Raw genomic sequence first — 72089 nt, forward strand, 5'->3', positions numbered from 1 at the left:
TTGTGATGATTCCGAGCACACCTCGTGTATTTACAGTCTGGCTACATAAATAGAAATAGCTGCATAAATAGTTATGGTAATGAATCGATTCATCCCTAGCACATTTCGGGATTATTTATATACAATGTTTCTATGCGTCCATTAAGCACGTGCATCCAGTAACACATTTTCCAATGGATTTGCGGTATTGAAGTTGACCTAGAGCAGAATCTTTTGAGGCTTTCCCTCATTCTTTGATGTTAAAAGTCTTCCTACTTTATGTTTAAAATGAACATGTCAGCTGCAATATGCACCCAGAACCACGAGCAGTTCTGGGTGCATATTTCTAATCCCTGCCTAACAGTCCCTGTATACACTAGCATAGATAAAGGGATCTTTATAAAAAGTATTTCTAAAGATCCTTTATGATATGCTAATGAGCGCAGGGACTAGTCGCAAGGGTCTTTTTTTCCCCGACTAGTCCTCCCTCTTAGAATGTTAGCACATTCACAGGGTCAAGCTAACATGCTATTCAATGACCATTGCCCATCATCATCAGTGGTGACGCGCGTACCTGTATCCGTTGTCACTTCCTCACATACCGGGTTTAGGGTCAGTGCGCTTGATCAGAATGCCCACTAGACCTCTCTGAAGCCAGGACGCGTACACCCAGCTTCACACTGCGCATTATCGGAAGTGCCGGGACTTCTGATCATGCACACTGAGCCTAAACCCAATGTCTGAGGTGGTGACAACTGATACAGGTATGTGTGTGGCGCCCTGGACAAGCCAGGGGCCACAGAGCACAACACCCACACACCCAACGCTCCCGGTCAGGCACACCGAAGTCAGACACAAAACCCTTGTTGCCTTCCTCCAGGGGCTGATGTCCACACCAGGGGGTGGGCCAGGCGGTTGGCCCCGCCCACCGAGGAGTTCACAGTCCTGGAGGCAGGAAACTGTAGTCAGTTTAGCTCAGGCAGAGCTTAGTTGAGAGTTCAGCTAGGGAAGTGAAAGTGGAAGGAAGGAAAGTGGCAGCTGAGCAGACTAAAGTTGGTCCGGGTGTGTGGCCCGGGCGGTACAGCAAGGTTGGCAGACGGTGGTGACCGTCTGCAGGAGTGGCCTATCGGAGTCTACCGTAAGGACCGTGGACAGGCGGTGGCCCGGCGGTACCGGACCGGTACACAAGGAGAAGCCAGCACCATCTGGCAGAGGCTTACGGACCCCGGCAAGGCTAGGAGTCGCCGTGAATTTGCCAAATTCGTTAGCGAAGGGGACCTCCTGGGTTCCCCAGCAGCCAAGTCCCGACAGAAAGCAACAGTCCAAGAAAGACAGAAAGAGAAAAACAACACCGCAGCCGTCTGCGGGACCCGTCCATCCAGCCGTGTGTTTTACCGAGAACTGTGTCCTCATCATTGGCTGAGTGAGTACCACCGTGCCGTGCGCAACAGCGCTGCCCCCGCGACCCTGCACCTCGTCAGGCCCCGCAACCCGCCTGCCATCCATCCCTACCCCATCACCGGGCCCCGGGACAACCAACCCCCTACCCATGGAGGGGAGAACTAACAACAAAGCTGCTCCCTGTCACCGCTCCCGGGATCCCCGTCTAGAGCAGCGGTGGTGTCACCAATATCACCACAACCGTGGGTGGCGTCACGGACAATACTCAGATCCCCACAATCAAAATCCCCCTTTTCACTCACGGGCGAGGAGCGCCGCTCGAGTCCCCGGGATCTGGCCCACCGGTCAAGCCACCATCGAGCAGCAGCGGCAGCCGCAGCAGCGGCCGAACCCGAGCAGTGGGAGAGCGCAGCGTCCCCTCCTCCGCCCGCAACAACTTGGCGTCACGAACAGGATCCTACCGTTCTGCCAACTGGTGGAAGTGCGCCTTGTGTGACCGCCGGAGGTGTCCGGCCGAAAATTTGGAGAAGCCGCCATCTTGGGCGCGAAGAATTCCCGCTCGAGCGTCTCCTCGAGTAGTAGAGGCGTGAAGGCCAAAACCCCGCCCCTGTAGAGGAGGAGCCGAAAAGAGACAAAGGGGGACTGATGGCGTCTGGCCGCATGTAGCTCGCGGCTATACGAACAGGGACGCCGGGACCCCATGACCCGCTAACCCCTGCAAAGAATGTCCGCTCTACCCAGCTATGCGGAGGCTACCGAGCCGGTGCCCGGAACAGCGGCATGGCTGAGGGCCCGAACGGCAGGGATCTGCCGACACTACCGGAGGCAGATATGTAGGCTAATGGAGCAGTGGACCGCGGAGGTGGAGGAGGTAGCTGCGGTCGCCCGGGTGTACGGAATGGAAGCAATGATGGAGGAGCTGGTGAGTGACCCACGCCCCTGTGTCCCCGAGGGACCGGCCACTGCGGCTGAGGGACCCGGTTTACCCCTGGCCCCCATGTTGCCCCCGTCTTCCCCGCCCGTGCACCCCGCTGATGCTGGTCCGTCTGGCGTACATCCCCTCGTAACAGTAGCTGGAAGAGTGGCAGCCCTGCGGCAGCTGGCGGCAACCCGCCTGGCGTAGGGTCAGACGATAGTGACTGTGATAGTGACCTGACACAGAGCCTGTTTCAGAGGAGGATGAAGGAGTCATCGCCCTGGATGGCATGGAGGCCACTTACATTCCCCGGAGCGGAAATAACGGATACCGGGCGGCCCTTCCTCGTCGCGCCTGCTATGCGCTGGAGGGGCCGGTGTTATGATCCGAAACCATGGAAGATCACCACACATCATTGGCAAAAAGGTGACAAGAGCCTTGGCAACTAATCTGGCCGCCATCCCCTTACCAACCAACACAACTAGAAGTAGCCGAGGGGTGAACTAACATCCTGTGCACCACGAACCCAGCTGGAGAACTAACTATCCTAAAGGTAGGAAAGATGAATAACTCTCTGCCTCAGAAAATAGACAAGAATAGCAAGCCCCCCACATTCAAAGACTGCGGTGATATAGGAAAAACACAATACACAGGGAGATGACAGGATTAGCAAAAGGTGAGGCCCCCGCTGACTAAAATAGGAAAGGACAGGAAAGGGACTGATGGTAGCCAGAGAAAAACCCTACAAAATACCAACTTCCTGATGGTACAAAAAGGCCCTCAGATCGCTCGATCTGAACTCCGTCCTATACCAGGTGCCCTTGTCATACCAATGAACAGAAAACAAGAATTATAACAAATTCAACAAGCCATAAACACATGGACCCAAAGGAGCTATACTCCACACAGAACTGCAGGGAGTTCCTCAACAATCCACTGAGGGGAAAATCCCTGGAAGGAAATAAACTGAAACCAACCACAACAAATGACAAACCCAGATAAACAAAAGAACCAGACAATAAATAAAGAGCAAGCACTTATCTGGGGAAGATGTGGTGTAGAGCAGGATTAAGCAGGCTGAAAATACAAAGTACAACTGACATCCGGCAACAGCCTGCAATCAGACCAGGACTTAAATAAGAAGAGAATTAGGAAAGGAAACACCCACTGCACAACCCACCTGGTCTCTGTCCAAACCCTTCCTGGCCACCAGAGGGAGCCTCCCAGCAGCCAAGACATAACTAACATTCACAACAGGCCGGTGCCTGTGTTCTTCCACCCAGGGCCGGCGGAGGATGATGAAAGCGAGCAGTGAAGCCGGCGGTACTCCGCCTAAATGTTGTCCCCGTTGGGACCACCAGAGTACCGTTTAAATGTTTTGAAAATGAATGATAAGTGAATGATTACCGAGAAGATTCATCTGATTTGCTGCTTGATTGAAACCGGTCGTTGCCGGCAACTGGTCCCCGTTGGGACCCCCTTTTTCAAATTATGCGTAGAAACTACTACGAACAGGCCCGAGAACTAGCAGGGCAACCACGAACTTGTGGCTTGTAAATAATAATGTTGTTGTGGCTTTCCCCGTTACCGCCTCCGGAGAGACAGATTGGAGGAAGGGCCCGCAGTGGAGCAGGCTGGGGCCCAGCCACCACCGGAACCGGTGGCGATCCTCTGGGGGTTTTAGGGGTTCCCCATGGACGTGGGTCCCCTGAAAAGGACAGAACCCGCTCGGGCAACTTGTGCAGGACTGGGGTCAAGGGGTGCTGCCTGTTTGCTTAGGGGCAGCATCAGGGCCAGGTTGCTTGGGTGGGAGAGAGCGGAAGCCGTAACCGTTACGCAATGTTTAAGTAAGAGTACCTCCCGATGTGGGAAGATGTTATTTTAATTGTAATGTGTTACCGTTTTTCTATTTTTCAGTTTGTGAAAATAAAACCGGTGATGGACGGGCACCCCGCGGACGGTCTGCATTTAACTAAGGGGGAATGTGGCGCCCTGGACAAGCCAGGGGCCACAGAGCACAACACCCACACACCCCACACTCCCGGTCAGGCACACCGAAGTCAGACACAAAACCCTTGTTGCCTTCCTCCAGGGGCTGATGTCCACACCAGGGGGTGGGCCAGGCGGTTGGCCCCACCCACCGAGGAGTTCACAGTCCTGGAGGCAGGAAACTGTAGTCAGTTTAGCTCAGGCAGAGCTTAGTTGAGAGTTCAGCTAGGGAAGTGAAAGTGGAAGGAAGGAAAGTGGCAGCTGAGCAGACTAAAGTTGGTCCGGGTGTGTGGCCCGGGCGGTACAGCAAGGTTGGCAGACGGTGGTGACCATCTGCAGGAGTGGCCTATCGGAGTCTACCGTAAGGACCGTGGACGGGCGGTGGCCCGGCGGTACCGGACCAGTACGCAAGGAGAAGCCAGCACCATCTGGCAGGGGCTTACGGACCCCGGCAAGGCTAGGAGTCGCCGTGAATTTGCCAAATTCGTTAGTGAAGGGGACCTCCTGGGTCCCCCAGCAGCCAAGTCCCAACAGAAGGCAACAGTCCAACCAAGAGAGGGAGACACCGCCACCGCCAAGGCAACCGTTTCCCAGGGCCAGAGCCTGCGGGCAAAAGGGGCTCCTCCAGCCCATATCCAAGCTGGGGAGCGGGTTACCGGTGGGAACCCATTGGAACCATCTACCGTACATAGGTGCAGGGAAAGGCAGTCACCATCAACCTGCCGGGAGAAACAACACCGCAGCCGTCTGCGGGACCCGTCCATCCAGCCGTGTGTTTTACCGAGAACTGTGTCCTCATCATTGGCTGAGTGAGTACCACCGTGCCGTGCGCAACAGCGCTGCCCCCGCGACCCTGCACCTCGTCATGCCCCGCAACCCGCCTGTCATCCATCCCTACCCCATCACCGGGCCCCGGGACAACCAACCCCCTACCCACGGAGGGGAGAACTAACAACAAAGCTGCTCCCTGTCACCGCTCCCGGGATCCCGTCTAGAGCAGCGATGGTGTCACCAATATCACCACAACCGTAGGTGGCGTCACGGACAATACTCAAATCCCCACAATCAAAATCCCCCTTTTCACTCACGGGCGAGGAACGCCGCTCGAGTCCCCGGGATCCGGCCCACCGCTCGAGCCACAACCGAGCAGCAGCGGCAGCGGCTGGACCCGAGCAGTGGGAGAGCGCAGCGTCCCCTCCTCCGCCCGCGACATGTGCATCACTGCTGATGGCGCTGGGCAATAGACATTGAATAGCATTTTAGCACTCACCTGTGAACGTGCTAACATGCTAAGAGGGCGAACTAGTTGGGAGAAATAACACCCTTGCAACTAGTCCCTGGCCTCATTAGCATATCATAAAGGTTCTTTAGAAATAATTTTAATAGATTAAAACCACCCAAGTCAAAAAAAACATAGCAAAAAATTAATCTAGGGTTATTATACACAGGGACTACAGACAGGGCCTCGGATCTAGTAGGCAACGGGTAGAAACAGCAAGCAGTTATGAATGCAAGCACAGATCCTTGATAGGGACTGTGGATAATAATGTCGCGGGCGGGGAGGAGGCCGCTGCCGCCGCTGCGCTCTCGCTAACGCTCGGGTCCGGCGCTGCTGCTACTGCTGCTTTGTGGCTCGAGCGGTGGGCCGGATCCAGGGAATCGAGCGGCGCTCCTCGCCCGTGAGTGAAAAGGGGATAGTTTTTGGGATTTGGGAAGTCGGTCCGTGACGCCACCCACGGTTTGTGGTGAGGTTGGGACACCACCGCTGCTCTGGACGGGGATCCCGGGAGCGATGACAGGGAGCAGCCGAGATGTTTCTCTCCCCTCCGTGGGTAGGGGGGTTTTGGTGGTCCCGGGGCCTGGTGAGGGTAACTGGAGAGTGGATGGCAGGGTTTGGTGAGGTGCAGGGTCGCGGGGGGCAGCGCGGTGCCAGACTGCACGGTGGTACTCACTCAGCCAATAACGTATACGGAGTCTCTGGTAAAACAAATGCCTGGATGGACGGGTCCCGCAGCCGGCTGCGGTGGTCACGGTAGGTTGGCGGTGACTGCCTTTCCCAGCACCTGTAGTGTGTTTTCGGCCCCGATGGCTTCCCACCGGTAACCCGCTCCCTGTGTGGATACATGCCGAGGGAGCCCCTTTTGCCCGCAGGCTCTGGCCCTGGGAATTGTAGCCTTGGCGGTGACTGTATTTCCCTTCATGGTTGAGCGGTTGCCTTCAATCGGGTCTTTGCTGCTGGGAAACCCCGGAGGTTCCCGTCGCTAACGGATTTGACCGGTTTTACGGCGACTCCAAACCTGGTCGGGGTCCGTAGGCCCTGCCGGATGGTGCTGGCTTCTCTTCGCTCCCCGGTTCGGTACCGGCGGACCACCGCCCATCCCCGGTCCTACGGTTCCGCATCGATTGGCCCCTCCAGCAGACGGTTACCACCGTCTGCCAACCTTGCTGTATGTGCCCGGGCCACGTACCCAGACACGGTCAGACTGCTCCTCGCTTGCTACTTACTCCTTCACTCTCCCTAACTCAACTCTCCTCAACTCCTTCCTTTCCCGCCTCCAGGACTGTGTACTCCTCAGTGGGTGGGGCCAACCGCCTGGCTCCACCCCACCTGGTGTGGACATCAGCCCCTGGAAGGAGGCAACAAGGATTTGTGTGTACGGCTGATGTGCCTAACCGGGTTGTGGGGTGTGTTGTTGCAGTACCTGTGACGTCCTGGCTTGTCCAGGGCGCCACATTCCCCCTTGGTTAAATGCAGACCATCCGTGGGCTGCCCGTCCATCACCGGTTTTATTTTGTAACTGTAAAAGGTAGAAAACACATATTAAACATTAAACATAAGCATATTTTTCTGAAACTTCCCTTAACGGGAGGCACGGTACTTTTAACGTTACTAACGGTACATTTTATTAACGGTAATGGCTTCCGCTCTCTCCCGCCCAAACAACCTGGCCCTGATGCTGCCCCTAAGAAGTGGGCAGCACCCCTTGCCCCAGTCCATCACCAAGCTGCCCGAGCGGGTACAGTCTCTTCAGGGGACCCACGTCCATGGGGAACCCTTGACCCCCGGAGGATGGCCACCGGTCCAGGTGGTGACCGGGCCCCAGCCTACTCTGCTGCGGGCCCTTCCTCCAATCTGCCTCTCCGGAGGCGGTAACGGATTTATGCCAAAAATTATTTACATGCCACAAGTTTGTGGTTGCCCTGCAAGTTCTCGGGCGTGTCCGTAAGTAGTTCCTTACGCCAACGGTGCAAAGGGTCCCTTCAGGGACAACTTGCCGGCAACGGCCGGTTCAATCACGGTTGCAAATCTGGTAACAGTTCGGTTGATTACTTTTCATTTACTCACATAACGGTGCTGATGGTCCCAACGGGGACAACTTGCGGCGGAGGGACCGCTGACTTACTTCAAATCCACCACAGCGGCCGGAGGAAGGGGCTGGGCCGGTGCTTGGGCCTCCTGACTGCCCCTCAGTTTAGCGTCCAGGGCAAACCAGCCCCTCTCTCCGCAATGTCGCGTGTACTGGACCAGATCCCCTGGGAGCAGGTTACGGCCCGGGTGGTCCTCCGGTAAGTGGGCATTAACGTCCCGGCGGGCTATGAAGACTTCGGCCTCCAGGCCCGGCTCATAGATGAACCCGTATCCCCGACGGACATCAAATTTCCTTACTTGCCCCTCGTAGATCGGGCCCCGTACCCGGAAGGTGGCTCTGCGGAGGCTTCCTTTTTCTTGGATGGTGCGGGCTATCAATGCAGCCTTCCGCCTCTCTCTCTCTGCAACTTCTTGGCCCAGCGGGGTCGGTTCCCTGTCCCAGTAAGGGGCTACTGCTTGCCCCTGCGCGCGGGTCGGGCCCCGCGAGACTTCCACCACGCTGCCCACCACTGGCGCCCTCTGTGGAAGATCCCGCGGTGTCATGGCCTGTGGCGCTGCCTCGCAGCAACGACCCGGTGCGGCCTCAGCCGAGGCGTGGGGGATAGGTACAGGGGTCCTCTCTCGCTTGACCTCCGCCTCCTCCTGCACGGGACGGGCTGCCGGAGTCGGTACGGGACCAGGCACAGTCACTGAATGTGCCTCCGGTACATCTCCGCTGACGGGCTCGGTTTTCGGCAGCTTCCAGGGAAGCGGTTCAGGACGGTTGTGGGCTTCGGCTGCAGGTCGGTCCGCTTGGGCGGACGGGCAGGGTACCGCTACCGGTTGGGCGGGTAGCGAGCCTTGTGGCGGGGCGGCAGCAACTAACACGGGTAGCGGGGGAGGCAGCAGGGCGAGCAGGCGCAGGCCGGGTCCCTCAGCCTCAGCGGCCGATCCCTTCGGACTACAGGGGCGTGGGTCGCTTACCCGCCTCTCCAACTCTTCCTCCACCTCGCATCTCTGTATAGCCGCCACCACGTCCACCATGTCAGCCTCCCACTCCTCCAGGAGGAGCTGCATTCGGACCTGCAGGCGGCTGCTCAACTGGACGGTCCGGACTCTACCACACCCCTTGAGTGGAGATGGAGGCCACGCCCCCTCCTGGATTCTCCAGGGGTCCCTTCAAAGGTCAATGTGGGAGACCTGGTTAATATATGCCTGTGTAACCACACCTCGGTCAGCCTTCTGGATAACCTGTGTTGTACTGCCCCCAGCATGGGTGCAGTACTCAGTGGGGCCTGACCAGTTCAGGGGCGCCACATTTCCCCTTAGTTATCAACAGCACATTCTCGGGCTGCAAGACAAACATTTTAAATGCATAAAACAGTAAAACACATTATAAAAGCATCATAAAAACACTGTAAAACCACACCAGGTACCACTTTTCCACCACCCTCCACCCACAAGTCCGTTACCCACCCAAAACCCTCTCAGGAGGCAGGTCACCGGTCCTTTTAGCAACCAGGTCTGGGCCATCTGTTTCCCCAGACCTTTCCTCCAATCTTCCTCTCCTGGGGCTGGTGGTTGAAGCAAGCCCCTTCCCGTCGAGCCGTGTCTTCGGCCTCTTCTGACAGGATGTAGAGGTGGCTTTCTCAGTTGGTGTTGTTACCGAGGTATGCCTGACTTGTGGAGTCGCGTCTTCGGCCTCTTCTGGCAGGAATATGGAGGCGACATCCACAGTCGATACAGACAAGGTACCCTCTTTGTGGTGGAGAGCCAGGCCCCATAAACAGGCATGCTCCCTGGTCACAGGCGAGCCAGGCCCCTAAACAGGCAGGCTCCGGTGGAGGTACTATTCAAGGTAACTACATACACTGCGAGAGTTTGTGGCTATAGCCAGTTCATAGCCTGATGGTACATATTTTCAAAAGTGCACAAAACCAGGTGCAAGTGGACTAAATTTCTCACATTAGTTCATGTGGGCACATACTTGAACTTTTTCTAACGTTGCAAACATTTCAAAACTGGTAACTTCTTACTGCATTCATTACATGGATTCTTCTTCCTTCGATGGTTCCGGGGTCAGCTCCTCAGCCTCTAGGCCTCTCCTGCCCCTTAGTGCTCCTGAGCACTCTTCTGGTGGCAGCGCTGGGGTCTGGTTTCCCTCCTCGGGACAGGGTGGTGGGCCTTCAGCCGCGGGAGTCACTGGGGCCACTCTGGATGAGCGCCTGGGGAGTAGGTAATGATCCACCATGTCTTTAGGGACCCGCTCCTCCAGATCCGTCTTAAATTTTAAGATTTCGGGGTCTTCTCCCGGCGGGGACGCAGGATCCGATTTCTTAGGCTGTGGCTGGGGTGTGATGTCCGCTTTGGCCTTGCAGGCCGGGATAGATGGCCTTGCGGCCTGGTCTTGGCGGGCCGTGCCGGGAGTGGCGGCGGCCTGGTCTTGACGGGCCGGGCTGGGCGTTGCTGCTGTGGCTTCGTCTTGGCGGGCCTGCTGGGCATCGCTGCTGCGGCCTGGTCTTGGCGGGCTGGGCTAGGCGCTGCTGCTGCAGCCTGGTTTTGGCGGACCGGGCTGGGCGTCACTGCTGCGGCTTGGACTTGGCAGGCCGGGCTGGGCATCAGTCCACCCGGCGTCTCTGCAGGGACCGCGGATTTCGCAGCATGGGCCGTGGCGGGCATCGCCTCCGGGGTCGCAGCAGGGATCTTCACATGCGTGGTAGCGTGTCGCGCCACGGGCATAGCAGAGGGGATAGGTGCACTCGTGCGGGCATGGGCAACGCAGGACTCACCCATCGATAGCATCATCGGAGTCTGGGTGGTCGCCGCTCAGTGTGGCACTTGTCGCGCGGTCCACCTCTCATAGGCCCGAACCGCTGTAGCCATCTCCCAGAGCTCGGTGCGTCCTTCCCTGAGCTGCTGCACGATCCTGGCCTCCAGCCGGTCGCAGAACTGGGCAAGCTCCCAGTCCCACCAGGCTGCGGAGACTGGCTCTGGATCTCTGTATGCAGACGCCATCCTCTCTGTTCTCTCTTCATGACCTTCCATCTTCACTTCATCCTGCTCTGTCTCTTCCTGCCGTCTCTGGACAACTCCACCTCCATCGCTTGTGAGGTCAGGACGCTGCAGGGGTTCTCTGGGTAGCCACACCTCTTCGTGGGCGGCTACTTCTTTCTGCGTGGGCTGCTGTTGTTTCTTGGCGCGCTTTTCATGGTGGCAATATGGCGGCGCTTCAAACTTTTTAACCGGACCGCCAAGGCACATGGTCACCTGTCTTAACAGGTCTAGTCCTTATCCTGGTCGTAACGCCAGAGTTGTGCCGCCCCGTGGCTCCGTTACCTTCAGGTCACCTCAGGGTCTTCAGGGATGGCGCATCCTGGGTCCTTCTTGCCACAGGTAGGTTGACTTCTTTAGGATTCATGATGCAACTCTCGGTATTGCGGTCAGGGTGACCACTACTGCATATTAGGGGACGCCTGGGGCTGATGTTGGATGCAGCTAGATGTAGTGGCCTCCCGAGAGTGAGGCTAGCCCCAGGGCCCAGTTTGGGTGTGTGGAACCACAGGTCGCAGAATAACTCACACGCACAGCAAGAATGTCTTTCAGGGTTTTTACTCATGTCAGATGGCAGGGGGTGAGTAACCCAGGCGAAGCCGTGATAGACAGGTGGAACCAGGAATTCCTTCAGGCTGACTTGTGAGGGTGGCTACCGACTCACCTTCCTAGCCCTTGTGTTTTTGTGGTGACCCAGACTTTTAGTCCTACGGGGTCACCCAGGGAAGTTGCTTCTGCCTGTTCTCCCCTTTTTCGGCCCGTTTGCTTGTAGCCTGGACCAGGTCACTCCGGCTGCTTGCCTCTTGTGAACTATGGGCCCTCTCATTGCTACGTGGCTGCGGACTCTGTGGTGTTTTGGTGGAGGGTATAAAGTACCCCCACCTGCAGGTTGAGCAGGCCAACTGAATGGGCCCCTGCTCTGGAGACCTGTAACCCCATGCGGGCCTGATCCTCGCCTGGCAGTACCCGTACTCAGCCTCATTCCTCCTTGCGACTTCTCTCCCTGAGCTTCACTAACTGACTGGCTCACTACTCCCTCCCCTCTGTGCCTGCCTCCGCAACTTAGCAACCAGGCTCTCTACAACACCCCTTGAGTGGAGATGGAGGCCACGCCCCCTCCTGGATTCCCCAGGGGTCCCTTTAAAAGTCAATGTGGGAGATCTGGTTACTATACGCTTGTGTTACCACAATTCGGTCAGCCTTCTGGATAACCTGTGTTGTACTGCCCCCAGCATGGGTGCAGTGCTCAGTGGTGCCTGACCAGGTCAGGGGCGCCACACTCGCAGCTATCAACATAGATCCAGGATGTCTCTGTACCGCCCTGCGCTCGGCCACAGCCGAGCCGCTCGGATCTGGGCTTGTTAGGTGGGTGGCTCGAGCGCCTCCGGACCCGGGGGTTACTTCGCTCTGAAGGGAGGCTGGCGCTACATGAGGGGATTTCCGTGGGGAGTTTCACGGCCGAGGCCGTGGTGTTTAGGGATGTAAGTTCGTGACGCCACCCACAGGTTGTGGTGAGTGTGGACACCACCACTGCCATTAACTAGGCTCCCGGGGACGGTGTTGTACAGCCTGGTGTTGACCCCTCCGTGGGCAGGGGGTGATGATCCCGGGGCCCGGTGGTTGCGAGGTGCAGGCGTGTTAGTGCGGTGCGGTGCGCAACCCGAGGGCACTGTTGTACTCACTATGACAGATACACCGGAGTCTCTGGTAAACCAAAAGGATGGTGGTCGGTGCCCGCAGCCGGCTGCGCTTGGTCCCCCACCCGGTTCGATGGTTCCCGCCTTTCTCCTGCACCTCGTTTTGTAGAATTTTGACTGCCTACGCCTCAGCAACGGTAGTCCGCTCCCCAGCTTTATGTGTGTCAGGGAATCCGTTTGTCCGCAGGCGCTGGTCAGTGGGATCTCTCTGCCTGTGCGGTGGCTTTCTATCACCCTCGGTGGGCTGTTGCCGTCTTTCGGGTCTTGGGATGAGAAAGGACCTAAGGTCCAGACCTCAATCAGTAAATTCGACGTGGTCCAGTGGCTTTTGGACCTCGTTCTGGGTCTGAGTACCCCTCCTGGTGCTCCGGTTTCCAGTTGATTCCCCGGTTCAGTACCGGTGGGCCACTACCCTGTCCCGGTCCCTTACGGTTCCATCAGCCATCTTCCCGACTCCTGCAGGTGGCAACCACCGTCTGCCTTCTGGCCACAGGGTATCTGGGCTACGACCCAGACCCCTGACAGATGTTTACACTTTCCAACTACTCCACTCTCCTCTCCTAACAGATCTGATCTCTCCTGATCCCTAACTTCATCTGCTGTGTTTTCCTGCCTCAGGCTATCTGAACTCCTCAGTGGGCGTGGCCAACCGCCTGGCTCCGCCGCCTGGTGTGAACGTCAAGACCTGAGAGGGGTGACTCAGGGTTTTTAGGTTGGCTGCTGTTACCTTGTTAGGGGAACGGGTGTTTTTGCAAGGGCCTACCTGTGACTACCTGGCTAGTCCAGGGCGTCACATCTCCATCAGATGGCGATGCAAGAAACTAGCAAGTAACTACAGCACCACTCTCTGATGATGTTCTGTTCCAGGAGAGTTGATAGACACTGCGGGGAGAAAGTGCAGCAAAATAAAGCACATTTAACACTAGAAGTCCCAGAAATTTCGAGCTCCCCCCTGAAGTCCCGAAAGAGGGTCAAATGACCCTTAGTCCAAACTGAATAGAACTAACTAGAAACTAAATGGCTAAACTCAATGGTGCGACAGTAATGACCTTAATTACAGAACAAAAGACAGTGATTATAGGATGTTAGCTAAAATCCTTCAGGTCATTCGACCTGTCTCTGGGTTCCAAAGGTAGAAATGTTAAATGACCCCTCTCTGGGACTTCTAATGGTAAGTATTAGCTAGAGAAGAAGTGTGGGGGATTGTGTAAAAAAAAATCAAATTACAAAAGTGCTGAGGGTGTAAGGATTTATATTTAAAAAGGTGCTTGACCACCCTTTAAATGTTTCTTTCAATTTATTTCATGTCATGGTTAATTTGGGCTATTGCATTGCCCCTTCTCTGAGATATCTGCTGCTCTTTATTGGTAAAATGTATTAAAATCCCAAAGAAAGATGTATATAAAAAATGAATAAATGACGTAATGAATAATATGTGATGTATATTAATTTATGTGATGTATACTTACAGGCACATAATTATTTGTTTTCTGGCATAACTATGCAATGAAATAAGAGATTGTAACACATGAGGTACACAAAAATCATATTTATTGTGTAAACAGACAAATGACATTAACTATAGAATTTGGTATACATGATTGTGTTAAATGTTATATATATTTTCAAATGTGGAAAGTGAATCCAATCTTTTTCTTCGCGATTGAGCAGGTTTCTTCTAAATCAAAGAAAAATAAAAAAGTATTAGTGCACAATCATCTGCTATACTCAATTTTAAGGGCTAAATATTAGCGCAAAATAGTTGGAGTAAACTCAAGAGTTAACACCAGCCTCTTGGAACATCAGTTCCAAGTGCAACTATATGACAACTATATATATAAAAAAAACTAAATAAATTTGAGTTTATTAGAGAAATTATTTATAGATTACATTAGGGTCGACTTTGAATTTCGGTATAAATTCTCTTCCAAATCAGTTTCAGCTTTTTCCACCCAAAAAATCAATTTCTGAAAATCCTCTTACCACTAAATTTCCAATTTCCAATTCAAATTAAACAACCAAATGCCCTTAGCACTAAATTTCTTCCACATACTGAATAATAAGATTAAAAATGCACAACTATTTTTAACATTTATTGTGGCTTATTAATAATAAATTCACGCCTACACTTTTTTTTATGTATTTTGTTCCAGTGATTTTGTCTCTTTCATATAACACCAAAACTTACATGTAAGGCTATGTGCGCACGCTGAGTTTTTGGTGCAGAAATTTTCTGCACCCAAAACTGCATTTTCCAGCAGAAAAACTCACCAAAAAAGGAGGTGCATTGTTGACCGCATTTTGAAGCTTTTTTGCCATGCATTTTTCATAATGAAGTCAATTGGGTGGAAGGGCTGAAAAATGCAGACGGCAAAAATGCACCAAAAACTGACATGCTGAAGATTATTTTCTGCACCAAAACCTGCAAGGAAAAAAGAAGCAACATTCGGACAGCACTTCAGAATTGATATTGCTGGCATAAGGATAGATATGCCGAAACTGCACCAAAAAAAGCATAAAAAAACGAACAAAAAAACGCAGTGTGCACCCAAAGCCTTAATGTCTCCTAAGCCAAAATGCAGACCACAAAAGTAGAAATGATAAGTTCTACCCAAAAGAAATATTTACGTTAAGGACCATGTGGAAAAATCGAATTCTAGGGTGAATTGTTACATGATCCTACATGGACATAACTGGAGGACAAAGAGTTAAATGCTGAAACATTTTAAATTTGTTGAAAATTACAGTAAAGTGCAATCGTGCATAAAGGATAAGAACAAGAGGTAAGATATGGCTAAAAAATCCCCAAATTATCCTGCAAAAGTGCATGTGCAATGACAAGGTGCCAATAAAGGGTAATAATCTGATATATATGCAGTACAAAGAGAATCACTACAACCAAGAAACTCTGGGCCAAATATAACGCCAGTTAAACAGAGCTATATGCAGAAAAATGGTAAGCAGCCATAATTATGACACATACAAATAGTGAACTGCATACAGCGCAGAAGGACTGGAAATATAAATATATTACCAATTACCTAAATAAGAGCAGAGCCTAGGGTCTGTGGGGGTGTGCCCCAACGCACATTTTACGGCCTATGCGGTCACCTGCCGCTTCATCAGGGGAAAAAAGGAAGTGGATGCACCTATGTCAAGTGCAACGCTGAAATACACCCGCGGCCGGAAGTGAAAGTTGGCGTAGTACCTCCTACAGAGGTGAACATGGAGCGGCGCTTGGGCGCACGCGCTCGACTCCACCCAGTGCAAACCAAGCCATCCACGCGCCATAGCGCACGCGTGAGAACCAGGACATGTCACCATTGCCCCCGCGCACGTGCAGACGCAACGAGATGCCAAGCCGTGCCAGGAGAGAAGCGAGCAAGCAATTGCAGGCACAATGGTCGAAGATGAAAACAAAGAAAGAAGGGGGGGCCGCGGCCAAGTGTAAGCGGCCGCGGTAACTTCCCACAAGATGGGTAATGTTGCTTTACGATGTCATACTTTTTTCATTACTTGCCTGTCATGGCTGGTAATGCTCAGGGTAAAAGAGGTGTAGAGATTGAAATTATACTAACATATAAATATACAGCATATAGATTTATATTTACCATCTCTGTCCATTCTAATATCTATTGTTCCAACGACCACCGTGATGGCCGTTACCACCGTGATGACCGCCATGGTGGTTGCCATTATAACCACCGTATCCATTGTTCCAGTTGTTCCAGTTGTTCCAGCGTGGGCCATAGTATGGGCGGTTATAACCGTAAGCAAATCCTGGGTTATATCCGAACCTATAGCCATTGCCACCACCGAATCTGTTATATCCACCAATATAAAAAGGGGACAAAATTGGTCCTGCACCAAAACCTTAAAAGAAAAAAAATGGAGTATGGTAAGTTTGAGCAACAAATATGGCACATTGTTATAATCTCTAGGACTTTGACATGAACCTATATTATATTGATCATAAGTTTATCACATTGGTAAAAACAGCATGTATTGTATATTTTTGCTATTTATATTTGAAATACAGCAAATTTATCACTTCAAAATACACTTTCCCGACACAGGCAAATTCCATGTTGGCATTCTAGTTTTTTTCCACCACTTCTTCCAAGAGATATAACTTGATTTTTCCACCTATATAGCTGTCTAAAACCTGCTTTACACATTGCAATTTTGCATACGATATCGTATGCGATTTGCAACGCCCCCATCGTATGTGTGGCACGTTCAATTTGTTGAACGTGATGCACATACGAGTAGCCCCCCGTCACACGTACTTACCCGTCCATACGACCTCGATGTGGGCGGCGAACGTCCACTTCCTGGAGTGGGAGAGACGTTCGGCGTCACATCGACGTCACGCGGCAGCCGGCCAATAGAAGCGGAGGGGCGGAGCTGCGCGGGACGTAAACATCCCGCCCACCTCCTTCCTTCCGCATTTTGGGCCGGCAGCCGCAGGATGTAGGTAAGATCTGTTCATCGTTTCCGGGGTGTCACACACTGCGATGTGTGCTACCCCGGGTACGATGAACAATCTGACATGCAAGTCTAGAGAAAGGTACGATGTGTATGTGATGAACGTTTTACCGTTCAATCACAATCGCACGTACCTGTCACACACTGCAATGTACCTTACAATGCCGGATGTGCGTCACTTACGACGTGACCCCGCCGACACATTGTAAGATATATTGCAGCATGTAAAGCAGGCTTTAGGGCTTTTTTTTTTATTGCAAGATAATTTGTACTTTTAAATTTATTTTCCATACAGTGTACTGGAAAATGGGGGGGGAAAAAATCAAGGTTTATTGAAATTGTGAAAAAAATGCAATTTTTTTAAAAAGTTTTACTTTTACCACCCATAGACATGATTCTCCAGGTCAGTACAGTTTGCCAAGTTTTTTTTATTATTTTAGTAGTGAAAAAAACTACTTTTGAAAATTTGTAAAACACATTTTTATTGTTTGTGTTGCTATTTTCCAAGACTTTTTTTTTACTTTTAGATCAGTGGACCTGTGTGAGTGCTTGTTTTTTAGCTGCACATGCTTACATTTTAATTGATTCCATATTGGAGTAGATACAATAGTTTATTCTGTAACATTGTGGTGACTAAAAATCCACAATTCTGGAGCTTCTAATTTTTTTTCTCCATTTTATATTTTGGTATATTGAAATTTTAAAGGACCAGCGATACAGCATATTTCATTTTTTTATTATCTTGATTTTTAATGGGGGAAAAGAAAAGATGATTGTAATTTTCTGTTTTTAAAAAAAAAATTGTATTTTTTATTTTTTTTTTCTGTCCAGTCGCTTATATTACTAGTCGCTTATATTACCTTATTTTATGGATTATAAGACATGCTTTTTTCCCCCAAAACTGGGGGTGCGTCTTACAATGCGGATATGGCTTACCGTGGCAGCTGTGGTGGAGTGCGGTCATAGGAGGCAGGATCGATGATACTGATCATGTCACTGCAGTGCTGCGACGGCAGCAGGCCCCTGATCTGACTGCGAGCTCTATTGAATCGCCCATGGTTGACGCAATGAATTTCAAGAAAATGGCTGTGGAAGTGGTGCATGTACTGATTGACGCAATGGACTTCAAGAAAATGGCCGCGGAAGCCTTTCTGTGCATGCGCCGACTCCACGGCCATTTTATTGAAGTCCATTACGTCAACCATGGGTGCAGTTAGATTAGGCGCCCACTGCCGCAGCAACACCCTGGCACCCCACCCTGTAACCCTCCTGAGTCACTCCACTGCAGTGACACCCCCACAGATCAATGACACCCGCCGCGACACCCCCAAGGCCGAACCTCCATCCACTGTCCCTCCTGAGATGCAACACCCGTCCTCTGAGCCCGCAGCATTGCCCTGCCTCCTGGGACCTTCCTAAGCCGCTGCACCACCGCCGTTTCCCCGGTAAGTATTAGGATTAAGACACACTAGGATTATAACATGCACCCTCATTTTAACATTAAAAATTATTTTTTGCTATTTTCCTCCTCTAAATTTGGGGTGCATCTTATAATCCGAGGCATTTCATAAACCGAAAAATACGGTATACTGCAATATAACTGGAATGCATTATATATTGTTAACCCTTTCACAACCTTGCAATTTTCCATTTTTGCCCTTACGTTTTTTCCTCCCCTTCTTCTAAGAGCAATAACTTTTGTTTTTCATCTACACAGCCATAAGGGCTTTTGTTGTGAGTGACGAGTTGCACTTTTGAATGACACCATTCATCTCATCATGCGATGCATTGGAAAACAGTAAAAAAAAAATCCAAGTGCATTGAAATTTGCAAAAAAAATAGTCCAATTCCACTATTGTTTTTGGGTTTTTTATTTACCATGTTCACTGTATGGTAAAACTGACTGGCCAATATGATTCACCAGGTCAATACGAGTTCACTGATACTAGAAATGTATATATTTTATTTGTTTTAAGTGGTGGAATAACATTTGGAAATTTGTAAGAAAAAACTTTTTCCTTGTGTTGCCATTTTCTAACATCTGTGACGGTAACGCTCTAATTTTGGGGGATTTAGTGCTCTGTGAGGTCTTGTGTTTTACACCCTGACCAGATGTTTGTAATAATAGCAATTTGGGGTAGATGTGATGTTTTGACCGCTATTCATTGCATTTTATTTTAATGTTGGGAGACTAAAAAAATGTTATCCTGACATATTGATTTTTTTTTTCTTGTTATAGTTTCGGTAGCAAACATTAGTTTACACTATTCTATATTAACCAGTAGCATATGTGGATTCCCATATAAAGCCCCAAGAGTGAAATATAGTTCTTAAAGAGGACCTGTCACTTGCTAAAAAAAATGTAGGTAGATACCGTGGAAAAATTCCTCAGATCCCCTTAATTCTTCCTCTCTTTTCCAGCGTCATTAAATTGTAGAAATATTCACATTTGCTTCTTATGGAGCGCAGTATGTGAAATCTCTGCTTGCAGACCACCTGGGTGTTTTTCCAGAGTCTTCTCTGAGTGTGTGTGTTTTCACCCTCGCTCTGCTACTTACTTCTTGGTAGTGTCTGAGACTGATAGTCTGCAAGACCAGGTACCGACCTGTGATTGGCAGCATATGGGAGGAAAGATGTGAAAGTGAACGTCTCTAGAGGAGACTCTGAGGAAATACTCAGTTGAACTGCCAAGCAGAGATTTGACATAGTGAGCTACAGAAGAATCAAATGTGCATATCTGTGGAAATGCAGTAATACATTGCAAAACAGATAACAGCAGCAGAATCAGTGGAGCTCATGGATTTACAAGGTATCTCACTCATTTTTTTTGGTGGGAAGGGGGGCAGGTGAGCGATCCCCTTTAAGGACTGATATAAACTATATTCACAAAGTTCAGTTTTTTATGGAGGGGGGGTTTCAGAAGAGGAAATAGATACATAATATATAGTAGTAGTATTATTTCCATTGTTCTATTACTTCAAGATCCTCTCCACAAAAATATATAAAAATGTTCTAATATGTTTTCCTGTGTGAACTTTGCATCCAGTTGTAGGATGTGTGGTGTGATAGCAACCAGCTATGACCCAATATTGGGAATGGTAACACACAGTCTCTAATGTATTCCTACAGAAGGAATAAGTATAGGATAACACTGAGTTCCATGGATATAAACTCCGAGACCTGTTAGTTCATCAACAATACAAAGATTTACTGAATGTCAGGACTCAGAGCGTACATGTCCCTTTCATATGAATAAATCAACTTGGTATTCTGAAGTATAATGCATTACTAACCGATGGCAAAATTGATACCAGACATGATGGTCGATCCTGCAAAATAAAGAGAGACACATGATGGAATATACGATCAAGTATGTAAATTTATAGTATTTTATTCTTATGCAGTCAGTCAAGAGTTTTTGACCACCTGCACCAGGAATCTGGGGGCAACCGGTTAGTTGAGGGCATAGACAGAAAAGGGCCCGTGTCAAAAACAGTATATGGATCCTTTGTAGTCCAATAATTCTGCCTATGACAGAAGCTAATTGCTGGTGTGGCGGTCGAAGCCGATCCCCTCAGTTCTTGGGCCCCTGTGCGGCTGCACCAATGATATGTCCATTCCTGCAGTCGGTGACAGCTTCCCCTTTTCTACCACCTCCCGTTAGTCCATTCCTATAATTTTTAACCTGTGAACTCTGCTTCCACCTGTATCTCCATTCAATTCTCCCTGGGCTAAGATATCTCATGGACACTGCCAGAATCTGGTATCTGGCTATGCATAACATTTTCAGCAGGTTATAACAGCCACAGGGACTCTACTAAATAATAAAGATGCTTGTCATGAAGGGGTTAAATAATGATGAGACTGCGGTATTAGTAAAAGTGGCATCTTGTGTTACATTTAGAGAAATCACGTGTTATATTACTTGTGTAGAGCTATTTGATGTGTTCTTGTTTGATTCATTGCAAAAGGCAGAACTATTGCAAATTTTGCTAAAAAATATATTTAGCAATGGGGGTTGAATAATTTTGGTTGCAACTAAAATTATTCAGTTTAATTATTTTTGACCCTTGATGTGACATGTTAAAGTCATTTCATGGTAGTTCCGGGGTTAAACTAAACATTTAAAACCTGTTTTCATCAAATGTTTGATTCTAAATTATGAATATTACAGAGAATATTACATGTCTAATATTGAACACCTTTGCTTTCTTCCCTGTGAATTTTTAGCAACATTTTTTTAAAAATTGCCATTGATTTTTATATGTAAGAAATTTGATAAAGAACAAGAGAGAATTTTTTTTACCATCATTGCTTTCCAAAAAATGCTACGTCCTGTATTTGAAAATGTTTTCTTTCTCCCCGTTCTATTCGAGGGCATAGTGAGGTGCACAGAATATTACATGATGAGCTTCACCACTATTGTGAGTGCCTTACTCATTTACTTTCTCATTAATTGTTGGAAGTATGACCTTCTTGCTTTTTCAATACCACTTGTTTTCTAATGTCGTTGAGATAGGACAAGAAAACCAGCATGACCCAAGTCCTCTTTTCCCCAAAGACTCGAAACAATAACTGGGGCTGCTTCATTGGGATGTACAAAGAAAAAGATACAGCAGCCCTCTGTAAGCGCTAAGACATGTGCAAACATAGAATATATGAAATTTAAACTGAATTAATGCTATATGAAACATACAAAAAATGAGGGTACTTAGCTCATAAATTAGCCAATCGTCAGCCTATCAACCAAGGCAAGGTGACCTTTCTTTGATGGGACCCTAACCTACACGTGTAGAGGGACAGGTTCAGGGCTAGTTCTCACCTTACCATCTAGACCATGCACTTTAAATGTTTTTTTTTTCTTTTGGCACTGGTGGGTTTAATGCTCTTTTTTTTGCAGCAGCAGACTGCTTCAGCTGGAGGCAGTTAAGCAATTGCCAGCCAGGATATAAGCCCTCTGCTTCCTGGACTTGTTGCTGGTTATTCATTCAGTTAGGAGCTAGCCAGGGTGGACGTGTCTTATGGCTGCTACTATTCTGTGATTTTTGTAAGTGGTTTCTTCTAACTCCTTTTTTTGTTGTACCCTTACCCTTACTCCGTGGTCATCCCCTGGTGCAGGTTATTGGTGTGTATAGGTTTTTGTTTACCCCCGTCTGTTTCTGTGTTGGTGGATTGTTGGGCTCCGTCCAGGTCAATTCCAAGGGTGGTGGGGACTTAGTTGTTAGGGCCTGGACATGAGACAGGGCTATGCTGGAGGCTTGACCCTGACTACCTCTAAGTCTACCGTCGGGATAGTGACAGTGCAGGGTCCCCAGACTTAGGGTCAGCCTTGTAGTCCCAGTTCCGTCTTTACTACCGCATTACAGTTTGTGTATCATGTATCCTAGCAACTTTTACCTGTTCACACTTGCTGTTTATTTGTTTGTTTTTTTCATTGGGATGTAGTAGAGTTGATTTGAAGGATTTGGGTCCAGCAACCAAGTCAGTAGTCCATAGCTACTGGAAAAGAGCCCTACAAACTTCCTCCTGCCTGCCGATATCCTGGGGTCTATGCTAATTAGTACACTGGGTGAGACAACATTGTTGTACCAGGCTTACTACTACTCAAAGGATGATGTCGACAGGTAAGAGGTTCCCAGGGCTCTGGTCCGATGGCCACAGACTACTGATATGGCCACCGGACCTGTGAATCTTTTTGCTCAACTCTACTATGAAAGTTTAATTGCGATATTGAGACTAGTGTCAAAAATATGAAAAAGTGGAATTAATATTAGTAAGAAACTTAAATATAAAATATGCAACCAACTAAACAAAATGACAATAAATTACCTCCAAACTTCTCACTTTTTTATATATTAGTAAAGGATTCAGCCTTTCATTTTGTTAATTGTAAATCCCATCAATATTTCACTATTATGCCATAAAGCCAGACCAGAGAACGTTTTTCTGTATCCGCTAGGATACACTAAGGTAGAACAATGTTTTTACAATAAATTTAGATACTGTATTTCAAACGCTTAACATTAAAGTATTAAACTACAATAATCCCCTTCCTTTAGAATAGCGCACACATAAAAATGGTAATCAGAACAATATAATAGATGAAAACAAGTATACAATCGGCTCTATATGTTTGCTTGCTACATACCAACTCCTGGAAGCTTTAGGTAAAATTAAAGTGAATGTTATTCTGAGAGAAGACGGCTACTTTTATTTATAGTGAGAATGATTGGGCGGAGGCAGTCGGATCACACGGGGCAGGTGCTTAGATTTTCTTCCATATTCAATATAATTAGTAAACAGTTTTCTCTCGGCCCTCAATTAATTGCCAAGACATTCTCTGTCTCTGAGACATCTTTTTAATTAGCGCAATCACAGTATTAGCAGCGCTGACTTCATTGTAATCAGACCAAACACAACTTTGGAATTTACAGTACTGTATAGCTACATAGTTTAAATTATGGTAATGAATAAACTCATCCCTTGCATTCTTATGTATTTTGTAAATAATGTCTGTATGTATTCTTTATGGTCGATGCATCGATTATGGAAAATCCATAAAGATTACGAGCACTTTTTGCTGAGTTTTCGTTACAGAAACTCAAAGTTTTTGAGCAGTTTTCAGATTTGGAAGAGGATTTTGAGAGTTTCTGCTCCATAAATCTCTGTGTTTGTGTGCCGCCCTTCGACAGCCGACGGGTTGCTCGGACCCGGATCCACAGTGGCTCGAGGGGTCCCCGGATCCGAGGCGGGGTTGCGTGGCTACCCAGAAATAAAAAGGGGGATTTGTTTGGGGATAATGTTCGTGACGCCACCCATGGTGTGTGGTAACGTGAGGGACCACCGCTGCAGTTTGGGGAGCCAGTTGACGATGGTGTGGCAGCTAGAGATGTTAACCCCTCCGTAGGCAGGGGAGTGGTTTTGCGGGACTCGGTGATCGATTGAACAGGGGGCCCCGTTGGGAGTAGAGGGATATCGAGTACTCACACAGTCCAAAGACACTGACGCTGACACCAGGTAAACCAAACTCTTGAATGCTCCATTGCTGTTGGACGAGCATGCTGGGTCTGTGCCCCTTTGGTGTTGCTGGTCGGTCTGAAGCCTTGTTCCTTGGCACAGTGTGTCTCTTAAGTGGATCCCTTTCACCTAGAACTACTCAGGTCCCGCTCACCTGCGTGGCTAGCAAGGTGAGCTTGCTCTCAGGGTTCACGCTTGAGATTTTCTGGACGGTTATGGGAAGTCCTATCCCCCTCGTTGCGCTAGAACCCCGATTTTGGAGCGGGTGGGGACCGGTTCCTGAAGACTCTGTTCCTGTCGGGTGAATTACTGGGCTGCGTGAAGCTTCTTCCCAGCCTAGGGTCCGCGTATCCCGTCGTGCCCTGGCCCCTGCCCGGTTGTAGCACAAGGCAGCCGGCCCGCTCTCTGTAGCGGCACCGTGCCCCCTGTCACTACCCCCTGCGACCGGGGTTCCAGCTCCTACTGGCCAGGCCAAAGTATGGCACCTGGGACGGGTTCCGGAGCCCAGTTCCACAGCGTGACCTGTCCTGTCACCGCTGCTCAACTCCTCTCCTCCTCTCAACTGAACTGTACTGACATCTCAGACCTCCCTCTTCCATCCCCCATTTGGGTGGCCCTATTCCCCTCAGGCTGCCCAATGGGTGTCTGGTGGGTGTGGTGCAGAGTGTTCCTCAGGATTTTGTACACCTGTTGGTAGAAACACCAAACTGACAGGACCCGTAGCCAAGGAGGAGCGGGTACCATGCAGAAGGTCAGATTGCACGGCACCCTTGTGATGACCTGATACGCCAGGGCGTCACATTTGCTCAAGAGGTTTTAAAAACATTCTGTGGGTTAAATGTGGTACTATTAGAAACTACAGCTCATCCTACAAAAAAGCTGTAATCCATCTCCATAGGCAGAATAAAAAAAAGTTATGGCACTCATAAAATGTAGCACAAAAGCAAAACAAATTTTAAAAATGCAAGATTTATTGTAAAATATATTTACTTTGGGTAGTAAAACAGAAAAACAAATTAGTATGTTTGGCAGCAGAAGAAAGGTAACGCCAATTTTAAAGTGATGTGAATATTGTAAAAAATGTTGACATTGGCAGAATTATTTTTTTTTCACCTCACTTCCAAAAAGCTGTAAATACCAGTGATCAACTATATCAGAAAACTGACCTGCAGCTTCCAGAATGTGAACAGGTGCCGACCGAATAAACAACGTAACTACAAAAGCATATCCAGTGGCACTCAATAATATAAGGATACATTGGCATTGCATTACTGCTATAAGAATATTGGGCAAAGGAGAAAAATACATAGCTAATATGAAAAATTAGTAAAACGACATAGTGTCACGCTGGGTGTGGGGAGAGACACCCAGCAAGTGGACTCCTGGGAATAGGGGAGGCTGAAACACAAAGAGGGGGGGTGACCAGGGGTTCCTGTGCTTATCCTGACACTGTGCCCTCAAACCACAGGTACCCATAAGGGTTAGGAGGTGTGGCCCGCCAACATGCCTCTGTCTCCTAGCCAGACCCTAGGACTAAATCCCACCACCCACCAATCCAAAAACAAACAAACACAAAAATAAATAGCAAAAGGGGAAAAAGGAAAAACAACAACTTATCTTGAGAGGGAATCTTCAGAATAAACAGTAGTGTGAAGCCACATGCACTCCTGAGCAAGCAACTTCTCCAAGTGAAGAGTATAACCCGCACTGGAGGAGTGAGAGGCCCCACGTTATAAAGGCCCTTAATTACCAGCTGCAGGAAAGGCTCCTCCAACCTGGCAAGGAAACAGAAAAAAAACTATATCAAGCCCTTAAAGGGACAGCGTCCATTAACGTCTGGACGATCGCCGGGCCCCTCTGCACCTGGTCCCAGCAGCAGCACCTGATGGTCAGACACATCCGTGACACATAGGCATTGCATTACTGATTTGGAAAGATTGATAAAAAGAGATTTTTAGCTTATGTATTGGCCAATCTATGTGAGCCCGATAACCTCGACAAGGTGATCTCATTATATAGGGAACCTAACTGTAAATGCATCTATGTGCAATTATAATCTGCGTGTCTGGGCAGAAATGTCCCTGGCTAAATAAGATGGTGGACATATGCGGAGAGCTAGGTCAGAACAAATGCACTATAACTATAACAGAAAACTCACCAGCAGCTTCCACAAATGTGAACAGGCGCCAACCGAAAAAACAATAATGATACAAGTGATCAAAAAGTTGCATGTACCTTAAATTAATATTAATGATAATGTCAGCTATCATACCATGCAAATTCCTCTACGTCTTTAAGTTAATTGAAATGTAGGTGATCAGATGGCTCTCTACTCCACACGGCTAGCATGTAGAAGAAGGTCAGATGAGACCAAAATAGAACCTTTTGAGCTAAATGTAAAACGCTGTCTGTGGTGGAAAACTAACATTGCAAATCACCATGAAAACACCATCCCCGCTGTCATACATGGTGGTGGCAGCAGCATCATGCTATGGGAAGGCTTTTCTTCAGCAGGGACAGGGAAGCTGGTCAGTATTGATTGCAAAGGAGATGGAGTTAAATACAGGGCAGTCCTGGAGGAAAACCTGTTTGAGGCTGCAAAAGACTTAAGACTAGGGTGTAGGTACACCTAACCAGCAGGACATAAATCATGTTTTTGTGTGTGAATAGCACACTCAATGTCCAGACCTAAATTCCATTGAGAATCTGTGACAAGACATGAAAATTGCTGTTCACAGACGCCTCCATCCAATCTCACTGAGCTACCACTATTTTGTAAAGAATGAGCAAAAATTCAGCCTTTAGATGTGCAAAGCTGGTAGAGACATACCCCAATAGACTTGCAGCAGGGGCTGAATACAAATGCAAGTCACAATTTTCAGATTTTTATTTTTAAAATATTTAGAACAACATTTATCATTTCCATTAAAATTTCACAAATACTTGCTATTTAGCGATGGTATATCACATAAAACCCCAACAAAATGCATGTTTGTAGGTGTAACATGAAAAAATGTGGAATAGTTCACAGGGTATGAATACTTTTTCAAGACACTGTATAATGCTTTGGATTGTTTTGTATATCAAAGTATATCTGGCTGTCTGTGTTTTACTGATAGGCCAACTATTACGTGCTGCTTTTTATAAGGTCTAATAGACATATGCTTATGGCAAACCCGGGGGCCATTGATAGTTCTCTGGCTGCAGTGATCACTCATTAGCACCAGAGTGATTATGTAGATGGGGGATGATGGGTTGACTGATGGGAAATCCCTGAACTCTCCCTAATTCCATAGATGCTGTGGTCAACAGCATTTAGTGAGTTAAACAATCGTGATGAAAGTTGCACTGGTTGCGTTGCTTGATATAACTATTACCAAACTTAATGCCATTTATATTTTATTCTTTGAAAGAGAATACTGCCAATTACAGTTTGTTAAACCAGGTGACATTTTTTTTCTTTGCATTTATAATATTGTTTGAGTAATAGGACTCATTCAGACGACCGTTCCTTTTGTACTGGTCAGTTCCTTTTTTTTTGCGGACCTACTGACATGACCATTTTTTCAACGTGTTTTGTGTAGGATCAGATGGCACACAGACGCCCTTCCATGTGCCATTAGGTCCTACAAAAAACACATCGTTGTTCGTATGTCCATTCCGTTATTATGGAATATGTCCTATTTTGTTCTGCAATTGACACAATAGAAGTCAATGGGTCCACAAAATCCACGGAAGCCACACAGAAGCACTTCTGTGTGGCTTCCGTGTATTGGTTCCCCTGCAGTCTGTGTCCCACTCCCCCACCAGCCCCGCAGCTGCTCGCACTGCAGTGTTTCAGCAGCCGTGGGGATGACGTGTGCTGACATCAGAAGGTTAGCTAAGTTCATTACCTGCGGTTATGAAGTCCGCTGTACTCCTGACATCAGCGCTCATCACTGTATTCCATTCCGGCAGCGATATCACCTCAAGTCTCGCAACCGGCCCGTGACTGTAACTTGCGGTGACGTCATGGGCCACCCGTGAGACTTGATGTGAGAACATGGTGGTCATTGAACTCAGTGACAAGCGCTGATGTCACAAGTTCAGTGGAGTTCATTTAAATCATAAATATATGAACACAATATATACCATGTCTTACAACATTTAAGTAACATTAAAGTGAATCTTAGCCAGAGAGAAGACAACTAGTTTTATGAAATTAGAAGGACTTGGAGGAGACACATTACACAGGATCGGTGCTTAGATTTCCAACGTGTCTTCAATATAATTTTCAAAGCATTCATCCTCTCTGTGACATCTCTTGTATTAGAGCAATATCAGTATTAGTGTGCAGCGTGCAGATATCATTGTGATGATTCCGAGCACACCTCGTGTATTTACAGTCTGGCTACATAAATAGAAATAGCTGCATAAATAGTTATGGTAATGAATCGATTCATCCCTTGCACATTTCGACATTATTTATATACAATGTTTCTATGCGTCCTTTAAGCACGTGCATCCAGTAACACATTTTCCAATGGATTTGCGGTATTGTAGTTGACCTAGGGCAGAATCTTTTGAGGCCTTCCCTCATTCTTTGATGTTAAAAGTCTTCTTACTTTATGTTTAAAAGGAATATGTCAGCTGCAATATGCACCCAGAACCACGAGCAGTTCTGGGTGTATATAGCTAATCCCTGCCTAACAGTCCCTGTATACACTAGCATAGATAAAGGGATCTTTATAAAAAGTATTTCTAAAGATCCTTTATGATATGCTAATGAGCGCAGGGACTAGTCGCAAGGGCCTTTTTTTTCCCCGACTAGTCCTCCCTCTTAGAATGTTAGCACATCCACAGGGGCAAGCTAACATGCTATTCAATGACCATTGCCCATCATCATCAGTGGTGACGCGCGTACCTGTATCCGTTGTCACTTCCTCACATGCCGGGTTTAGGGTCAGTGCGCTTGATCAGAATGCCCAGCACTTCCGGTCATGCACACTAGACCTCTCTGAAGCCAGGACGCATACACCCGGCTTCACACTGCGCATGACCGGAAGTGCCGGGATTTCTGATCATGCACACTGAGCCTAAACCCAATGTCTGAGGTGGTGACAACTGATACAGGTATGTGCACCATTGCTGATGGCGCTGGGCAATAGACATTGAATAGCATTTTAGCACTCACCTGTGAGCGTGCTAACATGCTAAGAGGGCGAGCTAGTTGGGAGAAATAACACCCTTGCAACTAGTCCCTGGCCTCATTAGCATATCATAGAGGATCTTTAGAAATAATTTTAATAGATTAAAACCACCCAAGTGAAAAAAACATAGCAAAAAATTAATCAAGGGTAATTATACACAGGGACTACAGACAGGGCCTCGGATCTAGTAGGCAACGGGTAGAAACAGCAAGCAGTTATGAATGCAAGCACAGATGCTTGATAGGGACTGTGGATAATAATAGCCCTGTTGATACCCTAGGACTCGCTCCTACCTTGCAACGGAGGGTATGACACCCTAACTTAGCCTGGCGCCCCTCGTCCTCGTCGACTCACCCTACAGTGCCCTGGTGTAGCATTATATACATATACGGTATAGTGTAGTGCACTAACCTGACATCCACAGTGGGCACAAGGGAGGAGAAATTCTCTCCAAACGAGTGCCCTAAAAAAGGGTTCAATGTTATAATAAATGAACCAGTGGACTACCTTATACACAAAGCCCTTGTGGACTAATATAACTGAACAACCAAAGATATAAAATATGGGAACAACGCATGCTGAAGTCCCCAAAATATAAGCAGAGTTTTAGCAAATTGTGCATATTGATAATGAAAACATACTGCTCAAAGGTACCCTTCCCTTATTGTCGGTGCAAATATGCACAGCCTCAACGCATTTCCCTGCATACAACGGATCATCAGGAGGCTCAGGAGAAAAAATAACAAAAAGTCCAGGTATCCTCAATGGTCATTCATTCTCTGCCTGAACCTCACAGCATCTAGCGCTGTGACTTCAGATATGTAGCAGAGCTGGAATCATCATGGGACCTCATGTGGATTACGCTGGACCTGCATGGGTGTTTGGGGGGTTAATAAATTGGTGGAAAAGGGTGGTTTTTTGCATTTTATTTCAAATAAAAGATTTTTGGTGTTTGTGTTTATTTACTTTCACTTGCAGGTAAGTAATGAGGAGTCTCATAGACCCTCCCCATCACTAATCTAGGGCTTAGTGACAGTTGTGGGGTGTTATTAACCCCTTAATAACCAGGGCAATCGGGCAGAGCCGGGTAAAGCTTCGGGATTGTCGCATCTAATGGCTGCAATAATCCTGGGTGGCTGCAGGCTGCTATTTCTAGGCTGGGGAGGCCCAATAAGCCTGGGAATACCAGCTCCCAGCTATCGGGTTTTATCATGGCTGGGTATCAAAATTGGAGGGAACTGCACACTGTTTTTTTTAATTATTTATTTAAAAAAAGCCGCTTACAGTGCCTCTTATTTTGATACTTAATACGGGGGAACCCTATGCCGATATACTGTATATAATTTTCCTTGTACCCAGATATGTAGATAAATACATTCACATGATATCAATTTGACATATTTTATTAGAATATATGTTTAGTTAAGTATCAAACAAACTACAGACTACGAAGTCTTTTAATAACATTCTGCAAGTCTAAGTTTTATTGTGTACAAAGAAAAGATGTAAATAGAAATCATTTTAAATTGTCAGATTGGGATGAACTAGACTGAAATCATCTTCTTGGTCCTGTTCACAATTTTCTCAAATTTTATGCTGCAAAAGAAAAAGAAAAAAAATGACTCACCAAAGACAAAACAATGGACAGCACTAACAATATGATCATTTCTGTCTCATTATTTCTTAACCTACCTAACAAGTTTAATAAAATATTTGCATTGCAAAATTGAAAAAAAGAGACAGGTCCATCCAGTTCAACCTTTCTAGATCAATTATATTTATTGCTAAGTCATTTATAATCCTCAACCTATGAAATCAGAGTTTGAGTATTGGATGAGTAGATGCAAAATACTTCCAACATATTTCTATAGTGACTGGCAATGTTTTACATATTCTTGTCGTTGACCAGTTTAATAGAAAATTGTGACTCACAATAGCCGCACAATACACTGAGTGAAATGCTGTCGCTCCTCTATTTCACCTCTGGTCAGATTAATTGCATAGCGTATGCTAAGCTAATTAGTCTCAAAAGCTAGTGTCCAATAATGAGTATTTGGTACGTTTTTGATGTTAGGCTAGTTGCATATTTTTCAGTGCATTTACATATGTTTTTCCTCCTTTTACTGACGCTTTGTTTTCTTTTCTCTTTTTGGTATGTCATGTTACAGCAGTGCAGCCTAATATCATGCTATCATCCAAATTGGTCAACCATTCTGGAGAAGATCACTCTGCAGCGTCGAGGCAGCAGCTGATATTCTCAGGCTGTCAAATGAGTTTTGGTAATTGTAAAAAAAAGGATATCCAACTGACTACAGATTTTTTTTATATGTTTATATAAATATATATATATATATATATATATACACATACAAAAACATTATTTTATTAATATGCTCAAATCTATAAATCACTTTCCTACGCGTTTCGAGCAGTAGAACACTCTTAATCATAGCTATGATTAAAAGCGTTTGAATGCTCAAAACCCGTAGGAAAGTGTTTCATACATTTTAAGCCCTTATTTTAAGAGCATATCAATAAAATTTCTGCGGGAGCTGGATATCCTTTTCTACAATTACCATCATTTACCTAGGAACCGGCCTGTTTCCTCCGTGCACCGCACCCATTGTGGACTTCTTACTGGGACCTGGTGAACTGATGTGAACTTCTTTTTTCTTTCTTTCGTTTTTGTTCAGACGCATTTTGCCTGTACGCAACCTGCTCTGGTGCGCACCTTCCTTTTTCTTTCCTTAGGCTAAGATCACACAAGCATTCAGCATCGGATGCAATATACTAATGACCCTCAGCTACCGCTCTGCTGCGAGCGTGCTCCAAGTGTCATGCGACAGTGATGCAATCCTGCAATTGGATCACAGCTACGGAGGAGAGGGAAGGACTAATCTGCCCATCTCCTCCATTATTAGCTGTTGCAATTATCGCATGCACTCCGGTGTCATCTCAGTGCAGTTCGATGCTTCTCTCGCACCCATAGACTTGTATGGGTGTGAGTGAATACAGATTGGATTACACCTGCAGCATACTGCGATTGTTTTCTCGGTCAAATAGGGCTGATAAAAAAAATTGCAGGTGGGATCGGCCCCATAGAGTAACATGGATCTGGGTGAAATGCGATTTTTTTTTATCGCATTCCACTCGGTCCGTTTTACTCACCGTCCTAGCCCTTATACTCAAAATCATATCACCCAATGGTTTTGCGCACTTTTGTCCCTTTACAGTTTTTCTACTGTTTTCAATTAAGCAGCTTAGCTTTTGATCATTTCTGGTATTTGACATTGACAAAATTTATTGATACGGATTTGTGGATTACAAGTGGTTTACAAAACACATATGCATTATTTTCCTATGGATTTTCAGCATCTCATGTAATTCTATAGGTAAAATCCACACATAAAATTCAGTGTACCCGCAAGAGGAATTGACAGGTTGTGCATTTCAAAAATGGAACTGAGATAATTTTACGCTGAGTAAAAAAACAAAAAAAAAAACAATGCACAATGGGTATCATCTTTCGAAAGATCCTAAAGATCCAACCACTTATGCTGGAACTGTAAGACGCTGCATATTTCTGGTCAAAATTGAAATTGAAACTCAACAATAACTCATTGTGGGAAGTTAATCTAAAAGTTAAGTTTATAGACTGGTTTAGAAGAGAATGTAAATGAAAATATGCATACTATATACAAAGTGAAGGGAATAATGAGAAACACTGTAGAAACAAGTTTACAATCTCTGAGTCATGATCTGTTTTGGTAGCGCTAAATAGGGAAGAGTTGAGTAAAGACAATATAATAAAGAGAAGTAGAATAATTACAACCCTATTAATAGCTAATCATGAGATGATGAGTCAGATAATTCTTCTTATGTAGGAACAACGCCATACATGTTGAGGCTACCTGAAAATGCCATAGAACCAGTGAAATATTGTTTGTTTGATGATGGCTAAATAGTATAACTGTCCTATAAAGAGAGTGCACAGCACTATGTCTGTGATCTTTATGCAGTAGGAACCTATTGTAGTTCCCTGAGCTTCTAATTTTCACCGGAAGATGGATACCATTCTTTCTCACAGTCAAAAGATGAGCCTGCTCCAATGAATACCATGTTACTCACAGAAATGGGTGCCCCATAGAGGTGGACTGGTGTGTATATCTCTTTTCACAGTGTGCATGTAGGGGTATGGCCCCACAAACGGTCAAAAAGTACTTTGACTTTAGAGACAGTGCTCCCCTATAAACCATGGCACTTTCCCTCCAACCTGCGAGTTGTTTGGACCTACCCGGCCTTAAAAGTGCAGGAAAGAGGTTTTTCCCTTTTGAGCTTTGGCCAGTATGAGGGAGCCCTTGTATACAACATTCTAGAATACTGTATATAAGAACCCAGGCCACTCTGTATAACGTAAAAAAACAGCTTTTATTATATTTACCTAGGGGCGGTCCAGTCTTATTGGTATTATTGATCTTTATCTGACGCCTTCTCTTCTCTTGCGATTGCCATCCTTTTTCACTGCTCCATGTGGATGCTCCATCCTACATCATCCACACAGTGTTCTCCATTGCACTCCTGCGCATACCCACTTCTCCCTGCCCTGCTGAGAGCAGAGTATTTTAGTGTGCATGCATGGGCAGTCTCTGACCCTTCCTCGCGCCTGCGCATTACAGTACTTTGATCTGCCCTCAGCAGGACAGAGAAGTGCTTGGGTGTAGAATCCCAATGGAGAACATGATGTGGATGATGTAGGAACGCATCATCCACATGGAGCAGGGAAAGAGGACGGCGAGCGTAAGAAGATAGGGGGAGCCAGACCGAGAGCAGCGATGGCCATCGGACCAGACCGCCCTGCAGGTGAGTATAATAAAAGGTCTTTTTTATATTCTACAGATTGGCCTGGGCTCTTATATACTGTATTTTAGAATGCTGTATATAAGAGCTTACTGGTGGTGACCGCAGCTTATAGGGGACAAATCTGGTGGCAGGTTCCCTTTAACAAGCACGAGTATTATTCTTGGAAACGTCTTACTATCATATTGGAACGATTAGTGAATATTTCCTTCACTGCAGTCACTTTAAAACTATCTAAAATATTTGAAGACAGAAAATCTGCTTTGCATACAAGTTATTCTGCATTCCAACATCTTCATCCAGTGTATATTACTTAAACGTGAGAAGATAATCTGATCAAAGAACTTTGTAAAAATGTTAATTAGGCCTCATTCAGACCTCTGTGTTTGTTCAGGTCCGCAAAATAAAAAGGTGGAAATGTCATCAGTGCTTTGGATCCGCGTTTCATCTGTGTTTGGTCAGTGTCAGTTTTTACTATCTGTTTCATCATCGATTCTCACGTATGGATAAATAAACAAATTGCAAAGTTATCCTTTGCAATGTTAATCGAGGACTAGACATGGATAGCATCCATGTTCTGTCAGTGATTATTACGAGCCCAGAGACTTGTATTCGTACTTTTCATCCGTCACGTCGGTAAACAACAAAGATGTCTCCGTGGATTTTGAATGGTTTGCCAAAAAAAAACAACACGGACATGTGAACAGCTCCATATATGGATATGTGTTTTATCTGTGAAAAACAAGGATAGAACACATATGTGACACATAGATGTCTGGATGAGGCCTTAGATGGTAATAGCCACAAAAATCCCTCATTAAAAAAGTTTGTAAAAATGGCATGTAGAACATTTTAAACTTATGCTGCTCACACCAGACTTTGAGGGGTGCAATGGAGTCAGATGCTCCTGACTCATGAAGAGTTGTATCCTCCTTCATTATTCAAGAGCTCTGGACATGTAGCATGCTCCTCTTCATTATTTAGGAGTGGCAAGCTCCTCAATATGCGCCTCACCACTAATCCTACTCAGGTCCCTGCTGGAGTAAAATTTGTGGCCTAGCAAACAGCACTGTTGATCACGCGCCATGCTCCGCCCACAATAGCACCACCCAATTTATTGTATTGGGCAAAAATGGCGTTAGAACACCATAATGTCACGATTCCTATGTGTAGAGCATCTTACACTAGGAGAAGCTCTGCTGTGTTTTTCGGGATTACTGAGCTGACAGGTTGATTGACTGAGCAGGATTCCATGCTTGTTATGGGAGGTGTATTGCTCGAGTGTTTCATCTTTCTGGTAATTGCTCTGCTTCTTTACTGAGCATGCTCCTCCAGAACCTTGCCAGTCGTGCATTCTGGTTCAGTAGTTGTGCTATTGGCCTGTTTCTCTGCATAAGTTCTGATCTTTGTTTCTTGACCTAAGACTGTTGTTTGACTCCACTCCCTGTTCCTGTTGTGACCTCCTGGCTTTAGACCTTGGACCGTTACCTGACCACTTCTCCATTTTTTTCCCTGAATCTATTATGTGCCTTCCTGGAATACTGACCCCCAGATCGTGACCTGACTACGCCTCTGTGTTTTCCCTGTGTCCATACGTGTCGTCCTGTTACCAGACCACCGCTTTCCTGACTACTCTTTCGTCTGTACCACCCATAAGTAGTGACTTGTATTACATATAAGTTGTATAATGTTAATGCGGTTGTGAGTTGTGCCAAAATTCTGCGATTTTTCAAAGCTTTTTATGTGAGAATATTGACATAAAAGCTTTGATTAATCGGGCGATGGTGTATGCAATAAGCATTTAGAATGCTGAAAAGTTCATGGGCAATTCGCATAAATATCCTCTAAAACCTGCATAAACACAAGATATACATAATATTGACTTAGTTAGATCACTTTTTTGATCTGTTTAATTTCATATATTTCCCCCTTTTTCTCTGTAATTCTATTTAACAGTCAGGGTAGAGATATTTCAGATTTTTTCCAACATTCTTGATTAATGTTGGGTCATTATAGACTACACCAGGGATCCTTTTTGCACCTCACTGATCCAATGAACATTTTATTCACATTTAAGAATGCAGTAATTCACATATGAATCAAATGAATAATTATAAAATCAATGTATTCAATTAAGTAAAATGAAAACATAATGATTAAAACTCATAAATACACATTTTCTAATATTTATTTTAAAGGTAATTTCAACAAAATTGACTGATAATTTACAGTGCAGCTTAATCAATGATTCATTTTAACATGCTACATATTAGATATCAATAGAGCAGTCTCACCATATAATAACATACTACTAATGTTTCCCGTGATGGCCATGATGGCCTGGTGGTCCATGGTGGCCATGAGATTCATGGTGGCCGTGAGGATGGTGGTGGTGGTCATGAGGGTGATGGCTTCCATGAGGAGGCACATGATGAGGTCCATGATGGGGTGCTGGATGGCCTCCATGATGGGGTGGACCATGAGGAGGGTGGTGGTGTGGACCAGGATGTGGGTTACATGGGGGAGGACAGGAAGGTGGTCCTGAAATAAAATAAACCTTTAAGAACACATGCTTGGCTGAGTGTTGAAGTTTATCAGTGACTGGGAGAGAAAATTGTGGGACAAACAAACTTTCTGAAAGAGCTGACAACTGTCCAAGTTATATGGCCACCTTAAGCCATGACAACTGAAGTGTCCCAGCATAACAGAGAACATGCAAAGGAAACTTAAGACAGAAATTATGAAGTTTTATCATTAGAGCATATTTTAAAGGGATAGAGGTCAAATAAAGCCCTGGTGCCCAACTGGGATTATAAGGATGCATTCATTATTTCTACCGTAGCAATGCTTCAGGGCCAGGCGAATACAGAAAAGGCCTCTGTGCAAGAAAACTATATGGAACCTGTAATGCTGCCGTCCCTACAGTCCTCACTCGCCTCCCTGCAGGGACTCGCTGTTACTCACTATTGCGGCTGGCTCTCACCACCCTGTCCAGCTTCCCCGCAGTCCTCCAGCTGGGCGCTCTTTGTTTTCCCCTCCTGGGTCCTGTGCACGCGACACAGGGTCTCCGGGACTGCTCCCAGGGTGTGTGCCACTTCCCTCCTCTTAAAGCTCCAGCATGTCACTCCCAGGAAGTGCCTCCCAGCCTATCGCTGAGAGACACTGGGTACTTAAGGAACTTTCCCACTAGGGGAGGTACCTGATCAACAAGATTAGTTAGTTAGTGGTTCTGTGCCCTAGCCAGCTAGTTGTCAGGTCCCTTTATCCACTAAGCATTCCCTGCCAGTATACTGTGTCCCCTGCCTGCTCGCTGTACCCTTGTGTCTACCCCCCGACCGTGTTATCTGCCTCATCTGCCCCCGAGGACTTCGTCATTCTAGTGACTGTGCCTGTCCACCTAAGTTGTGTCATCTGCCTCTTCTGTCGCGGTGCATTCCGCCATACTAGCGACTTGGTCTGTCCTCCCAGGCCATGCCATCCGCCTCAGTGGTTCCAGAGGTTCCTGTAGCACAAGTGACTCTACCTGTCCATCTTGGCTGTACTGTCAGCCTTAGCCGTCCTGGCTGTACCTGGTACAGCAGTGACTCTGCCAGTCTGTACCTGTGTCCGTCCTTGTCCTGGGGGTCAGCTGCCACAGTCCTGGTCATTGCCCTGGGAGAGGTACCTGGCGTCCACCTCATGGTGGGCGCTTAGTCAAGCCCCACGTACGAAAGGCTAAGCCCAGTTCCCTCTTGTGGTCCAGTAGAGCCACTCTTGTTCACCGCAGTACCATCTTTAGCGGCGAGCGTTACAGGCTTTTTGAAGTCAGAAACGCACAATTCCACCTACCTTGGAGGTTTACATGGCCCCCCTAACCTCTTAGGCCCCTGTGCAACTACACAGGCTGAACTAATGGTATGTCTGCCTCTGCTCAGGGGTGTATGTACACTTGCAATTACCGTAGCGTTAGTCTATGTATAACATTTTGTTATGCAAGGGTGTTCGGACGGAAGCTCCGACGGGACCACTGAACGGAGATTAAAACGCAATGTGAAAGGGGCTTTAGTTCTGCTATAATGGAAATGTTTGTAACACAGCAGTATGTCTGTGGTAGTTTTCTCTGGATTCTTAGTATGTACCAGATACAAACCTATATGATAGGGTGTTACACTTTGATGACATGCAATTTGAAATTGTGAGCAAATCCTATAATAATAGTTTGTGAAATTAGGTATGTTTATGTTAGACATAGCAAAAATAGTTTGGCATGCATTATCCAATGTACATAATGCCACATTAGGTGTGAAATAGGACATGGATGACAAAATTACAAGATACCGAAATGTTAACCTGATCTAGCAAAGTCTAATATTTCATTTCAATATGACAATTAATTGTGTGAACAAAACTAGATAGTAGAGATGAGAAGATCGATCCTCAGCGGGTCAACTTAAGTGGGCTTTACATGCTACCATATCGCTAGCGATATCGCTAGCGAGCGTACCCCCGTCGTTTGTGCTTCACGGGCAAATCGCTGCCCGTGGCGCACAATATCACTAACACCCATCACACATTTCCTACAAATGCAAATTTTAGGTCAAATTTATGCAAAAATCTGAAAAATTCTGAAAGTTTCACAAACTTTCAAGCACCTTTATATAAAGTCCACAAATAGCTGTGGAAGAACTAATCCTGGCAGGAAAATGGTGAGAATTCACATAAGTACAATGAAAATGGTGAGTATAATGAGATAATGAGTAAGGCTATGTCCGCACGTTGCTTTTTACCTGCTTTTTACCTGCTTTTTTGCTGCTTTTTCAACTGCAGTGTTTAATGCCAAAATGGTTGTGTTCTGCTTTTCAAGCAAAGTCTATGGGAATTTGGGTTTCTTGTCCGTACTATGCAGTTCAAACTGCAGCCTTTTTGTTGCAGAACTTTGGTCAAAAACTCAGCTTTGTAGTGCAAAACCCAAATGGCAAAAACAATTCACATGTCAATTGTTTTTGCCATTTGGGTTTTGCACTGCAAAGCTGAGTTTTTGACCAAAGTTCTGCAACAAAAAGGCTGCAGTTTGAACTGCATAGTACGGACAAGAAACCCAAATTCCCATAGACTTTGCTTGAAAAGCAGAACAGAACTATTTTGGCATTAAACGCTGCAGTTGAAAAAGCAGCAAAAAAGCAGGTAAAAAGCAACGTGCGGACATAGCCTCAAATGAGTATAATGAGAATGGTGCAAGTCAATCATATGGATTGTAAGACTGAAATTCAGAGAGCTCTAAAACTATATAACACATACCATGGTGTGGATGATGCATTATTGAGAACCTACAAAAAAAAAAAATAATGTTAAGTATCCATGTATACTTCACATACAAAATGTGATAATACCTACAGACTGCACTCGATACTGTACAGTAGTCATGAGACTAATAGCAAGTCTACAACAGGTGTTTGTGCACTATTATAGGAGGCTGCTCTATGACCTATCCATCGAAATTAACTGGTATCAACTTATTGCAGGATCAACCAGTAAATAAAATATAGTTCAAGCAATTATTGGCTTGTTGACGCCATCTCCATGCCATGCAAGTGTCAACCATACAAACACTGCAGCGTACATTCAGACATAGAGTGCCCATTTCTTGTTCTTGATCTGCATAGGGAATGATCAATGCAATTCAGATTGGTCAAGACGGAGGCGATATTAAAATGCCTTTGAACCATGCTAATCTGAATGTGCTTGCTCTCCTCAGATCGCAAATGTTATACAGTTTAAGGCCTGACAGGAACCAGCATGGAAGACTGGCACAATATCATTAATTAATTTGACTTTAGCAGTGCAACCTGTGGTTCTAGGCTATACAGTTAGGTCCAGAAATATTTGGACAGTGACACAATTTTCGCGAGTTGGGCTCTGCATGCTACCACATTGGATTTGAAATGAAACCTCTACAACAGAATTCAAGTGCAGATTGTAACGTTTAATTTGAAGGTTTGAACAAAAATATCTGATAGAAATTGTAGGAATTGTACACATTTCTTTACAAACACTCCACATTTTAGGAGGTCAAAAGTAATTGGACAAATAAACCAAACCCAAACAAAATATTTTTATTTTCAATATTTTGTTGCGAATCCTTTGGAGGCAATCACTGCCTTAAGTCTGGAACCCATGGACATCACCAAACGCTGGGTTTCCTCCTTCTTAATACTTTGCCAGGCCTTTACAGCCGCAGCCTTCAGGTCTTGCTTGTTTGTGGGTCTTTCTGTCTTAAGTCTGGATTTGAGCAAGTGAAATGCATGCTCAATTGGGTTAAGATCTGGTGATTGACTTGGCCATTGCAGAATGTTCCACTTTTTTGCACTCATGAACTCCTGGGTAGCTTTGGCTGTATGCTTGGGGTCATTGTCCATCTGTACTATTAAGCGCCGTCCGATCAACTTTGCGGCATTTGGCTGAATCTGGGCTGAAAGTATATCCCGGTACACTTCAGAATTCATCCGGCTACTCTTGTCTGCTGTTATGTCATCAATAAAAACAAGTGACCCAGTGCCATTGAAAGCCATGCATGCCCATGCCATCACGTTGCCTCCACCATGTTTTACAAAGGATGTGGTGTGCCTTGGATCATGTGCCGTTCCCTTTCTTCTCCAAACTTTTTTCTTCCCATCATTCTGGTACAGGTTGATCTTTGTCTCATCTGTCCATAGAATACTTTTCCAGAACTGAGCTGGCTTCATGAGGTGTTTTTCAGCAAATTTAACTCTGGCCTGTCTATTTTTGGAATTGATGAATGGTTTGCATCTAGATGTGAACCCTTTGTATTTACTTTCATGGAGTCTTCTCTTTACTGTTGACTTAGAGACAGATACACCCACTTCACTGAGAGTGTTCTGGACTTCAGTTGATGTTGTGAACGGGTTCTTCTTCACCAAAGAAAGTATGCGGCGATCATCCACCACTGTTGTCATCCGTGGACGCCCAGGCCTTTTTGAGTTCCCAAGCTCACCAGTCAATTCCTTTTTCTCAGAATGTACCCGACTGTTGATTTTGCTACTCCAAGCATGTCTGCTATCTCTCTGATGGATTTTTTCTTTTTTTTCAGCCTCAGGATGTTCTGCTTCACCTCAATTGAGAGTTGCTTAGACCGCATGTTGTCTGGTCACAGCAACAGCTTCCAAATGCAAAACCACACACCTGTAATCACCCCCAGACCTTTTAACTACTTCATTGATTACAGGTTAACGAGGGAGACGCCTTCAGAGTTAATTGCAGCCCTTAGAGTCCTTTGTCCAATTACTTTTGGTCCCTTGAAAAAGAGGAGGCTATGCATTACAGAGCTATGATTCCTAAACCCTTTCTCCGATTTGGATGTGAAAACTCTCATATTGCAGCTGGGAGTGTGCACTTTCAGCCCATATTATATATATAATTGTATTTCTGAACATGTTTTTGTAAACAGCTAAAATAACAAAACTTGTGTCACTGTCCAAATATTTCTGGCCCTGACTGTAGCTGCTGCCTGCCATGTAAGAGGCTGTGACTTTGATCCTGGAGAATTACATGTCACTGGTGGAGAAAGGTTTAATTTGATGTACCGATGTCTTTTTTCAACCTTATGTATCTTGACTGCCCTACTGCAGAGGCTTCCCAACAGTCTTGCCTACCCCACTTACCCCTTTAACTCCTGCGCCCTACCCCTTAATGAAGACATAACACCATTATTGTAAAAATTGGCCAAATCAGCCCCTTTTGTTAACAAACGTTACAAAAATAAATAACTATTTATATGCAAGGGAGGTTCTTCAAGTCCCAAAACACCTGACCGACCACCAAATATTATTTATAAACCATCCGGCATTTTTACCCCCAGCCACGACCACAAGCGCTTGGGGGCACCTCTGTTGCCAGAAAACCTTGTCCCTAACCAACTCTCAGGGGACCCCCACCCTAGAGAGCCTCCAAGTCCACCAGGCAATTACCATTCCAGAATAAACGAGGGTGGGTGGAACCCATCCATCCGATGTACCACCCCCCACCCCAACATTTCCACCAACTCCAAGAACCCCCCACACCACCGCTCGCTGAAATGACCCGAACACACAATGGTAAAAAAGGCACCCCAGCTCCTCCCCCACAAAAGATTGAAACGTAGGGAAACCTTCTCTGTTGGTGCCTCGCTCCGATATGGTGCCCCCCCCATCTCCTGGACTTATATATAACATCTCACCCCTTTTAGCCTCTCCTGGACCTAATAACCCACCCCTTAAACTACTGACCCCACAAAAGCCCGCTCTTCACGCTGCAGCTAAATTAACCCCTCGGTTGCCCTGCAAAGGAGAGTCATGGGTCACTACGCCCAATAGCTCTGCTTTGGCTCGGTTCTGCCTGTATGCTTCCACTGTTACTTATCAAGGATGATAAAACTTACAAATTAAAGCCACTGAATGTATAATATGAGTGTTTTATCAGTGTTTTGAAGAATGGTAGCATTCTTCAATCTAAACGGAATGATCGTCTCTTCAAGTTGATTTTTTTGACCTCTGCATAGTTAATCTCATAGATCATATAATGTATTAATTTCTTGTTGCATATATGGAATCTCCATATTCCTCGGCTCTATGCAAAGAATGCCATCACTCATCAATTTAAATAAATATAAAGATAAATAGAAATAAACTGATAATGTGCAAATGGATTCAAAACTGTGTAGTAAAATATAGTGTAAAAATCAAGTTCCATAATTACCTGTAAGTAGAATAGACGTTTCAGTGGGAATAGTGAGAATCATATGATGGAAAGAGATAAGTTTCAGCATTTATAGGAAAAAGGAGTAAAGGGAGGGCTCAGTGGTAAAATACGCCATCTCACAATACAAGTGAAAGGTTACATGCTTCTGTACATTGTCAACAATCCCCTCCCTTCCACATCATGAGACACCAAACATCCCTGTAAATAAACAGGTTTTTCTAGTATTATGGCAATCTTGTTTGCATTGCGCTAAACTTCAGCAAGTAAAACATTACAGTGCCGTATACGCAAAACTTTTTCAAGCTTACTGTTACATATTGACTTTTGTCTTATAAAAGCCATATACAATTTTGCAATGTGATTTAGCACCAAATAAAACATAACTTATTTTTAAATTTAAACAGTCTCTTTTATGAGGGCGGAAACGAGCAAAAAACATGTAATAAAAACAAATTGCCCGACCATTGCTTGGGTGAGGAACAGGGGCAGATATATCATTAGAGCAACCTGGGCAGCCGCACAGGAGCCCCAGAGACTAGGGGGCCACTACCACCTCCAAAAGCAGGGGTAATTGTGCATTAAGATAAAGCTATTGAGCTGCAACGGGCCCAAATATTGTTCTTGCACAGGGGCCCTTTTCTCTCTGTGTATGTCAGTGGTGAGGGAAAACTATTGGTCATCAGGATCTTGGTCCTATTATATACCTGTGCTCATGTGGCGCCCTGGACAAGCCAGGTCGTCACAGGTACTGCAACAACACACCCCACACCCCGGTTAGGCACATCAGTCACACACAAATCCTTGTTGCCTCCCTCCAGGGGCTGATGTCCACACCAGGTGGGGTGGAGCCAGGCGGTTGGCCCCACCCATCGAGGAGTACACAGTCCTGGAGGCGGGAAAGGAAGAGAGAGTAGTTTTGGAGTAGTAAGAGTGAGGAGAAAAGTGGTAGGAGAGGAGCAGCCTGACCGTGTCCGGGTACGTGGCCCGGGCACATACAGCAAGGTTGGCAGACGGTGGTGACCGTCTGCAGGAGGGGCCGATCGACGCGGAACCGTAGGACCGGGGACGGGCGGTGGCCCGCCGGTACCGAACCGGGTAGCAAAGAGACGCCAGCACCATCCGGCAGGGCCTACGGACCCCGACCAGGCTTGGAGTCGCCGTAAAACCGGTCAAATCAGTTAGCGACGGGAACCTCCGGGGTTTCCCAGCAGCAAAGACCCGATTGAAGGCAACTGCTCAACCGTGAAGGGAAATACAGTCACCGCCAGGGCTGCAATTCCCAGGGCCAGAGCCTGCGGGCAAAAGGAGCTCCCTCGGCATCTATCCACGCTGGGGAGCAGGTTACCGGTGGGAAGCCATCGGGGCCGAAACACACTACAGGTGCTGGGAAATGAAGTCACCGCCAACCTACCGGGAGTGAAAAAGGAATAGGACCCTGCTTCACCATATAGGTGCTCAGGAGAAAAAAGCAGAGAATAATAAAGAAAGAACTCCGGCACACTACCTCAATGTAGTCATACACGAAAAGGTTTCTTTTTGTATATTATTTTATTTTTGAAAAAAAGAATTCATGCACAGTGATGTCCAAAAATTAACGTTTCAACCATATTATGGTCTTCATCAAAAGGACCATCTGTCGTAACTAGGTAAGGTGAGCTGTTACTAGGCGATGCGATGCGGCGAGTACCAGTGAAAAGATACTCAAGAGTATGAATAACCATAAAGTCTTAAAGCTATGGATCACAAGTTGTATGTAAGACCGCTGTATTGATTTAGCCCAGTCACATTCTATACTCAGGTATAGCCACCGTTTTATCCTGTCACTGGGTCTAATTATGAAGTGGAAAAGGGGCAATACTTTGCTCCAGTATCCTATACAGTATAGCAGAGTAGTGTCCGTTATCCAGGTTAAACTTGTGCCTGTATACTATAGTGTTGCGATAGTATGTCCTTTAAATAATATTTATTGCATTATACGGGGATACATGCTGCTGTGTATGCACACGGGTAAGGAGTTTCTGCTCAGGTTCCTAAGTAGTTAATGGATATCACCCAACGGGTGCCGGACTATCTGAACCTGTGTGGTATGGCAATAGGACCTGTTCCCTCTGAGACCGCCACTCAGAGGGAACAGGTCCTATTGCCATACCACACAGGTTCAGATAGTCCGGCACCCATTGGGTGATATCCATTAACTACTTAGGAACCTGAGCAGAAACTCCTTACCCGTGTGCATACACAGCAGCATGTATCCCCGTATAATGCAATAAATATTATTTAAAGGACATACTATCGCAACACTATAGTATACAGGCACAAGTTTAATCTGGATAACGGACACTACTCTGCTATACTGTATAGGATACTGGAGCAAAGTATTGCCCCTTTTCCACTTCATAATTAGACCCAGTGACAGGATAAAACGGTGGCTATACCTGAGTATAGAATGTGACTGGGCTAAATCAATACAGCAGTCTTACATATAACTTGTGATCCATAGCTTTAAGACTTTATGGTTATTCATACTCTTGAGTATCTTTTCCCTGGTACTCGCCGCATCGCATCGCCGAGTAACAGCTCACCTTACCTAGTTACGACAGATGGTCCTTTTGATGAAGACCATAATATGGTTGAAACGTTAATTTTTGGACATCACTATGCATGAATTCTTTTTTTCAAAAATAAAATAATATACAAAAAGAAACCTTTTCGTGTCTGACTACATTGAGGTAGTGTGCCGGAGTTCTTTCTTTATTAACCTACCGGGAGTGACCACCGCAGCCGGCTGCGGGACCCGTCCATCCAGCCGTTTGTTTTACCAGAGACTCCGTGTACGTTATTGGCTAAGTGAGTACCACCGTGCCGTCTGGCACCGCGCTGCCCCCGCGACCCTGCACCTCACCAAACCCTGCCATCCACTCTCCAGTTACCCTCACCGGGCCCCGGGACCACCCAAAAACCCCCCTACCCACGGAGGGGAGAGAAACATCTCGGCTGCTCCCTGTCATCACTCCCAGGATCCCTGTCCAGAGCAGCGGTGGTGTCCCAACCTCACCACAAACCGTGGGTGGCGTCACGAACCGACTTCCCCAACCCCAAAAACTACCCCCTTTCACTCACGGGCGAGGAGCGCCGCTCGAGTCCCCGGATCCAGCCCACCGCTCGAGCCACTGAGCAGCGAGCAGCAAGCAGCAGGCTGCAGCAGCGCCGGACACGAGCGCCAGCAGGAGCGCAGCGCCGGCGGCTCCCTCCCCGCCCGCGACAACTTGGCGTCACAAACAGGATCCTACCGTTCTACCGCCTGGTAGAGGTGCGCCTTGTGTCCCGCCGGAGGTGTCCGGCCGGAAAATTTCAGAATCCGCCATCTTGGGCGCAAAAAGTTCCCCGCTCGAGCGTCTTCCCGAGCAGTGGAGGCGCGAAAGCCGAAGCTCCGCCCCTGAAGAGGAGGTGCTGAGAAGAAACCAAGGGGGGATGGATGGCGTCTGGCTGCATGTAAGCCGCGGCTATAAAAGCAGGAACCCCAGGACTCTGCGGCCATCTTTGGGTTCCTGGAAAAATACCGCTACCAACATGACTGCCCCGACCAGCTACGCGGAGACTACGGAGCCGGTGCCCGGAACAGCGGCATGGCTCCGGGCCTGAACAGGGGGGATCTGCTGGCGCTACCGTAATCAGATATGTCTTCTGATGGAGCAGTGGACCGCGGAGGTGGAGGAGGTAGCAGCGGTCGCCCGGGTGTACGGGATGGAGGCCATGATGGAGGAGCTGGTGAGTGACCCACGCCCCTGTGTCCCTGAGGGACCGGCCGCTGCGGCTAAGGGACCCGGTCTGCCTCTGGCCCCTATACTGCCTCCGTCTTCCCTGCCCGCGCGCCCCGCCGCTGCTGGTCCATCTGGCTTGCGCCCCCTCGTAGCGGTAGCCGGAAGAGTGGCGAGCGCGGAGACTGCGGCAGTTGGCGGCAACCCGCCTGGTGCAGAAACGGATGATAGTGACTCCGGTCCTGACACAGAACCTGTCTCGGAGGAAGAGGGAGTTGTTGGCTTGCACGCCATGGAGGCCACCTATATTCCAAGGAGCGGAAACAACGGATATCGGGCGGCCCTTCCCCGGAGCGCCTGTCATGCACTGGAGGGATTGATACCCGTGTTTTTCCACCCGGGACCGGAGGAGGAGCAAGAGAGCGAGCAGTAAGTCAGCGGTCCCTCCGCTGCAAGTTGTCCCCGTTGGGACCATCAGCACCGTTATGTGAGTAAATGAAAAATAATCAGCCGAACTGTTACCAGATTTGCAACCGTGATTGAACCGGCCGTTGCCGGCAAGTTGTCCCTGAAGGGACCCTTTGCACCGTTGGCGTAAGGAACTACTTACGGACACGCCCGAGAACTTGCAGGGCAACCACAAACTTGTGGCATGTAAATAATTTTTGGCATAAATCCGTTACCGCCTCCGGAGAGGCAGTTTGGAGGAAGGGCCCGCAGCAGAGTAGGCTGGGGCCCGGTCACCACCTGGACCGGTGGCCATCCTCCAGAGGTCAGGGGTTCCCCATGGACGTGGGACCCCTGAAAGAGACCGTACCCGCTCGGGCAGCTTGGTGATGAACTGGGGCAAGGGGTGCTGCCCACTTCTTAGGGGCAGCATCAGGGCCAGGTTGTTTGGGCGGGAGAGAGCGGAAGCCATTACCGTTAATAAAAATGTACCGTTAAGTAACGTTTAAGTACCGTGCCTCCCGTTAAGGGAAGATTCATAAAAAAAAAAAATGCTTGTTGAATGTTTTTATATGTTTTACCTTTTTCAGTTGTGAAAATAAAACCGGTGATGGATGGGCAGCCCGCGGACAGTCTGCATTTAACCAAGGGGGGATGTGGCGCCCTGGACAAGCCAGGTCATCACAGGTACTGCAACAACACACCCCACACCCCGGTTAGGCACATCAGTCACACACAAATCCTTGTTGCCTCCCTCCAGGGGCTGATGTCCACACCAGGTGGGGTGGAGCCAGGCGGTTGGCCCCACCCACCGAGGAGTACACAGTCCTGGAGACGGGAAAGGAAGAGAGAGTAGTTTTGGAGTAGTAAGAGTGAGGAGAAAAGTGGTAGGAGAGGAGCAGCCTGACCGTGTCCGGGTACATGGCCCGGGCACATACAGCAAGGTTGGCAGACGGTGGTGACCGTCTGCAGGAGGGGCCAATCGACGCGGAACTGTAGGACCGGGGGCAGGCGGTGGCCCGCCGGTACCGAACCGGGGAGCGAAGAGACGCCAGCACCATCCGGCAGGGCCTACGGACCCCGACCAGGCTTGGAGTCGCCGTAAAACCGGTCAAATCCGTTAGCGACGGGAACCTCCGGGGTTTCCCAGCAGCAAAGACCCGATTGAAGGCAACCGCTCAACCGTGAAGGGAAATACAGTCACCGCCAAGGCTACAATTTCCAGGGCCAGAGCCTGCGGGCAAAAGGAGCTCCCTCGGCATCTATCCACGCTGGGGAGCAGGTTACCGGTGGGAAGCCATCGGGGCCGAAACACACTACAGGTGCAGGGAAAGGCAGTCACCGCCAACCTACCGGGAGTGACCACCGCAGCTGGCTGCGGGACCCGTCCATCCAGCCGTTTGTTTTACCAGAGACTCCGTGTACGTTATTGGCTGAGTGACTACCACCGTACCGTCTGGCACCGCGCTGCCCCCGCGACCCTGCACCTCACCAAACCCTGCCATCCACTCTCCAGTTACCCTCACCGGGTCCCGGGACCACCCAAAAACCCCCCTACCCACGGAGGGGAGAGAAACATCTCGGCTGCTCCCTGTCATCGCTCCCGGGATCCCCGTCCAGAGCAGCGGTGGTGTCCCAACCTCACCACAAACCGTGGGTGGCGTCACGAACAGACATCCCCAACCCCAAAAACTACCCCCTTTAAGTCACGGGCGAGGAGCGCCGCTCGAGTCCCCGGATCCGGCCCACCGCTCGAGCCACCGAGCAGCAAGCAGCAGGCTGCAGCAGCGCCGGACCCGAGCGCCAGCGGGAGTGCAGCTGCTCCCTCCCCGCCAGCGACACTCATCTAGCAAGCCCTCTTTATGTCGTGATTACTGATGAGGAAGCACTACCATGCTCGGGTGCTTGGTACTCGTATCTAGTGATAGTTAGCTACTCGAACATGGTAGTGCCCACTCATCACTAGTTACGAGTACCGAGCACCCTAGCATGGTAGTGCTCGATCACTAGTTACGAGTACTGAGCACCCGAGCATGGTAGTGCTCGATCACTAGCTACGAGTACCCGAGCATGGTAGTGCCCGCTCATCACTAGTTACGAGTACCGAGCACCCGAGCATGGTAGTGCTCACTCATCAGTAGTTACGAGTACCGGCCACCCAAGCATGGTAGTGCTCGCTCATCACTAGTTACAAGTACTGAGCATCCGAACATGGTAGTGCTCGCTCATCACTAGTTACGAGTAACCTAGCATGGTAGTGCTCGATCACTAGTTATGAGTACCTGACATGGTAGTGCTCGCTCATCACTAGTTACGAGTACTGAGCACTCGAGCATGGTAGTGCTCACTCATCACTAGTTACGAGTACTGAGCATCCGAGCATGGTAGTGCTCACTTATCAGTAATTACGAGTACTGAGCACCCGAGCATGGTCGTGCTTACTCATCAGTAGTTACGAGTACCGGCCACCCGAGCATGGTAGTGCTCACTCATCAGTAGTTACGAGCACCGAGCACCCGAGCATGGTAGTGTTCGCTCATCACTAGTTATGAGTACCGAGCACCCGAGCATGGTAGTACTCGCTCATCACTAGTTACAAGCACTGAGCACCTGAGCATGGTAGTGCTTGCTCATCACTAGTTATGAGTACTGAGCACCCGAGCATGGTAGTGCCCGCTCATCACTAGTTACGAGCACTGAGCACCTGAGCATGGTAGTGCCCACTCATCACTAGTTACGAGCACTGAGCACCTGAGCATGGTAGTGCTCAATCATCAGCAGTTACGAGTACTGAGCACCTGAGCATGGTAGTGCTTGCTCACCACTAGTAGTGATACACAGAAGAGCACTTGCCTCTCAAGACTAATAGATTTTTATAATTCTCAAATAACACTGTAAAGGGTACTTTACACGCTGCGATATCAGTACCGATATCGCTAGCGAGCATAACCTTCCCCGTCGGTTGTGCGTCACCTGCAAATCGCTACCCATGGTGCACAACATCGCTATCACCCGTCACACGTACTTACCTGCCCTGCGATGTCGCTCTGGCCGGCGATCCGCCTCCTTTCTAAGGGGGCGGTTCGTGCGGCATCACAGCGACGTCACACGGCAGCCGTCCAATAGCAGAGGAGGGGTGGAGATGAGCAGCCGGAACATGCCACCCACCTCCTACCTTCCTCATTGCGGGTGGACGCAGGTAAGGAGAAGTTCGTCGTTCCTGCGGTGTCACACATAGCGATGTGTGCTGCCGCAGTAACGACGAACAACATCGTACCTGCAGCAGCAACGATATTAAGAAAAGAAGCGACGTGCTAACGAGCAACAATTTTTCATGTTTTAGTGCTCTTTGATCGTCGCTCCTTGGTGTCACACGCTGCGATGTCGGTAACGGCGCCGGATGTGCGTCACTAACGACGTGACCCCGACGATATATCGTTACTGATATTGCAGCGTGTAAAGCACCCTTAAGTAAATTGTTGAAATACAATTAATACAACATTCATGTATGAGAAAATCAAGCAATGTAATCATCAATGTAAAAGTAATGAATACAGAATTTGAAACTTCCAATCATGCTTATTTTGCCAGTATGTCAATTGAGTGGCAGTTCAGTGTACAGAATATAATGTAAGATCTTTCTTTAAAGAAAAAACTCAGTACTCTTTTGGAGGGTAAGTACACAATTTTTTTATTTTGTACATTTGCTTTGGTAAAATTTGCAACATCCCCTCAAATTGTACCTAGGGCATCTAGTATGTGTGAGTAAAGGTTTTGACTATCATCATGTAACCTGAACATAATTTTATCCAAAGGAATCTAACAATGAATATTGACTGACAGCAAGCAGCATCTTGAAAACAAAAATAAATTCATACAGAATGTAACAAGAAAATTGTCTACTTTTCATTATATAAATATTATTTATTTACTAAATCAGTAATAATTGTAGCCAAAAATAGAGTATGATTGACATCTATTACTCCTGATCCTCTAAAAATATGAATGCTCAGACTAGTTAAAACCCAACGTGGCTGATGATTGCAGGTACAGTAGTAGGGGACTGCAGGGTTGTTTATTCTTCCATGGAATTTTGGTTACTCTCAATACCATCAGTGACTACTTTTAGTTTCTGCACCAATTACTACTAGATAATAGATGGTTCAGACAAGGTGTGATTAAGCTTTTTTGCTATTTCTAAATTACAGAAATGTAATTACTACGTAGATTAAAATGTCTCCTAGCAGCAGCATCATTGACCTGTATTTCTGATTGCTTTACATGTTTCCCAGCACACTCCCACAAATAAATGGCTTTTGGCAAAGGCTAACATATGAAACGTAATTAGAAATGATCTTACACTATAATATATAAGGAATGCAACAATGTTCTGCTACTTTGCAGCAGTTTAATTTCAGACAATAATGGCAAAAAATGTTTATTACCTACAAAAGTAATATGCTGTGTCAAAAGGTAACTAAACTTTCAGGCAACTTTTCAGAATAAGCTGCCCTGTGTGTACAGGATGAATAACACTATCTCTGGACACAACATGTGACTTGTATCCTGTATTTTCACCAGTTTTCCCCTTTGCAATGTTCTAATTTGTAATTGACTCTGAGCTGGTAAGAGGATACTAGCTGACATGATGTCTCCCATACACATCACAGCACACAAAGATGAGTTACTGCTCTTCATTCCTTAGTAAGAACACAGGCAGAAGTGGCAGCAGCATGGAGGATGTCATACTGCAGTAGTGGTCAGTGTAGTTGAGAATTCAACTGTGTGGTGAGGTAAAAGACTGGTTAGAAAGCTCAACATGATCTTTCTCTGCTTATTTTCTCACGCTAATCTGCTCTAATTCTCGCCATCGACTCTCAATAGAGTATAATAAGATGTGTAACCTGACATCTTAATGTACTGGCAGCATGGTTTGTCTGGAAGAAGAGTTTAACTGGAGCTACTGGAGAGCCATGCTTGTATAGATGGAAGAGCGCGTGGGCACTAAGGGGACAGTGTTTGGCCGGTGATTGCTGCTGGTCTTCAGTTTTTTTTTTTATCATGGTGTGGCTGCTCAGTCTAACATTATCCTTCAGCGTTATATATTTATATTTATATATATATATATATACATACATATATATATATATATATATATATATACCTACAGTACATCTCTTAATACCCATGTAGAGAAGCTGGTAACCAGCAAGTGAGCAAATTCATTATTGGCCAATGTAAATATGCTAACAATCACCCAAGCTGTGTCAGGATAGTAGGAAATGGGTTAATGCCATGCTGTTATGTCAAGGAAACATCCAAGATAATCTTCACTCCCATGTGAAGGTAGCTTTTAGTCTCTAACGCTTTCATTTTGATCGTCCGATGCATCAACACCGGAGGCTCGTGCTATCTCACTCCTGTCTCAACATTGCAGTTGCCACAAGTCACCCACTACATGCTACCTTGACAACCTGCCAGACTTGTACGTCCGTACTAGTCACTAGCGAGGCCCTATCTGAAGTTCTAGAAGGAAACTGTCTCTTACCCTGAGGATTAAATCCTCACATTGTGGGCTAGTCCTAACACTTAACTGTTACTTGCCCTACAGTCTGTTTCTGATCTGAACTCTATTACCAAAACATCCTATATATCTTACCTACAAGACTGCTAAACCTTAAACATTATTCCTTACAAAATGCTAGACATTATACTTACAGACATTACTATACCTAATACATTTTTATTAGAGTTAAAAGAACAAACAATACACAAGAACTTGCAAAACTTGTTACCTTTCAAATTGAATGTTAGCTTGTGCTCATCAACCGCTAAAGCATTGTGGTTCCTAATTAAGATATGTCATCATCCTTTGATGATGGCAGATGTAGAGAGCACATTTTTCCATTGCCTAATTGTTATTGCAACTTAAGACACTGGTTCAATTTAAGACACAGGATCTGGAAAATGGAAACCCCTTTTTTTTATTCTCAAATTGATCCTGTATTGTTTGTTCCCATGGGGAATGCCCTCCTTCTAGGATATGTAGTTGTGAAATCCACAGCATTGTAGGTAGTGACATTCATGATAATATCCACATCATAAATTGACATACTGGTTTAAAATCCACAATGCTGGTCAATTTACACAGTGGATTGTCCCTGAACGATGCGAATGACATTTCTTGAAAAATCTCATTCATAACATTACCACTAATATATAGTGGATTTTTAACTTACAGTTGAAATGTTTTTCTCACTATCTGACATGAAATCAGAATAAACCTTTCCCATGTTAGATCAATTAGGAACCAAAATTATTTATATTTGCCAAATGCCAGAAAAATGAGAGAGAATGTTTTAAGGAATTTTTGTTACTTTCTGCAAAGTCAAAAGTTTACATACATTTCAATAGTATTTGGTACCATTGAACTTTATCTGTATAACTTGGTTGAAACGTTTTGGATCTCCTTCCACAATCTTCTCACAATAGTGGTTAAGAATTTGGGCCCATCCTCCTGACAGAACTGATGTAACTGAGCCATGTTTGTATGTCGCCTTGCCCGCACCGACCTTTTCAGCTTTGCCCATAAATTTTCCATTGGATTGAGATCAGGGTTTTGTGATGGCCACTCCAAAACATTGACTGTTATCCTTAACCCCTTAACGACCGCCGATACGCCTTTTAACGGCGACAAATTAGGGTACTTTTTCCGATCCGCCGCTTTTTAACGGCGGTCGGAAAAAAGGGTCTAGCGCCCCCCAGAGTCAGAAAATTTCCGGGGTCTCAGCTGCCGGGGGTAGCTGAGACCCTGGAGATCATGATTCGGGCCGGTTTCTCCGGTCCCCAGTCACGTGATGACCGGTATACACCGTATACCGATCATCAAGTTATAGTAAATGACCGCGCCGGTAAAAAATGATTTATCTCCCATCTGGCATGATCAAACATGCCAGATGGGAGATAAATCTTTTTCCCGGTTCCCTCCGGTCCCCTCGGTATCCCCAAAGTGCCCCCCCCCCGACCCCCAACCCCCTCCCGAAAATCCAAGATGGCCGCGCGCACCGGCGAGCACAGCAGCGCGCCGGCCGCATTTACACTGTTCCTATGGTTTCTGTCGTATGTGCCATAACACATACGACAGAAACCTGCTCCCTAGGCCCTGCTGGGTCCCCCCTATCCCCCCGGTGTTCCCCGGTGTCATACATACCTGTCGGAGCGCTGATCCCCCGCGGCCCCCTCCTCCGGCTCCTTCTCAGCAGACGCCGGTCACACGTGCCGAGCAGCTGACAGCTTCCTGTGTTCAGTGTGAGCGCTGGCTGCTGCTGCTGCTCGGCACTGTGCAGCTGTGACCCAGGGAGAGTGGGTGCAGATTCTTTGCACCCACTCTCCTGAAATGGAGGGTCTGCCCTCCTAGAAAATGGGGGATACGTTCCCTGAACGTGTCCCCCATATTCTAGAAGGTCCAGAGTCGACGTGGGACGTCCAAATGGATTACAGTGGATTTTTTTTTCTTTTCTTTTCAATAAATTGGTCAATCAGGGAATGTTTTGGGGAGTGTTTTTTCAAATAAATTTTTTTTCGTTGTCAATTTTTTTTTTTATTACTGTCAATTAGTTATGTCGGGTATCTGATAGACGCCGTGACATAACTAATTGCTGGGCTTGATGCCAGGTGACATTACACACCTGGTATCAACCCCATTTATTACCCCATTTGCCAACGCACCAGGGCGCGGGATGAGCTGGGGCGAAGCGCCAGAATTGGCGCATCTAATGGACGCGCCACTTCTGGGGCGGCTGCGGCCTGCTATTTTTAGGCTGGGAAGAGTCCAATAACCATGGCTCTTCCCATCCTGAGAATACCAGACCCCAGCTGTCAGCTTCACCTTGGCTGGTGATCTAATTTGGGGGGACCCCACGTTTGTTTGTTTTTTTTAATTATTTATTTATAAATAATTAAAAAAAAAAAAACAGCTTGGGGAGCCCTCCAAATTGATCACCAGCCAAGGTGAAGCTGACAGCTGTGGTTTGCAGGCTACAGCTGTCTGCTTTACCCTAGCTGGCTATCAAAAATAGGGGGGACCCCACGTCATTTATTTTAATTCTTTTTTTTTTTTTTGGGCTAAATACAAGGCTAGGCATCCTTTAGTGTCACATGAAAGGCACTAAAGGGCGCCAGCTTAGAATATGCAGGGGGGTGGGACGTTATATATGTTTGACATCTATCCATTCATCCATTGTAGCATTTTACGCTGTGTGCCCACAATCAGGGTTTGCAGCGTTTTGGGCGCAGAGTGTTTTCCCTGCGTCCATAACGCTGCGTTGTGCAGTAGAAGCACAGTGGCAGGATTTTTAGAAATCCCGTGCCCACTGTGTTTCTTTTCTCCGCAGCATAAACCGACCTGTGGTGCAGCTTCCCGAGCCTCAGCATGTCAATTTATGCTGCGGAGATGAGTGTTCTTTGCAGGTAGCATAGAGCTCCACAGCAGCCTGAACCCAAATCGTGGGCATGGGCAGCTGCGTTCTCCCGTGGACAACACTCACATTTCTGCAGGAGGCTGACACTGGGTACTAGACGCCGTGTCGCTGGATCATGGCCACATAGCCTAAAGGCTACTTTACACGCTGCGATATCGGTCCCGATATCGCTAGCGTGGGTACCCGCCCCCATCTGTTGTGCGACACGGGCAAATCGCTGCCCGTGCCGCACAACATCGCGCAGACGCGTCACACATACTTACCTGCCCGGCGACGTCGCTGTGACCGCTGAACCGCCTCCTTTCTAAGGGGGCGGTCCGTGTGGCGTCACAGTGACGTCACTGAGCGGCCGCCCAATAGAAGCGGAGGGGCGGAGATGAGTGGCCGGAACATCCCGCCCACCTCCTTCCTCCTTCCATAGCGGCCGGGAGGCAGGTAAGGAGAGGTTCCTCATTCCTGCGGCGTCACACATAGCGATGTGTGCTGCCGCAGGAGCGACGAACTACATCGTTACTGCTGCAGTAACGATAATCGAGAATGGACCCCCATGTCACCGATGAGCGTTTTTGCACGTTTTGCAACGATGCAAAATCGCTCATCGGTGTCACACGCAGCAACATCGCTAATGCGGCCGGATGTGCGTCACCAATTCCGTGACCCTAACGACTCCGCATTAGCGATGTCGCAGCGTGTAAAGCCCCCTTAACAGTGAGAAATTTGTTGCTACAGCAACATTTTTGTGAAGTACCTGTGGATTCAAAATGTTTACTATACTCCTGAATAAAATCCTTGAGGGGTCCAGTTTCCAAAATGAGGTCACTTGTGGGGGGTTTCTGATGTATAGGTACCCAAGGGGCCCTGCTAATGTGACATGGTGCGCGCAATTTACTTCACCTTTTCCAAAATTCAAATGGTGCTCCTTCCATTCCAAGCCCTACCATTTATCCAAACAAAGGTTTTTGGCCACATGTGGGGTATCCCTGCGCTCACAAGAAATTAGATAACAATCTGTGGGGTACACGTTTTGTTGTTGCCTCTTGAAAAAGTGAAAAATGCGTCGCTAAATCAACATTTTTGTGAAAAAAATGAAAATTTCAATATGGCAACCTAAGCTTATCAAATTCTGTGAAGTATTCGTGGATTCAAAATGCTCAATATACACCTAGATTAAAGCCTTGAGGGGTCTTATTTCCAGAATGGGGTCACTTGTGGGGGACCTCCACTGCTTAGGCACCTCAGGGGCTCTCCTAATGCAACATGGCGTCCGCTATTGATTCCAGCCAATTTTGCAGTCAAATTGCACTCCTTCTCTTCTGAGCCCTGTAGTGTGCCCAAACAGTTGATTTCCACCACATACAAGATATCAACAAACTCAAGAGAAATTGCGCAATAAATTTCATGGTGATTTTTTTCCTGTTACCCTTGTGAAAAAAAAAGCTACCTGGTTGAAGTAACAATTTTGTGGTAAAATTTTATTTTTTTATTTTCATGGCTCAACGTTATAAAATTCTGTGAAGCACTTGGGGGTTCAGGGTACTCACCAAACATCTAGATAAATTCCTTGAGGGGCCTAGTTTCCAATATGGGGTCACTTGTGGTGTTTTTTTGCTGTTTACGTACCTTAGGGGTCCTCCAAATGCGACATGGTGCCCGCAATCTTTTTCAGCCAAATTTCCTTTCCAAAATTCAAATATTGCTCCTTCCGTTCCAAGCCCTCCCATTTCTCCAAACAAAGGTTTCAGACCACAAGTGAGGTATCACCGCGCTCATAAAAAAGTGGGTAACAAACATTGTGGTCAAATTTTTGGAATTACCTCTTGAAAAAGTGAAAAAATTGATGCTAAAGCAACATTTTTGAGAAAAAAATGAAAATTTTCAATGTGACAACGTAACGTTATCAAAATCTGTGAAGTACCTGTGGATCCAAAATGCTCACTATACCCCTAGATAGAAGCCTTAAGGGGTTTAGTTTCCAAAATGGTGTCACTTGTGAGGGGTTTCTGCTGTTTAGGTACCTTAGCGGACATGTAAATGCAACATGGTGCCCGCAATCTATTTCAGCCAAATTTGCTTTCCAAAATTCAAATATTGCTCCTTCTGTTCCGAGCCCTCCCATTTGTCCAAACAAAGGTTTCTGACCACATGTGGGGTATTGGCACGTTCATAAGAAAGTGGGTAACAAGTTTTGGGGTTCATTTTGTTGTGTTATTTCTTCTAAAAGTGAATAAATTTGGGGTAGAGCAACATTTTAGGTAAAATTTTATTTTTTGCTTTTTTTCATTCCACTTTGCTTTAGTTCCTGTGAAGCACCTGAAGGGTTAATAAACTTCTTGGATGTGGTTTTGAGTACTTTGAGGGGTGCTGTTTTGAGAATGGTGTCACTTTTAGGTATTTTCTGTCACTTAGGCCTCTCAAAGTCACTTCAAATGTGATGTGGTCCCTAAAAAAATGGTTTTGTGAATTTTGTTGAAAAAATGGGAAATTGCAGATGAACTTTGACCCCTTCTAACTTCCTAACCCCAAAACATTTTGTTTCAGAAATTGCGCTAATGTAAAGTAGACATGTGGGAAATGTTATTTATTAACTGTTTTGTGTGACATAACTCTCTGGGTTAAGGGCATAAAAATTAAAAGTTTGAAAATTGCAAAATTTTCATCAAATTTCCAATTTTTTCACAAATAAAAGCAAAAAATATCGTTCTAAATTTATAACTATCATGAAGTACAATAAGTCACGAAAAAACAATGTCAGAATCACCAGGATCCGTTGAAGCGTTCCAGAGTTATGACCTCATAAAGTGACACTGGTCAGAATTGCAAAAAATGGCCTGGGCATTAAGTACAAAACTGGCTTCGTCCTTAAGGGGTTAAGCCACTTTGTAACTAGTTTGTCAGATGCTTCAGGTCATTGTCCATTTGGAAGATTCACTTCCACCCAAGCTTTACGTTTCTGGCTAATGTCTTAAGATGTTGCTTCAGTATTGCCACATAATCTTCTTTCCTCATGATGCCATCTATTTTTTGAAGTGCACCAGACCCTCCTGCAGCAAAACAACTCCACAACTTGATGCTGCCACCCCCCGTGTTTCATTGTTGAGATGGTGTCCTTAAGCTTGAAAGCTTCTCCTTTTTCCCTCCAAATGTAACGATGGCCATTATGACCAAACAGTTCAATTTTAGTTTCATCAGACCACAGGACATGTCTCCAAAAATTAAAGAAATTGTCTGACATAAACTCCAAACATTTTTTTAAAGCTAATCTGTGCTGTATTGTCATCTAAATCAACAAAGGTCCGTGGAGCCTCTGTTAGGAGTCTCGACGCATATTGTCATCTAAAACATCCCTAGGTTATTTTTTTTTTTTTTTCTAACTTTTGTTCCTATAGAATTATCACTTTATTCTCTGCAGAAACTTTATTTACCTGCAGCTCAAACAAACTTGATTTTTTCTTTCCTTGGTTGCCAAACCTCACAGTCAGAGCTGGCACCACCACCGGCCTCACTGTCCAGCCCCGCCCTCTGCACACTCATTGGCTGTCAGTATTCTGCTCCGTTCTGATCGCTCCAGCATTGGAAATACAGAGCAGTGATACTACCTCTCATATGTGACAACGCAATCACCTCACAACCACCGCAGATATAATGTAGTAATGTGCCCATCCTATAGTACTGTGCCCATCCTGCCCATCCTATAGTAATGTCCCCTTTCCTGGTCCTTTTGTTATAGTAATGTCCACTTTCCTGGTCCTCTTCTTATAGTGATGTCCCCTTTCCTACTCAACTTTTTATAGTATTGTCCCCTTTCCTGTTCCTCTTCTTGTAGCAATGCTCCATCCTGTAGTAGTGTCCCCTATTGTGCCAGTCTTCACACACGCAAAAAAAACCCAAAGACAAATTCCTCTCACCTCTCCTCGTTCCCTCGCTGTCCTTTTTCTTGCTTTTTGGACGCTGCCAGGGCAGGGGCCGCCACTGTCAGTGCTGTATATCAGAGGACAGATTCCCAGGTGCTGCACAGGGACACGATCTCTATACAGCTTCTCCATTGATCAGCTGCTGACCTCTGATTGGTCGGCGGCTGATCATTACAGTAGCTGTATACAGAGCTTGTCCCTGCGCAGCGCCCGGAAACCTGTCCTCTGATATAAAGCGCTGACTGAGCGGCACCAGCACAGGCAGCTATCAGCAAGGGGGTCACAGGCTTGAGCTCCGCAAGCAGCATCAGCCGCCACTGCTGACAGCGCTTTATATCAGAGGACAGATTCCCGGGCGCTGCGCATGGACAAGCTCTCTATGCAGCTTCTCCAGTGATTAGTTGCTGACCTCTGATTGGCAGGCGGCTGATCATTGCAGTAGCTGTATACAGAACTCGCATCTGCACAGCACCTGGGAATCTGTCCTCTGATATAAAGTGCTGACTGCGCGACCCTAGCACAGGCAGCAATCAGCAAGAGGTCTGCGGGCCTGGGCTACACAAGCAGCATCAGGGGCTGCATGCAGCCTGCATGGAGAGTCTTTGAGACCACTGCACTATGGGATATGTGGGAGGGGGTGGGGAAAGGAGCAGGGACTCAACACACTGTATCTGCCCAGCAGGGTGGCAACATGTCTGCTGTGTTGCCTGTCAACAAGGTCCTGCCCCTGTCGACGTGATATCACAGAAAGCAGCAAAATCACGGCTCTGAGCCAGGGGAGAGGGGCTGACAGCAGGGAAGGTAGGTAGTTGTTATCTACTTACCTGCCCCTATGTAGCCCAATAGTGAAATGACAAGAAAAAGCAAAATAAGCCGAATAACCCCTTTAAGGTCTGTGTTCCTGTGTACATTTTCAAACATTAATCTGCCTTTTTTATGTTTCTTTTGGAGTAATGGTTTCTACCTGGCAGAGTGGCCTTTCAGCCCAAGTTGATACAGTACTCGTTTCACTGTGAATAATGACACAATCTTACCAGCTTCCGCCATCATCTTCACATGGTCTTTTTCTTGGGTTTATATGCACATGTTTGGCTAAAGCACGTTCATCTCTGGTACACAGAACCCGTCTCCATCCTGAGCGGTATGATGGCTGGACATTCCCATATTGTTTGTACTTGCATATAATTGTTTGTACAGATAAACAAGGCACCTTCAGGTATCTGTAAATTGCACCCAAGGATGGACCAAACTTGTGCAAGTCCACAATCCTCTTCCTGAGATCTTGGCTGATTTATTTTGACTTTCCCCTGATGCTACACAAAGAAGCAGTGTGTTTCAGGTGTGCATTAAAATACATCCAAAGATGTGTCTCTAATTAACTCAGATGTAACCAATAAATCTATCAGAAGCTTCCAAAGACATGACATCATCATATGGGCGGTCCCATATTGTTTAAAGGCATAGTACTCTTAGTGTATGTACATTTTGACTTTGCAGAAAGTAATAAAAATGCCTTAAAACATTATTTCTCTTTCATTTTTCTGGCATTTGGCAAATATAAATAATTAATTGACCTAAAACGGGAAAGGCTTATTCTGATTTCATGTCAGACAGTGAGAAAAAGATGTATATGTGTCTTTTTAGATAGTGGACAATATGTAAACTTCTGGTTTCAACTGTACCAATTTCCAGAGGAAAATCGTCTACATATTTGTAACTTTGAAAAGGATGGAAAAAAATCATGTTGGTCACTTAAATCACATTATTCAAAATGTTGCTCATTGGTATAAATAGTAATATAAAATAAATGCCTCCCAAATCACAAATACTGCATGTTACCAAACAAAATACAAATTTAGACCTAAAATAACAAGTATTTTACAATTTGTTTACAAAGTATGTTTTTATGTGCTAACCATAAAGAGGATCTGAGTCAAAACCGCTGAATGTTTATATTCAGATGGGATGATTTCATCATATTACTGCGGCGTTTGCTTTTCAAATCAGTCACAAGGAAATGCTTACACATTGCAAGTCACGATATCATAATTACTGAACACGTACACATTATTACAGTGTGTAAAACCATCCTTGATGTATGGACCATGAAATGCTTCACTTTCTTATAAATGGCAATGATTATAAAAACTGTGGAGAATATAGAGAACTTTGTATGACTAGATAATAAGTAACTACAGGCAAGTTCCTACAGAGATATATTTTTTTGTATGTTTAACTGCAGTTTGCAAAAAAAAATGTAATAGCCTGTAAGAGGGGCAGTCATTCTCGGGATTTATTGACTTAGCGAGTGGCGCAAGCACGCATTGAAATTGTTTTTAACTCAACATAAGACAGCTGATTTGCTGGGTACAATGATCTTACATAAGGCAACAGGTATGAAGTCTTGCAACAGGCACTGTGGAGAAAACAATCTCTCATAGAGGAGACATATTTTAACACTGGGGTAGAATGGTGTTGCAGTCTCCACTCTCACAGCCTTGGAGGGCTCACTGTGTCATATTTCAGCCTCTGAGGGCTCACTATGTTGTGGTACAGCATAGGAGAAGCTCGCTGCATAAGGATGCAGCCTCAGAGGGGCTCACTGTGTAAGGGTGCAGCCTCAGAGGGGCTCACTGTGTAAGGGTGCAGCCTCAGAGGGGCTCACTGTGTAAGGGTGCAGCCTCAGAGGGGCTCACTGTGTAAGGGTGCAGCCTGAGAGGGGCTCACTTTGTAAGGGTGCAGCCTCAGAGGGGCTCACTGATTAAGGGTACAGCCTCACAGAGACTCATTGTGTCATTATTTAGACTTAGGGGTACTTTACATGCTGCCATATCGGCACCGATATCGCTAGCGAGCGTACCCGCCCCTGTCGGTTGTGCGTCACGGGGAAATCGCTGCCCGTGTCGCACAACCTTGCTTACACCCGTCACACGCACTTACCTGCCTAGCGACGCCGCTGTGACCGGCGAACCGCCTCCTTTCTAAGGGGGCTGTTCGTGCGGCGTCACAGCAACGTCATATGACAGCCATCCAATAGCAGAGGAGGGGCGGAGATCAGCGGCTGGAACATCCCGCCCACCTCCTTCCTTCCTCATTGCCAGTGGACGCAGGTAAGGAGATGTTCGTCGCTCCTGCAGTGTCATACATAGCGATGTGTGATGCCGCAGGAACGAGGAACAACATCGCTAATCACCAGACAACAACATTTGGTGTTTGGACGACCTCTCCAACACCAACGATTTGTACAACTTTTGCAATCGTTGTAGGTCGCTCGTACATGTCACACGCTGCGATGTCGCTAACGACGCCATATGTGCGTCACAAACACCTTGACCCCGACGATAAATCGTTAGCGTTATCGCAGCGTGTAAAGTATACCTAAGAGGGCTCACTATGTTGTGGTACAGCCTCATAGGAGCTCACTGTGTAAGGGTTCAGCCTCAGAGGGGCTCACAGTGTCATGATTTAGGCTGAGAGGGCTCATTATGTTGTAGATCAGCCCCAAGGTCACTCACATTTACAAAATTCTAACAAAATAATAAAAAATAAAACAAAAAAGTAACCATGCAGTGACATTTTTCCAGTTTTTTTCCTAGCTCATGTGTATTAATATCAGAATCTAAATTTTACTGAGCACACAGAAAAAAAAATGTCAGATGGTGAAGGTCCACATAAGGAATCAAGAAAGCCCGGTGCATGAGTTGCTTTTTTGTAATTTTACAAAGCAGAATGGACATCACAGGTAACTTTATGGATCATCTAGAAGAAAAGCCTGCAGCCATAGAACAACGTGACATCAATGAGCAGCATGATACCATGTGGAACAATATGGAACATCCAGAGGTTTTGTGTCAGCCGTACAATGCTGTTGTGGCATCATGCCAGTCTTGCTCAGGTCCATTGACGACTATTTCAATGATATTGTTGCACTTCTGTTGTAAATTGTATAAAAGTTGCACCAAAATGCAACAGAAGACAAAAGATCATTACCCCTTCTTGCAAATTTACAGTGTGATGATCAAAACAACCTCCCCATGCAGTATAATGGTCACCACAGCCATCTAACAGTATGATGGTCACCACAATCCCCACACAGTATCCTGAACACCACAGTGCCCCACACAGAATGATGAACCCTACAGACCCTATATAGTATGAAAGTCACCACATCCCCCAAATTGTATGATGTCCCCCATAGACCTCCACATAGTATTGTTGCTCACCACAACCCCCAGAAAATATGATGGTCACTACAGCCCTGCACACAATGTCAAGAAGGGCAGTGAACCCCATAGGGGTGAACGGACCCCATGACGATCGGGAGGGTGCCAGGTTAGGAAGGGGTTAATTTGGTTTACATGGATAGGGGATATATGGGGCTATAGGATTGGTGGAAGGGAGCTGTAAGGGGATTGGGAGGGGAGCAAGGAAGGGGTGGGGAGTTTGGGGAGGTATAAGAGAGGGGGTGTACTGTTTACCTCCCCTTTTGTCGCCGGAAAGTTGTGTCCCACCCGCCCGCCCTGATATATGTATATGTATATGTTTATAAAAAAAAAAAAAAAAATTATGATGAAAAGTGATGGTTTTTTCAAAAAAAAAAAAAAAATAAAAAATTAAAAAAAAAAAAAAAAAAGAACAAAGAAAAGAGGAATAAATGAGAATGCAAGGTTGATTTGCCAATTTTGTTGTTGTCACAGCGGGGTGATAGGTCCGTCTGAGAGGTTGGGAGTACCGACAGTCGGTTTGTTGGTACGAAGTCGCTCAAGGGGAGTGGCTTCGGACTGGATGGGAACTTGTGGGCGGAGGGCCCGCAGGTTCTGGGTAGGGGTAATCAACGATGGAACGTTGTTACCCCTCACCTTGGGCCGGGTGGTCACGGCCGAGGTGGTCCTCTGGGCCGGTTTGGAGGTTACGGCCGGGGGGTTAGGAATGATGGTTGGCCTCTCGGATGGATCTATCGGGGTTTCTGGTTATACGGGTATATATGTATAAGGTTAAGTTTAACAATTGAGTGGCATGTTGGGCTACGAGTTTTTGGTATACATATATACGTTTAAATAAAAACTGTGGCCATTCCTGCAATAAAGTCGTGGTTCTCGTCTTTATTTAGGTAGATTGGTATGGGGGTGTTAGCATGGTAACCTGCTTATCCCTTATAGATACGTCATGGTCACCACTGCACACACAAAGTATAATGGTCCTACAGTCTCCACACAAAGATGATGGCTCCCATAGGCCCCACACAGTATGATGGCTTCCACAGCCCCCCAGTATGATGACTTCCACAGTATGAAGGTCACCACAGCCTCTGCTAGAGTATGAAGCTTCCCACAACCCCTCATACAATCTCATGAAACCGACAGTATGATGTCTGCCACAGCAACCCACAGAGCTTGATGGCTGCACAGTTCTGTAAATACAGAATTGTCCACCACAGCCCCCTATAGAGCGTAAAGCACCCCATACAGTATAATATCCCCACCACCTGACTCCCAGGCCCAATAATATAAGAAAAATTAAAGAAAAAAAGCCTTACACTCAGCTACACCTAGTTCACTGTCAACCGCAGCCTCCATCTTCTCTTTTTTTATCTTGCAATGAGCTGGCAATAGTGACATCATCAGACTGGGCATCTGGGGTTACCCGTCACTGGGCCGTGGTTCTTCTCCTGGGACGCCGCAGTGGCCTTGCCCAGTTTCGTGACCCTGGCGGTGTCAATAAAGCTGGGGATGGGGACAAAGGGGGAAGTTGTTTGTGACGCCACCTGTGATGTGCGGCCAATTATCAGCCGCCGCTGCGGAAAGTCTCTCTTCTGGGGCAGATGGTGACGCAGCTCGGGTGTTGCAGCTCTCCACAGGTAGAGCTAGGCTCCAGGGAGGATGATGGAGGTGATAGTTGCCAATGGCGAAGGGGCACGAGGTTGCGAGCGCCGGCAGTGATGGAACAACACAGAGCGTGCAGTTCAAGATCTTTTACTCAATAGAAGCACACTGCCGTTGGAGCACCGAGCTACGCTGTGATGGGCTTCAGCCGATCCCGGATACTTCGGAGGTCGAGGCCGGTGTTTCCCTCTGTGCGTCACCTTTCGACAGTTTCCCGCCACCCGAGCTGCTGGGCTGTGGAAATGGTCACGGCTGCCTTTTGCATTCCCTGCGAACCCTCGGATTTCCCTTCTATCCAAAGAACCAGGGTCGAGCTTCCAGCTCCACACCACGGGCCCTGAACTGTCCGTGTCTTTGTTTGTTCCTGAGTCCCTCCAGACGCCTGCTGCGTCCGAAGGTGTCTTCTCGACTGCCTTGTGTGTGAGCTAGCTCCTAACTTCCCCTGTTGGTGCCTCGCCTCCCGGGTTACTGAACTAGTGGGCAAGAGTCCCATACCTCATCATGGCCACCCCAGCACCTACCCTAGCCCAGTCCCAGGGGAAGAGCTCCCGTGTTATGTGTTGGATGAGTCTGTTTGGCGGTGATCAATGCTGACACCCTCCTCCGTATCTGAGATGAATACTTGTGGTGCCTGAAGCCGCAGGGGCGCCACAAGACCACCTGACATTACCTGTATAGCGCCGACTTATAGCAGGCCATAGTTTAAAAACAGCCTGCATCCTACTAGAGTAGATCATGGAGCAGGGAGCTGGTGGCTTTGTGCTCCACCATAACTGTTAACAGTACCAGCATTCTGAAGATGCAAATACTGTTAATAGTGTTGCAATCAATACGGGCCATGACTGGACCAGCCCATCTGGTATTTGCACCCTCAGCTGGTAAGAAATCAAACCAACTGAAAGGAAGACTGTCACCCCAAAAGCGCTAATAAAACCACTTATTAAAGTTTGTAGGCAACTTTCCGTCTTTAAAAAAATCATACCTGTAGTATAAATATAGTGGTTTAGTTGCAAAAAATATATATTTCTTACCATTGGAGGTTGTAGCCTCTGCTTTGTGTCATAGGGTTCTACATATTTGATGAGAGCATACTGCCATCTTGTGGCTACTGTTCATCTCAATATGCTTTGATATATACCTGGATTTAAGGATTGAATAAGTGGTTTGATTTGCATTTTGGCCAGGAGTGACATACTCTCTTGAAAATAACTATACACGTCAAATAATATCTATCTAAGCTCAAAACATGCTGCCAGAAATAGGTTAAATGCCATACAAAATGTTATACTAAAACTGCAGGCGACCACACGATGTAGCTGGGAACTGCTGTACCTAACATTTCTCCTTGTAAAGAAGGCAAGGAGTGGTTAGATAGTAATGGTAAGGAGTATTTATAGTCATCTTTGAAATTGTTCCAGAAAATGAAATATTTTTCCAAGAAAACTTTTATTACACATTTTATTCTACACATTTTTTTCCTTTGTATGTATAGGAACAACACAAAAAAAAGAGAATAAAAAGCAAATTAGTCATAATTTCACACAAACCCTCCCAAAATGGACCAGACAAAATTGTTATCACCTTTCCAAAATTGAGGGTAAACAACTTTGTTTCAAACGTGAGGCTCGGTCAAACTCACCTGTTGTAAGAGACAGGTGTGGGCAATATTAAAATCACACCTGAAACCGATAAAAAGGGGAGAAGTTGACTCAATATTTGCATTATGTGTCTGTGTGTGCCACACTAAGCATGGAGAACAAAAAGAGAAGAAGAGAACTGTCTGAGGACTTGAGAACCAAAATTGTTGAAAAATACCAGTCTCAAGGTTACAAGTCCATCTTCAGAGATCATGATGTTCCTTTGTCCACAGTGAGCAACATAATCAAAAGTTTACAATCCATGGCACAATAGCTGAATCTGGATGGAAAAGCAGGATAGTCTGGATGGTGGATAAGCAGCCCCAATCAAGTTACAGAGAAATTCAAGCTGTCCTGCAGGCTGTAATGTAACGCCTGCCTGGATCAACAGACTCAGGTGGGATGTAATGCGCAGAGTAGAGGGAAGCCACTCACCAAGCAGGACCCCCAGAACCCTGAAAACCTTTAACCCCTATACAGGGATTTGGAATTACACAGGGCCGTGGAGATCACTACCTGTGGAAGGCTGCAGTCCGATGAGAGTAGTCGTCAGGCATGGTCAAACCAGGAATTGCGGAACAGGGACAGAATCGGCAGACAAGGATGTAATCAGAAGACGTAGCAGAGGTCAAATCCGGATCGGGCAGCGAGGTACAAAAACAGCAGGCAGAAGGGTAGTCAAAAATCACGCAGAAGTCAGCACACAGGAATCACAAAACAGAATAGGGCGGACCAGGAGCCAGGAAATCAGAACTATCTCTGGCAGAGGTCAGCAGACAGGAGGGGAACTAAGAAGGGTGTGGCGTCTTCCCATTGGCTGTAGTTGAACGCTGGCAACTTCAGCTGGAAGACACATGCCACCCACAGTCAGCCAGTGGTACTGCAGATCCCAAGACAACCCAGCCCAGTGGATGATCGGAGCCTGCACTCACTGGTGCCGCTGGCATCGACTCATCTCCCGTCACCAGCACCATCCACAGCAGGAACACGGCGTCGCCTGGCGATTGGAGCAGAAGTCGCTGGAGCAGACTCCAGTGGTGACATAACACAGGCTCAAAGTGCCAACATACTCCATAGAGTAGTAGTCCCACAACGTCACCTAAATCTGTACTCCAACCTGTGGAGCCTCATTCTCAGAGAGAAACTCTGGTCACTCCAGGTCAGCGCCAGACCCTGAGTTTCTCATGCGTGGTGACGTCAGTAACTAAGGACGTCACCATACATGAGAAATTCTGGGTCTGGCGCAGAACTAAAGTGACTCCCGAATTCACTCTTGGTCAGCACCAGACCCAGAATTTCTCATGCACGGTGATACTGATGTCACCAGGAATGAGAAAGTCCAGGTCTGGCATTAACCAGAAATTACCTTTTGAGTCACTCCCAGTCAGCTCCAGACCCAGAATTTCTCAGGTGCTTTGACGTCATTGAGTTATTGACATCACCGCACGTGAGAAACTACGGGTCTGGCGCTGACCTGTAGTGACCAATAGAGCCTCGTTCCCTGAACGAGGCTCCATAGGTTGGAGTACAGATTCAGGAGATATTGTGAGACCACTACACTTATGGATTACATCAGATCTTCATGTTTATTTTTTTGTAAATAAATTGGTAAACAAGGAATAGTGTGGGGGAGTCTTTATTCATACAAACACTTTTTTCCTGTGGTCTTTGTGTGTGGTTTTTTTACTTTTCAGTTACTGGGTTAGTAATGGGAGTGTCTAATAGACTCCTTTCCATTACTAAACCCTGCGCTTGAGGTCAGATGACAATTCACAGCTGACTTGAAGCCCAAAAAATATTACCCCGATTGCCACCGCACCAGAGGAATTAGAAAGAGCTGAACAAAGTGCCAGAATTTCCGCATCTAATTTGATGCGCCAATTCTGGGGAGGCTGCGGACTGCTATTTTTAGGCTGGGAAGAATAAAATAACCATGAACCTTCCCAGCCTGATATCAGCCTGAAGCTGTCTCCTTTACCTTGGATGGTTATCAAAAATGGGGGGACCTCACATAGTTTTTTTTTAATTATTTATTTATAAATAAATAATTGCAAAAATGTCCTGGATTCCCATCTATTTTTGATAACCAGACAAGGTAAAGCCGATAGGTCTGCTTTACCTTGGCTGGTTATCAAAAATGGGGAGACTCTATAATTTTCTTTTCATTGTTTAATTTGTTTACTTACCAGCAGCGACCTGGGAGTCAGAGATTCATGCAGGTGTCTTCCTCATGCATTTTTCCAGCTTCCCCTGTCCTCTAGCTTAGTGGGAGACTTCCTTTGTACTTGTTACTCAAATTGAGTAGGTTCGAGCGTTGTACCCGCTCGATTCGCGTAAGAAGCACTCAAGCACTTTTGTGCTCACTCATCACTAATAATATCCTCTTCGGTACCTGGCTCCATCTGGTAAAAATTAATTATTACCCTGTTGTATCTTTTTATAAATGTAATTTTCCTCTTCCAGTGATTCCATGCCCTGTTCGTGTCAGCTCGAAAGAAGAAAAAAATGAAACTTTGCCTATGACAGGGCTCGAATCCTTCTTCCTGCAGTTTGCTGCCTAGAGCAGACAGGGCAACTAAGGCTGCTTTCACACTACGTCTTTTTAACATGCGTCCTGAACGTTTTTTTAATGCAGAAACGGATCCAGTGCAAATGCGTTTTCATTTCAATGCATTTGCAATGGACTCGCGTTAACATGCGTTTGCGTGCGTTATAGTGAGGATCCAGCGACTTGCAGTTTTTTAACATCTTTCAAAAACGCTACTTGTAGCGTTTTTGAGCTGCGTCCAACTTCTGCAAATTGCTGGATCCTGACTAAACAGCACGCAAACGCATGTGAACGCTGGCATGCTGATAGGCAGGATCCTGCTTGCTCTACTGAGCATGCCCAGAAGCCAGCCTCCGTGATCAGTCTATCTCTCTCTGTCTCTCCCCCTCCATCTCCCACACCTGAGAGCTGCGGACACTCGTAACCAAGGTAAATATCGGGTAACCACTTATCTTAGTTACCCGATGTTTACGTTGGTAACGTGTGCAGGGAGCCCGGCTCCTAGCAGCTGCAGACGCTTGTAACCAAAGTAAATATCGGGTATCCAAGCAAGTATACCCGATGTTTACCTTGGTTACGAGCCTCGCAGCTGTCAGATGCCGGCTCCCAGTCTGGCACGTTTAGTTCCCCTCACTCCCGATCACATGACTCCAATGCCCACCCCTAAACATCCAGTGACAGGATCCTGCAAAATAAGACATGCGTTTGCATGCATTTTTTGCTGTAAAAGCAGGATCCGCTTTTGCAGCAAAAAACCGTTCAGGACGCATGTTAAAAAGACGTAGTGTGAAAGCAGCCTAAGTAATGTCATTGTGTGACACCCCTGGACTATCAGGTCGTCACAGGGTACTGCACGTTCTTTTCCCTTAGTGCAGCATTCAAATCCCTCATGGTTATGGGTCTCCATCTTACAGTGCTGCCTCCAACAGCAAATCAAATCCTATGAACACCCTGCACCACACCCACCAGACACACCAGTGGGCGGCTTGAGCGGAATAGGGTCGCCCACCTAGGGGTCAGGAAGGGTGGGTCAGGAGAGTGTCAGTGAAGTGAAGGGAAGTGAAGTGAAGAAGACTGAAGTTGGTGAAGTTAAGAGGAGTGTAGTGGAGGAAGGAGTGAGCAGTGGCTCCCGAAAGTAGCTGTCTAGGTTGCAGGCGGTGTCGGGGCCTAGAGGAGTCGGAAACCTGGTCGCAGGGGATTGAGGCGAGGTGCCTAGGACCTGTCAAGAGGACGGTCAGCAGCCTGGTCCTATCTCAGGTCCGAAGGCACGGCGGTGTACACGGACCCTAGGTCAGGGAGAAGCTTCAGGCAATTAACCTGCGGAGAGCGGCGCCTTTATGGACTGTTCCCACTAGCTCCAGAATCGGGGCACAAGCGCAACGAGGGAGATAGGGCCTTCCACATACGCAGCCCACAAGATCCCAAGCGTGAGCCCTGAGTGCAGGCTCCCAAACTTAGCCACAGTGGGGAGCGGGACCCGGCAAGTTCCAAACTACCGGGCCACTTCAGAAAATCTCAACTTTGTGCCAGGAAGAAGGTCACAGATCATCAGGCAGCACTGCAAGGGACGGGACCCGGACGAGCTCCCCGAGATAGGAAGCGGCACCTAGAGACTTGGTTTACCCGGTTGTCAGTATCTGCTTATTGGCTGAGTGAGTACATGAGTGATCTCCCCATCACGGCACCCAGTAGCACCGTCCAGAGCCCCGGGGCCTACCCCTACCTGTGGAGGGTAATAACACCTTGCTGCCCCAATCTATCCCCCCGGGTACTCCCAACAACGGCAGCAGCAGTACTCCCAATTACCGCACACCACAGGTGGCGTCATGAACTATCATTCCCCTGTAAATATCCCCTTTCACTTTAGAGTGTGGCCCAGAGCCCCCGGGCCCGGAGACCCTCGAGCCACGAATGGACATTGCCCACGGATCCGAGCGGTTTGATTCACTGCTGGGGTGGCACAATTGCACTATCTAATGTCTTCCATGTGTAATGCAGCCAGGGGCGGTAGACGTGGGTGTGGGTTGCTGTACTCAACCCACCATGGCACGCTACAGACAAGGGGAACAGAGTGGTATGTGGAGTGGGTGTAGAGGTGGTACCTGCTTGCAGCTGGACATCCCGCTTCAGCTGGCTTTTCTGGATCCTGTTCACACCATGCAGCATCATATGCAGCGTTACCAGAGATTAATCCACAGCCAGTTAAAACTTCAACGGCTTTACTGCATACTTGTTTAAAACAATGTTTCCATTTACTATTCACAGGCTTGATGCTGCATTCTTCAACAGGCATTAACTTTAGGTTACAAACCACATCTTGTGTTGTAACTTACAGTCTCCAACGAGGGTGGGGACGGGCACTTCATGTTTCTCCCTGCCCAACCATCTATCGCCTTAGTTAGGCTAATGGCCGGACAATGATAAGATTTGTAAAGCCTCAATTCCCGCCGTGCCAGTGGACCTGCCAGTCAACACCGACTCCTCCATCTATCTGCACTATTAACAGCAGTCGGCCTAGTAAGGGGGAGCTCTCCGATTTTCCTTTGTATTTACTCACTGTAGCTGTGAGGTTGTATTTTGCTTCTGTCTCTTTGACTCTCTCCTGCACAATCTTCGCCTGTTCTCCTCCACACCACACTGTTTCCCTCTGCTGCATCTACCACTTTCACTACTCTCTGTTACTTTTCCCTATCTAAGAGCAGGAAATACTTCCCTCTATATCCCCTTCACTGTGGGCCGGGTCTATCCAGCTAACCCTTT

General features: G+C 46.6%; 2 long non-coding RNA genes across 2 annotated transcripts; both read right to left on the reverse strand.

Moving 5' to 3' along the window:
- Positions 1–13923: 13923 nt before the first annotated feature.
- On the reverse strand, positions 13924–23072 carry LOC142245906 (uncharacterized). Its single transcript, XR_012724810.1, has 4 exons — positions 23019–23072; positions 20164–20199; positions 15994–16255; positions 13924–14060 (listed from the first exon to the last, which is right to left on the reverse strand). It is a non-coding gene; the product is annotated as an uncharacterized LOC142245906 (long non-coding RNA).
- A 7391-nt stretch (positions 23073–30463) lies between these two features.
- On the reverse strand, positions 30464–42802 carry LOC142245907 (uncharacterized). The gene is made up of 4 exons (XR_012724811.1): positions 42664–42802; positions 39211–39239; positions 36228–36474; positions 30464–30672 (listed from the first exon to the last, which is right to left on the reverse strand). It is a non-coding gene; the product is annotated as an uncharacterized LOC142245907 (long non-coding RNA).
- Positions 42803–72089: the final 29287 nt, after the last annotated feature.

This window comes from Anomaloglossus baeobatrachus, chromosome 7 (assembly GCF_048569485.1).
Source record: "Anomaloglossus baeobatrachus isolate aAnoBae1 chromosome 7, aAnoBae1.hap1, whole genome shotgun sequence".
Lineage (NCBI taxonomy): Eukaryota > Metazoa > Chordata > Amphibia > Anura > Aromobatidae > Anomaloglossus > Anomaloglossus baeobatrachus.